The following is a 72,089-nucleotide window of genomic DNA, read 5'->3' as shown; positions in this document are numbered from 1 at the left end:
CATATCCTGCTTTTACCTTGAAGCTAGGCAGAGCTCAAATCGGACTCTCTCTAGTAGTCGGCTAAATAAATCGGCTTATAGGAAAGGAAAGGCGTCGTATCTGTCAAACCTCTCCGTGAACACCTGAGCTGCGCCATAAGGAAGACAAGGTGGGAGTTAAATGAGAAAGAGGGCCCTGTAGGGCTGCGGAATAATTTCAACTGCCTGGGGACGAATATGCGCCGACATCGCAGAGGGGGGATTGGGGTGGCTGCTCCCGGCCCTGTGGTGCTGGTGGGGGAGTTCAAAACTATTTTAATAATAGTTTAGGGGGGGGGGGGGTGAAAACGTTTATTAAAAAGAGAGTTACATGAAGGTGTCTCTGGGGTCAGGCTCAGTGCCCTTCCCCTCAAAAACACTAGGTGGAGTCCCTAGTACAGGACCCCAGTGGCTTCCGCTGCCGACATTGCTGGTTTGACCCACGCCTTTTGGGCGCAGGCGAGTAGGGTCGTCTCCCAGTCCTCCCGGGTGTGGTTTGTGTTAGCTGCAAATGAAGGGTTGGAGGGGCACGCCTACACCATGTGCAAGAGGTCCGAGGACATTTTCCTACAGTGCGGGTACTCCCCGGAGAAGGCATTGTTGAAGTGTTTAAGTGACGCCGGATACATCATGGTGTTCGTAAGGAGGCGAAAAAACACGCGTTCCTCCGCTCTCGTTAACCCTTTACTTGGGTGGGGTAAAGATTGTGTCTGTTTTGGTGCAGCTCAATAATTTCTCTGAAAGTGTAGGGTGGCGTGAATTGTTCTGAGGAAGAGGAAGATGAGGTTGCCCGTTTTGAAAGCGCGCGGGCGGCGGCATCTGCTGCCTCGTTTCCTCCTAGCCCCGAAGCCGGAGCCCACACTATGAAGCGGCGGGATGGATTTCATACGTACGAGCTGTTTTGCAGTAGTAGGCAGGCCAGGTCCTTGCTGTTTTTTAGTAGCTGGTAGGCCAGGCACGGGACTCAGCCCTGCTGAACGTTCCTACACGCCCCTCACAGGTCCGTTATGATTGTTTTGGAATCAGAGTGTGTTGCTGCTAACGCTATGGCGACCTCCTCCGCCTGTGTTACGTTTCGGGCTTAAAATATGAGCTCGTTTGCCGTTTTGGACTCGTGGGTCACTGCCGCCGTGTACCACCCGCCTTGGTTCGGGCCGAACGAGTCCACATAGTACACTCCGGATTTCCCTCCGTAGTGGTGAGCTAAGGCCTCTGCACTGGCCATACGCCTACCCTCGTGGTCGTCCTTGGTCATGTTAGTGGGGAGTGGTTTTACGTGCAGGGCGTATCGCCACTTCTGGGGAAGTCTTACTCTTTTCTCGATTACAGTCGTGTGTTGTATGTGTAGACAGGTTAATAGGCGACGTCCCGATGGTGTCTGCGATAGTCGCGTGTATTGGCTCGTGAGGTGAGCTTCTCTCAGCTCCTCGAACGAGTTCGTCATACCCAGACCTTGGAGTCTGAGGTTCCACGTGTTTATAGGGAGGTCTAGGGCCTTGTTAGTTATTTTGCTCGTGATCACCTCGAGGATGTTTTCGTTGTGTTTCATGAGGTGGAGATGAGGGTCGAGTACAGAATTCTGCTTGTTACAAAGGCATTGGCCAGCCGCACAGCATCTTTCCCTTTCAGTTCCCCTTTCTTGTTTGAGACTCTGCAAAACATTCGGCCCACCTGGTCTCCCACCTTTTTTTAGCTTGTCGAGCGTGGTCATCGCTAGCTAATTACCAATAACTGTGAGCGGAAGCTAATTAGGACCTACAATTGGTTCAGTGTTATCATGCTGTACATACGATATCCAAAGATATAGCATTTATGACTATTATACTTAACATAAGCAACACAGATACTGCGGACACATTCTTCTACACTTATTTCATACATGGCGCGAATGAGCCAAGTAATCGTACGCGTTAAAAGCGTGCGAATTCCAGAAAGTACAAACTCGTACGATAATTCTTGGATCATAAATTTTATTAGACATGATCACACAAAAAAGAAAGTCTATTTTCTTTTATGACTGCAGGATTGTGCAGCAGTGAATACATGATTTACTTTGAAGCAGTACATGAAATATGTTATGAAGTATTCTACATATGAAATTCTGAGCTGGTTTCGTCACGCTGCTGAATCTGAACGTTGGAAAAAAGACATGTACTCATTATGCGTTATGTACAACAGTCTAATTTCTGCTGAATAGAGAAGGCTAATGTTCATGGATAGGTTTTCCCCATTTGTTCAAGCAGTGAGAGAGAATTGTAAGCCATCAAGCATGATGATCTTGGATAGAAAGGAGGGACTACGCTTTCCAATTTTCATGCGTCAAGAAGGTGCAGCACATGTTCCATCAATCTTAATAGATGCCTTCACTGTGCCGCTTTTATGGCTGCTGTGAGCGCCGCAGTAGGTAATGACGCCAGCAGTCTCACTTGACGCTGAACACACTTCGTCCAAACCTGAAAACAAAGAAGGAAGAAGAGTAAAAAAAAAAAAAAAAAAAAAAAAACGAAACGAGTCTAAGCCGAGTAGTTGAGCTTGGTTGCGTGCGATGAAGCCCAGAACACTAATACAAAATCATGAACAGTGAGCTCAGGCTTGTCAGAGTGCAGCCATATTAAGAGACAACAATCTACTTAGATGGAGGGAAAAAAGAACCTCCCGAGATCACCAAACATTGCATAATTGTAGTGAATGTCTTAACAAAGTAACAGAATGCATTACTTTCATCAGTGAGCATAGATTGCTATTCGATCCTAAGCCAAGTGAACTTCTACGCTCATATTTAGTGGGAGATAATTAAGGTTGCAGTGTGTGTCCGACGCTGAATTCGAAAAACAATTCATAACTGCCTCGTGTATAGCAAGCAATAATGCTTTACTGTTTGCATGAGAAGCTAGCTTTACACTGGTAGAAACGTCAGCCGAAAAACGGAGCGCGATCTGTAGCACAGCTCATAACAACGGCGAATGTTTTACTTCTAAGGGAGCAACATGACATAACTCTCTTGCAGCAAGACATTTCGTTTTTATAGACCATAACTATCGGCTGCAGCCGGTATCATTTTTTGATGAACGAAGCATAATGAACCACTCTATATCTGGATTCCGACACACAGCGTTAAAGAATGTTTATTATGCGGGAGATGCGACCTCAAAAAATCCCCTGGGAGTTGCAATGAAGGAAACCTTTATTCATAGTTTCTGTCACAATGAATTCCCTAAAAATACCCCAAAATGACCAAAATTGCACTGGACATATAAACGATATCTGTCAGTTGTTTAATTGTTCAACAAAAAGCAAATAATTATTCACCACTGAAACCGTAAGATGTCACTTACTCATGAGCCAATCAGTGGATAATTGAGTAGATACTTAAGCATTCAATAAATAAATTATTCATTGAATAATGAACCAATCATTCACTAATACACTAAATGAGTTGAGGATTAACAAATTCTTTGACAAATTAATCAAGGAATTAATTTGATTTTGAATTATTTCTTGATCAGTAGATCAGACTATAACTATTTAGTAGTTGAGCACCCACTGTCAATGAAAGAACTATTGAGTCAATCCTTCGACGAACCAATTACTAAATGACTCATTTAGCCAGATAATCCCTCAGTCGGCAAGTATACCGCAAAATTAACCAGTCAACCAAACAACCCTTCATTAAGAGCAAGTCTGCCTACCTTGGCTTGCCTATGAAGAGATAGTAATCGTCGAGCTCCCTGAGATACTGTAGCAGCTGTTGTTCGGTTTGGAAGACGGGCGGCATAGCCGGCTTGCGCCTCTGCAAGGCGTCAGCCTGTTGGGCTATGCTGTCCACAAGAATGAGGCACATCAAAGTCAGCAACCAAGCAATCTTGTGCATGGCTCACCCCCTGCACGTGAGAGCAGACGTTGAGGTCAAGTATCGGTGGACAGTAGACAGGAAGTTGAGAAGCCGTGAAAGCACCACCACCTATAAACGTGAAAACGTCAAACTGCGAGAAATGAAGGCACGAGAGAGCGGTTTGCGTCAAACAGGCTGTGTCGGACACTATGCTATTCGCGGCACTTTCTCGTCATATGTACAGAGTTTGTAAAGATGAAAAAGATGCTGCCATAGGCATTTCCCGAGCTTTGTACTGAGCTCTTTTATGCGAGTAACGACTTTACGACATCACGAAGCTTATATGGGCCACACTTATCTCTGAAACATCTTCCAGTAACCTGACTGGAACATAAACAGCGAAACCAAAGGCTAAGTTAGTGCTTGCCTTATCGAGAGGAGAATTATTGAAATGAATAAGTTTGATTAGGACAAAAATTCATGACTTTTAAACTCCGCCCTCAACGATATGGCGTCACAGCGTTAACGGCTCCCGTTTTTTTCGCTTCCCTTGCGGATCCTCGTTCGCGTACATTAACTTTGCCACTTGCCTAATCAGTAATCTTTATTAGTGCATCTATCATCCTAGACGTGCTCATTAGCATACAGTTGTAAGATACCGCAGTATGTGAAAGGCCACCCGACGTAGATATGAAGCCCCGCTTTAGCGAAGCCTGCCTTTCTTAGAGGCACTGCATCTAGTTAGGAAAACAAGTGTCCTGGAAGGCTTCCTTGACATCTCAAACTTTCATCACAAAAGACAGAACTCCAGTTGTCAGTGCGCTGCGGTTATTTTGTGGTTAGCTGATGTGATATAGGCGATCGTCTGGGCCCATACCGCACCGCGCAGTTTTCCAAATGTCTCTTATCTAAGAACGTTGGGCTCGGACAAAATGGTACATTATATCGACGCCATTCCTGCAGGCTTGTGCATCATAAACGGCGGTTCTAGTGACGAGCGTACCTTTGGCAGGTGCCAGTAGGCGGGTGACATGGACATTGATTGGCTGGCGGCCGCACAACTCAGCACTTTGCAGTCTGTAAGGTGCAGGTTGTGTGCAACCATGACGAATAATCATTGCTTACAGATATATTAATCACTCATGCATAATAGCCTTAATGCGACATAGCATGACTCAGCACTTAACAAAGCAACATTATGTTTTCGCTTTCTCACACGTAAGGGACCTTACATGCAGGCATTTTCCCCCCTGAGCGAGATGTTTATAGAAGTGACTGAACGGTGCTTATGTGCACGCATCCGCACAATTGCAAATATATGATTTCGTGGCCTTCACATAAGCCTCGTGGCTATTGAATACAGCGTGATGGTACGACCGTTATGGTACTTTGCTATTCCATGTGCATGCTTCAGCGGACCTTGTTCCAACGGCCACTTACTTTCCATAGCCTGTTGTCAATTGTGCTTGACTCTTCAAATAAACTTCTAATGACCTTGGACAATTTTCAGGTAAGCTCTCTTGTCGCTGGCTACATGTTTAGTGTCACACACTCCATTTCTTGCCGCGGGTTTTGTGAAACTGCGTACTAGACAGAGCCTAAGCTCGTAGTCAGCTCAGTTGCTATTTCTTCGAGAATGCGCCTGGTTAAAACTCTTCGAAACTCACGAATGGATGAGCGAAGTGCACGAAACAGCCTCTTCCGCTTGTGCTTTCGCTTCCGTTCCTGCTTATAGTTTAGGATGCCGAACTTGCTCCGGCGTCTGTTGTCTTTTGCGCTGCTCTTTCGGCTCCGCGTGCGAGAAACACCCAGGATAAGCGCAGCGAAAAGCTGCACCTGCTTTTGGAAAATCCATATAACACATAGAATTTCGTTAGCTCCAGTCCACTTGTAATTCAGCCAATGAAAACTGCTTCAGGAGACTAAAAAATTAAGTAATGCACGTCGGCATCTTTTGCCACATCAAGAATGGCAACATGTAGAGAATTATAGGCAACCTCCTTTGTGGTTATACAGAACAACTTTGATTCTCGCTGTATGTCCAACGCATCTCTCGCTCAAACGCGGCATTTGTGCTCCGCCCATGGCAAAAATAAGCTTGATCGAAGTGCTCTGTGAAATTATATTTGGCACTCTGCCGCAATGGCGCTGTCAGACTGCAAATAATCCAACTGATGCCTTCTCGTTAAGATGCTTTGCATTCCTGCATCGTGCTTTAACTTGACCGCGCTCGTTCTGCGGTTTGAAATAGCTTCAAAACACACACAAAAAGCTATTTCAGCCTGGATTGAAAGATGTTTGCTCAGTGCGGTAATTAAGCGTTTCGTGACGTTTCGATCTGGGAGAAGATTCCAAGAAGAGCCTAAATTATCATAAGTTTTGATGACTACTTTTCTTGGGATCCACTTAGGCGTAAAGATAACGAAAGCTGAATAACAGCTAGGCCATAAAATGGAAATGTTGTCAACTTTTTAAAGAAATTACTTATTGGCTACATCAGACATATATGTCTCCAGGAAAAAGATAAAGCTGCACGTTGGTATCTAGTATGATTGCTCCTCAGGCAATTAATACCCTAAGCCAGGAACTGATTGCAGCGTTCAGTGAGTTTGAATGCAAATACCAGAGCACTTCCTTTTGAATTTGATTTGGCGCACTAATTGGAGCAGGGTTACAATAGCGGCGATGGAATTGTTTAGAAGCCTCAAGAGAGGCTGATATACGGCTTGAGTAATTCGGCTAGAACAATGAGCTCCCCTTTTACTAAGGTCGTCATTATACGCGACTCGGTGAGAATTCAAAGAGAGTGGTAAATTCTACAGGAAAGTGTGACATGCTGATACCCCTCCCCCCCCCCCCCCCCCCCCACCCAAAGGAAAAAGAACACTGAAAACAAAAGGAATATGGTACAAATGATTTCTAACCGGCGATCCATGCAGCTAGTTGAGTTGCTTTATGAAACAATAATTTCGTATATTGCTGATTCTAAGCCACTTCCAACCTTCACTCGAAATTGACTGGGACCGCAATATAGTATCTTGAAGGCATACTGAAACGCGCCATAACACAACCGCCTTACATCATTCACGGGCCAGTATGATGCATGAGTAGACTTACTCACCGAATAAGGGCGCTGAGAACACCTCAGATCTCGTAGAGGACTGCGCTTGGACCGCGGGCTGGTGCGAAATGCAGGAGCTGGTGGACAAGCAGGGACCTTTTATTACTTCACCTACGCGCCCCTTTTCTTTTCCTCTCAGTACAAAACATTTATATCGTCCCGATTCTATAACCTTTTACACGACCCCTTCTGCTTCCCTTCGGTGTTTCCTTTCCTGAGCGCAAATTCATCCACATACCTTACGTGGCCCGAGGAAAGGGACAGAATTGGAGGCAGCGAAGGGCCGAGAAGCTCGGGCATTTACGCAACGGTGCTTGTGTCACGTCCAGGGAGCTGGACGGCTGAATCCGGGCCTCGCCGGGAACTTGGTCCCCCGTCGCGCGTGTCGTCTAGCTGGGAGATTCCCGCGTGGTGCAGAGGACGGCCAGCGTGCGCCGCTCGTCGAGTCGTAGCCGAAAAAAACTTATATCCCACCACGAAAGTGTGCACAGCTGGATCCGATAGCCTACCCTGTGGGCGACAGGACCGCGTTCGGCTCTCGCGAATCGAGGCGAGTGGTCCGTACTCGCAGATCTACTGTGGCAATGCGATAGGAAGGAAAAACGAGACACGCGGAATGAGCTGGAAGGTTGGAGTAGGTTGGAAGCTGTGCTGACATTCTGGAGTCTCACGCGGTTGGAGCACTGAGGCGATAAATTTGTCGAATGTGGTATCACGGGGTGAAGCCCTTCTTAACGCCTATCACATACGTTGGGGATCACCGCGGGGAAGAAGTTGACAAAATGGTCGCCTCCTGTGGCAGGTACAAAGGCACAAATAATGCGCTCTATTATTTCCGCATCTGTCCCACTTCTTTAGAGGAAGAGACGCTAGGGGGCGTTGGCGAACACTTTCAAATATAGGTTACATGCACCATAAATATCTACGAATGTGCAAGATTGAAGGGCCGCCGCAGTAGCTCATTTGGAAGATAACCCGACACCTAGATCGGAGGTCGCGAGTTCGGACCTCACTAATAGCATGTGGTTGTTTTTCTTCTAAATTGTAATCAACTATCTTTATGAGTACTTTTCACATTGATCGACATAAACTCACACAAAATTGACAGAGACGTTTAAGACTGCTTACGCGTGAAACGCGAAAGCATTATAATGTGATTCAGTCAAGACTATGAGTAAAGTTTTGACGTGTTTTATACCTTACAGTACGCTGGCGCTATTGTGCTGAGTAATGTTACATAGCACAATGTATACTAGTCCTGAGTATATAGAACGGTACGTTTCATGATTCATGACTATACGTGGTGACGTCATCTAAATTTATTTTCATGAATAATGCCGAATCTCGTACAATTGGCGCCGCTGCTGGCCGACAGATCCGTGCCCGGTCATGGTACCCGCCAGTTACCACCTCAGAAAGGTGCACGTGAGGAGGACCGGGATGTATGCAGCTCATGTTGGCAGGATCGTCATACATAAAAATGCCTGGTACGGCCTTCATGACCCAGAAGTAGCATGTCTGACTGAGTATTCAAGAGTCCCAGTGGGTTCGCTTCCCATCTGAAATGTGATGCCCAAGTTGTCAGCTCCCGCTAATTCGTCTGTGACAGGTGGTAACCTGACGTCACACAAACAACCGACCAATCAGTTCTCTGCTACGTCACCTGCTAACCACCCGCTTCCAGGGGTATGCTCGGAAAGAGGAACGGGCAGACATGCAACTTCTAAGCCTGCACTCCATTTCAATGGCCAAATATAAGGTGCCAGAGATATTGTCAAGAGACAATATGCTAACAATATGCTAGTGTCATTTAGAACGATAGGTCTACTAGGTGAAAATTTTGATCGCCGTGTCGGCACGATCCTTGACCTTGGCTGACCTTAAGCGAGTATAGCAACAGATTGTTCGCTCAAAACGCCGGCGTCGGATTTCCTCGAGAACGGAGAAGGGGCCTTTAGTATTGTCGCGTTAAAAATGACCTCTAGATATAATGGACTGCGCTCAGTTCGATGACCACCCTGATGGGCCACCCTGAAATTTGAACCGGGTGTCACGAAATCGGTGCACATTTCCGTTCAGCCAGCGCAGCGCGAAGGAAGTGTGCGCGTGGCGTCGCGGAGAGGGTTCCAAAAGATTGGAGAAATGTCTCCTTCGCGCGAGGAGAGCGCTTAGCCTTGCGTGCAACGATCTCAACCCCTCCTCATCACTTGGCGGCAACAATCACTGACACAGCCGGAGAAGCAACCAGTGTCTCCAGAAGGTTCGACCGAAGCTGACCAATGACGACGCGCATCTCGGCAGGAGGAGGAGAGGACGCTTGCGGAGTGAAATTACGTGTATGTGCGCGCCGGCCTTGGCGCGTTGTGACAGACGCTGCGCGCCCTATTCATTGAGGTTGCGTCGCTTTGGAATCCCAGCCGGTGTTAGAGCCAGTGTTGCAGCGAGTCTTGCAGTGCTACTGCTCGGCTCCCGGGGTCAATTTGCTGTTCAGTAAGCCCACAGTTGTGCGAGGTTGCGACGTTCGCCTACAAGACAGCCACATCGTCACTCTCCAGATATCGGTGTGCTACAGTGTCCGACGAACAATTTGGTGTCTATTTGCTCTGCCTCTTTCATGTATTGTTTATTGTTTTGAAGCCTCTGTGTTTGTTATTGGAGCTTCTCTGGTTGCATGCTCTGAGTTGCTCTTTTTAACCTCGTCTGTCTGTTTTCAGTGTTAATGTGAATTTGTCTGTATAGTCTCTTGATGCGTATAAAGTTTGTTCTGTTTGTTAATTTTGACTCCGACTCTTACTCTGGCCTGAACCGGTGAAAGCTGGGCACCAAACGGTCACCGCCTTCTGTCGCTACAGGTAGCGGAACTCCGGCTGAGCTTGCCACGCAACTCAAGTGCATTTCTTTTTAGATCAGAAAAACTTCCCCCACACACTGTCTGGGAGTGTGCGCACCAATAGTGGCGCATCGTTAATAAAATATAATTATTAACAGGTTACACCGGATCACCTAAAATATGACCCCAATATGACCGAAACTGGTATCCAAATATACCGGCCACTCGATTTCTCGTAGAAGTGTCCTGCCGAGTCATGGAGCAAACAAAGGAATGCGTGTGACGTCTCACTTTGTACTTTCGGCTGCTGGGGGCGTCAGGCATCGGTGTATGCTCCCGGATAGTCGGCGTACCGGGATGCTTGAAGCTGTGTGTTTGTGTGGTTTTTCCTTGCGTTTGCTGTGTGCTCCTGTTCTAACTTCCCTGGGCAGATCTGCGTGCGTCGGAAACAAGAAGTCTTAAATGGAATTCACTTCTAGGCACTGTAAGCAACTTTGTTGGGTGCAGGGGCGTACCGCATCTGCGATGATCGGGAAGCATGGTGTATCTCAAATGTTCATCGAGCGGAATAACGTTCCTGGGTAAGCACTCATGTAAGTATACTGCGATCATGTAAGCTTCAATTTGGCCGGTTTCTGATGACGCCTAAAGACCCTTGTGGACCACGTTGGCAATAAAATGCTCCGAAAAATCAAAAACTGTTACTTTGAACCACGAAGGCCCCAGGAAGGCATGTCTATGCAACAACTCGGGACAAAGCAGTGACAAAGTAAGCCCAGGACATCCGAGCTCCAAAGATGTTCCGTGTTGACTACACTTCAATCAGGAAGATTTTAGGGAAGAAACAAAGCGCAAGCTGTTCAAGTGGACGACAGTTCCGACGAAGGCGATGAGGCTGCGCAAAAACACACACCCGTGTTTCGCGTACTCAAATTCTTATTCGGAAAAGCTGCGGGTGCGCTTTGTGACAGTCGTGAGTTGACTATTGGGGATATATGGTTTAGTGGAACACATTATAAAGCTGTGGCCGACCCGAAATGTCAATTGCTCAGTAGGCGGTGATAAAGGCAACCCGAAAAAAAGTTGCTGTGTCGATCAGAGATGTCACAGAAGATTAGTTGCTCGTGAAGCTGCCTTGGCTGCATGAAAGTAGCCAGGAAAATCGTTATGTTTAAAAACCACCAATATTCTCATCAGGAGATATGTCTTTTGGTCATGGTTGGGCGCTTAGGAACACTAAAATGGGCCAGATGGTGCAATTTAACTTAAAGCAAATAATGATATATGCGCTGGAATCAATCCTTTTGTGTAGTAAAAAGTGTTTTGATAGCGTCTTGGCATATCACATCAAGCTTGCCGATAAACTCTACTAGTGCTCTCTTGCATTTGATGCGTACGCTTTGCTTGACTGAAGTTAGCGTGGGCAATTAAAAAAAGAAAGAGAAATAACGCTGCCCAGCCTGCACTGCCAAAAGCACGAGGGGCTGCTTTGTCAGACTGGATGAATACCTGCTATGCAGAAATCGATGGGCTCCTATCTGCGTTACCGATGCTAGAATAAGTAATGCGGCTCAACAGCTAGCGCCGCATCATTACCGCTGGACTCAGCAGAGAGGAACGTAAACAAAGGGGCGTCCAACAGTGCGCTAGAGGACCATGCGCGACGAGTCCGTCAGAGGCAGCGTCGCAGTTATACAAAACTTATGTGGGTCGGCGTCTCCTGCAGTGACTTCGCGCACTTACGAAGTATACGAGTCTTATAAGGTCTAGCTTTTGAAGCCCTGACGTAAAAATAAATAGGCTGCAGCTGATAAAAAAAAGCAGTTAACATAGTATGCTAAAACAAAATATAGACCATGAAAACATGCCTCCATAAATAATTTTTCGCACAGCTAAATGCTACCTTAGAGGTTACGGCCAAGTTAAAGATTCGATGAAAGCCGTCACGGGTTTCTAAATTTCACACGTTTACGGCGAATGCTCAGTACTGGCGCCTCCTACGCCCACTCCACTGTATCACTATCCTGTAGCACAGTCAACGTCCGAGGTGCCAACCTCATGGTATGCCCTTTCGTGCGGTCGCTGTCGCATCTGTGTGGCTGTCGTTGCCCGCGGTACCTCGGCGGAAGCAGCACTTTCTCGAGTCTCCATCATTTGAGGCTCTCTATTCTTTTCGCTGCACTCCACGCTGTTTCAAATTCAATTATCGTGTTTACTACGTTAACAAAACAATCCTGATTTGGCCAAGAAGCAGCAGGGAGGGTTTGTGTGTGTTTGTTCGTGTCGCCTCCGGAGTACCGTCTGATGGGCACCTGCAATATGCTATGGTCCCAAATTACGCGAACGCCCACCGTGGGCTTCTAATAAACTTCACGCCATAAAAAACAACAGCGTCCAACTTTTCGCAGTCTATTTCAAAATGAATCGCCGACACAAGTCGTTCTCGGGTCTCCACAAATATATTTGGCAGGACCCGCTCAGGCAAGCGGGAGCGCGACAGCGCGCCGTCCGCATTCGGTTGAGCAGCCACGTAATCCTATCTGCGCGTGCTTGGCAGGCGCGCTGTGGCTGTCGTCTTCTGTGGCTGGGCCACGAGGGCAAGCTATACTATTAATACATAGTTCAATCCTATTACCTCTTTGTCGTTGAGGTTAGGCGTAGCAAAGAAGATTGCCATTGTACCACCGAGGTTCTCGGAAAGCATGCAGGTATATAGTTGCATGTATGTGGATCGATAAACGGTTAGTACATCGACCGAGTTCAGTACACGTCGCGCGATCAACCAAACGGTAATTTCAGTAAATAAATCCCCTTCGGGCTATCCCGACAGCAGCTTCTAAATGAGATTAGTAGCCGAGGCTCTTCTTGTATCCCCCGTCGTTATAGCTGGGTATAGCCGACAAATGTATTTCCATCTTTATTGATTTAAGCAGCTTGTTAAAAATCTCTGCGAATACGACCGTTATGCTGCAATTCGTTATGCTGTTCTATTTATTTTCTCTACAAAACATTCAACGAAACATGCTGAATTGATTTAACAAGAGTTGTTGCCAGGTTAGTTGATGATCGTCTGTAGAAGCCACGAGAAAATGCACTAAAAACACGACACGCAAGAGAAGGACACATAGAACAATATACGCGTTATCCTGTTATATCTGTTTTGTTCTTGTGTGTCATGTTTTTAGCATCTTTCCTCATGACTTATGCTGATTTGAACTTGCCAACAAAACATGTCCTTTAAAATAATCTAAATTTTCCATGCGATTTTGATGCTTAGTTACGCCGAATATATTTATCATCCTTTTTCTTCTACCTTCCTTTCTCCTTCTAAAGGAAGACACAGTGAGGCCAATGACCCCGAATAAGAGCGAGATCAGTCGCCGCTTACGGCACTCATAGCGCCAGCATTTGAAGCAAGAACTCACCGCAACTACCGCCTACGCTTGCATTAGACAAGAGGCATGAGGCCACTTTTTTCTCCTCTTTTTTTTTGTATTTATATAGAACAACAGAAGTGTATTTCTATCAGTGTAAACAAGCATTTAACGACGTCAAACATGGAAGATAGGGGGCAACTTTGGGGATAAATAGTTACGGCTGGTTACTACTCCAAACCCACGTGTCCTCATTCTCTTCAACAGCCCTGTTTACTATTTCTGCAATAATACCGGAAAATGTGGACTGAGAGCGACACTAAGATGCAAATTGGAAAATGCATTATTTTATCTGTAAGTTGTTAATGAATGCAATTTTGCCGCATCCTTCAAGATAGCACTATACCAAACCATGTATGACGAGATTCCCTCTCTTAACGCGTGTAGCTTTATGCTGTTCATTTTCAAAATTTCACTTCACTGTTCGTCATCTCGACTACTCGATGCGGGCACAGGACAATTTTACAATTTCACGCATTGCAAGCTTGGACGATTCTTGTGAACATCTTCATAACAACATCTTGCAATGTTCCCAGCTGCCACACAATTATTGAAGAAAGCGCGCTTCGTTGATTTTCTACAACAGTTTAACTAGCCCGAGGGAAGCCGGGATAAAGTTGTTCGACAATCAAGATTGAGCAATGTCTATCTGTACGCGTATAACTAAATCCAATAATATTCCGTACTTGTATTCGGCACTTTTATTCCGTACTTGCCTCAATTTTAAAATTATGCCTTAAAAAACTGGACTTTTTCAATCTAAAGCGTGCGCACTGTGCTTAGAAGTTTGATTTCTGGGCTACCAAAACAAAAATTAAGCCTTTAGTACGCTTAATTTTCATATCCTTTAATCAATGTCTTCAGCTTAGAGCTTACGCTAAAAGAATTAAGCATTTATAAAACACAGAGACGGGGTTCATAATGCTAGAGGGCCGATTAAAATTTCTAGACATGTAATCGCTATGAAAGAAAACACAGTGCTTGACGAGGAGCGGTTTGAACTTTTTTCTTCGTTCGAGGTTTGCGGAGTGGTTTAATACATTGCATTAGAATTTTCATGATTACGCCACTGAATTACTACGTTCTCCCAATCTTAAGCTGAGCTTTACTTAATTCCTCATTACCCACAATGTCAGACTCTTAGCGCAATCGTGTTCTTAAAAGTTAAAAAATAACAACAACAACCACGATTTGATTTTAAGCGCAAAACTATTTCTGTTGTTGCACTTGATAAACAGTGCCATATTTAGCAGGTCACAATGGAAGCATAAGACACTGTACGCTCAAGATTTTCACCCCCCCCCCCCTCTCCCCGTTTACATCACGACACGCTCACCTCTCGCTTTCTTTTGCATCAATATGTATTGTACAATGAAATGCTATTTGCAATAGCCCTGCTTAGTAACTGATTTACATAAATGGATGTATTTCTACTGCATAATGCAGTTTCATTTGCTTATGTAATGCACATTCGTTTTCTTCACGAACTCCAGTGCATGCCTTTACCGAAGCTAATAACGACCAAAGTGTGTGGCAGGACAGAGCAGCGTTTGCGATAAAAGGCAGCTACACATAACGTAAAACGATAAAACGCCCAAGAGCTGCTTCCTTACAAAGGAAACCGCCTGACCGTTACGCGAACTACCACTTACGTGCGTAAGTATAGCAGCAAGACGTTTTGTGACGTTCGCTGCAACGCGCAATTCACTCTTCGCCGTAAGCCCCCCTTTTGGAGCGGGACTAGGTGATATCTTAGCTTCTCTGAGCTTGAAGCTCGACAAAACATTTAAATTTTATGATCAACTTTGTCTCACCTTGAACGCTAGAATTCTTAGTTTAACATTTTGCATTCGAAAGTTGTTTGTGGGGTTTAACGTCCAAAAGCGACTCAGGCTATGAGAGACGCTGTAGTGGAGGGCTCCAGAAAGTTCGATCACCTGGGGTTCTTTAACGTACATTGAAACTGCGCAGCACATGAGGGCATAACTTTTCGCCTCCATCAAAAAGCAGTCACCGTGGCCGGGATTCGATCTCGCAACCTACAGCACAGCAGTCGAGCGCCCTAGCAACTGTACGACCACGGCTTGTCGCATTAAATGTGATCTGTTGCAAAAGTTTACAGTCTACCCCGCTGTTGCAACCGTTGGAAACGATGGCGCGTGCACTGCAGATACATTGCAAAAGACCTTACTTCTGCGATTTACGTGTAGCTCACTTGTTCACAGTAAAATTAGAAGTTAATTTAATTTAATTTAATTGAAGTCTATGTATTGCCAAGTTCATTCTTTTTCTATAGGGCATGCTTTACCTTACACCAGTGTCAAACGTGCACAATAAATAGCTGTAAGTGTTTAATGTCCTAATTCCATAATGTCAATATTTTCGGAGTTGGCGCTAGACTTACAGGTTTGATGTCATTAGATTACATCACGATGACGATGACGCCAGGTAAGCCAGCAAAAAGTTGCCGGATTATAAAGATTGCACATGAGAAGAAAATTCATTGTTGCTCTAACGTAATAATAAAATTATTATTGTTTAGAATACAACCTTTCTTATATAAAAATTAGAAAAAGTAAACGTAGCCTAGCTTGCTAGTACACAAGGCGAGAGAATCAGTCGTATGTGACGGTTAAAATTGCCTCACTCGCAAAGAAAATACAACAGAGGCTCTTCATCTGACTGAAAGCCAGAATAAAACGCTTTCCATTTCTCAGTTGGTCGTTCTTAACAGAGTTGCATGATTTGCTATTTTGCAAAATGAGTTGGATAGTGCGCATCACCTCGCATCAATGAATTACGGCAAATTGAGTAGCGTGCGAATTGAAGATAAGCAAATTGAATCAAATTTGCGCGTGTGGCGCACTATGAATGACGATGAAACTTGAGTCGTAAGCATGCAATAACTCTGTATTTATCAATATGGCTTGAGTGCTAAGTTCATCAAAGGTAACATCCCCCAAAAATCAACTGAAACTGCAGCACCTAGGGGGGGGGGGGGGGGGGGGGCGCAATATATGTGACCACACCAAACTTAGGCGCTACGCGATACTTGCATGAGCAGCCGCATTGATCTCTACAGGGAAACGGATGCAGCACGCAACGATGTTGTAGCCACCAAAACGCGGCCAAAGAATCCCCCCCCCCCCCCCCCAGAAAAAAAAAAAAAAAAAGAAAGCCGCGCCAGTGACCCCAGCAGTTCACAAAGCATGTACCCGAATAAAAGGAGCTGCTACGCGCGCTGGTGAGCAACTTTTTGAATCGGAAACTCTCCTGGGGACCGGATTGCAGTTTCGTCCGACCCAAAGTGCTTCGTCGAAACGATGTATAGTACGACTTTGCTTCTTTGACCGATGACAGTTGCACGTTTCAGCAATGATCTCCATGACACTCAGAGCGCGAGTCAGCAAAATATATCTATGCCAAAACACGTTTTTCGATACCGAAGCCGGTAAAAGAAATTCATGCACTGTAAAAAACTAGTAGCAGGTATATCTAGCCTCTAAAATATGAAGAAAAGTTATTGTAGGAGTTAACTGCTTTAGGGGCGGTAGTATTTCAAAGGTTGCTCAATAATTAAGCAACCCTCACATGTCTGCAGTCAAGTGTGCTTTCATGACGCTAAAATCAAGGAACTACGATGTCTTGTACAAAGCATTGGTGCTGCGTCAAACACAACGGCTGCCTTTTGCCTTCGAAAATAATGTCCAGGCGTCTACGCTAATTAAACGTGCTCCAAGAAAATGTCAAACTGTAAACCTGTTGCTGTACACGATCGTCTCTTAACCGAACTAGGTCAGCGTCCTACATTTTACTTTCTCTTTGTTAGCGTGACTTTCACCATGGCTTCTATCCCTGCCGACGCCGTTATTGAACGGGGAGACGAGAAGTTCGCGTGCGCTGCACATCTCTGGTACGTTCTCTGAGACTGTCATCACTAAGAAGATAACGTTTTCCGAAAAACAGAATTTTCGCTTTGCAAGGTGCATTTGTGTCAGTGTTTTATGCGTTGACGTTTCCTACTGATCAAAGGCATTAAACAAAAACTACCGGAACAATTTTCTTGCGAAAGGAGGCCATGGGCGGAGTTTAATTTTTTTCTGCCAAACAATCTATAATACATATTCTGGTAGTGGTAACCTACTTGAGGATATCTGGTATGCTGCGTCTATGCATCAATAATAAGTACAGCCTATGGCGTGGTCGTGTGCGGCTTGCTCATGCAGTGCCACAAGCCTGGTAGCTTGCTCCTCGCCCTACTCGGCGCCGATATACCCGCACGCACATAGCCACTCGTCAGTGCGTGTATGGATGGATGGATTAAACTTTAATGTCCAACAGATAAGGTGATCTACCCCCCCCCCCCCCCCCCCCCCGACACGCAGGTCAAGGGGCGGGTGCCGCCGCCTCAGAGGCAGACCTCGCCAGCTTGCGGAGCAGGGCTTCTACGCGCCATTCCTCCTCACGGACGCCCGACGCAGCAAACCAGAGGCCTTACGAAGAGAAAAGAAAAATTCGAGGACACTTTGGCGACTAAAGTAATGAAAGGCGAAAGCCTGTGTGCTGCATTCTGCTACGCGACTGTTGCGCATGTAGCGATAAATGCTGCTACGAATAAAGCGAGTGACTACTTTTTCATATTCTGCGAGTGCATTTATTGAGTGAATTCTGCTTGGCAGCGATGAGAACGCGTTCCTTTTATCTTCGCAGTTGTTCTATGTTTACTATTCTGTGGTTGATTTTACCGAGTGCGAGGCATAATTGGCAATAATAATTATTTACGCAACTTTTTCTAATTAGTAACTATTGATTAGGTAGTCATTATTGAGTAATTAGTCATTCATTAGTAACTCATCATTGATTGGCATATGACCATATAAGGCACGCATTCGCGCTACTGTGGTGGTGCTCTGTGATTGGTCGAGACCTCCATGACGTTATCCCGTCTCGACCGATCAGAGCCGCCGCAAAGGTGTGACACTTTGGCTGACGAGGACGATGAGGCAATAAAGGCTCTCGCCTTAATAGAATGTAGAGCGCTTAAAAAAAGCGGGTACCTAGCTTCTCAATCAAGGGTGTGATGTGATAGTGTTAAGGCTACAGCTGGCGGCTCCCATTGTGTATTCTCGTTCGCTTACATGTACCTAACAAATCGCTTGACTGCGAATCCTTTAACCTGTGTTTTCCTGATGCGTGAGCTGATGTACTGTAGCAACGAAGCTGCATATGACACTCGCCGGTGCGTGATAAGGTTTTCTGCCCACGCGCAACGACACTACATCAACATCCGGTTCTCACCTCCAGGCTTGTGCGCACGAATCATTGAGCGAAATCTAGAACAGAGCAACAGAAACAGCGAATTTTATTTTGTGCTCTTGTCCGGTCGCACATACGGCCGACTATTTCTCCGCAGCTCACAACGAAATATCGCTTGCAGATGAATACCTCTATGGACCCCTGAGCATAGCCTCTTATAATTTCCCGTAAGACCTATAAATCCTATAGGACCTGTTTGTGAGCGCCGCTTCACGACGAGCGCCACAAACTAGGTGTTCGTCGCAATAGAGAGGATCTTTGCGATGAGGCGTTCGCGTCTGCGAGACCCCGGTTTCGTATACGCTATGCTTTGTTCCGCATGGCGAACTGCGCTTACGATTACTGTTATTAGGATATCCTATTTACACTACAATGCGTGCTTGTCGTTGCGGATAAGCGCCTCCCTAATTCATTCGTTTGGCGAGCACCTAGAGTTGTCGCTCAAAGCGAAGCGTCGGTAATGACAGGAACCTTCCACTCACTCAGTTGGACAGCCTGACGCTCAGTGGAAGAAAGAGGCAATCCGAATACGGCACGTGGTTGAGACAGTTATTTTTCTATGCACGGCGCGGCCGCAAGGAGCAGCACCCGTACTATACAGACTTTCTTCTACAGAGATGCTTGACACATGCGATTAATTTTGATGCTTACATAACGTTCGCGTGTACAGAACGACTATGTAGGCTGCAGTCACGTGAATATATGGCCCTGTGTTTCGAATTTCGTCTGAAGGTGCGCTGGAGAACAATACATTCTCCTTGGAGTGCGCGTACCCTCTGATCCAGCAACGTACAGAGCACTTATTGGCAGGGAGCGCATAATTATGCTCTTAGGTTAAGCAACTGCACGAAATGTTTGGCACAGCGGATCAAGGCAGTAATCTGCAATTGCAGTTGCAAAGAATGGGCAAGTAGGTACTGTACACCACCATATCCCTGCTAGCTGAGTTGCCGATCGTGCAAGCAGATTGTTGTTTGCGAGATAAGTTACTAAACGGCTATTTGTCAGAGGTGGCAACCTACCACTGGAGCCTACTGCGGTGCCATATTCATCTTTACTCGAGCAGGCGACGCATGTCTACGTGTTAGGATATTAAGTGATTTGGAAATTAAGAAGCAGGACGAAAGCTCCGCGCGTTTAAATAAGTAAAAAAAAAAAGGGGGGGCATATTTATTGCTTGCAGATTGCTGACGCCGCTAGGCGCGAAATTTAAAGCGCACAGCCGCTTCCGTGTAGTAATGCCAACAAAGCGTAGCCCACTAACAATATGCTGTCTCTACCAGCGCACCTATAGTACCCGCTGCCTCAGCGCAGCGCGGGCGAGCCGAGGTAACACTTCTTTTTTTCCGCCGTGGCTTTGAATGCAACGGTCGGTAACATTTGATATAGGCGTCTATGACCGGACATCGATGATAGATAAAGTCATGTCCAGAGGCCCTGAAGCCACTCTGCCATCGTCAGAGTGTGACGTCAAATACCGTGTAATGGGAGCTTAACGAATAAAACACATAAAATGGAAGTAGGATACACATACGAACACGGCTGGAACTTAGGGTGAACGCCATGACGGAAGTACACAAATGGTGAAGGCTGGGCCCAAAAGCAGTTTAGAGTGACTGTAGTATAACCACGAAATGAGGGGCAATCTCAAATATGGAAATTAAACTGCAAATTAAAAAAAGAACTATGCACCAACAGAAGAAGAAAAAATATCTGATATCGTGTTTTGTGAAGGATGTAAGCTATTTTTTTAGAACACTGATAATTGTTTATGATTGACTGAACGTCCTTTATTGAATACGAAGGCTCATGGCCATGAATGGGGGTAAAGGGGAGTAGGCAGAATCTTCATTGTTTGCACAGGTCGTCACTCAAATCACATTGATCTGACCAGGCCACTAAGGGAGCCATACTTAGCAAATATCATTTGTGTGTTAGCATCAGTTCCTAGAACGGAACGGTAGTTCACGCGGTAGGGTTCGATCTTGGAGCGTCCAGTAGAAAAAGCAGGGCAATCCCAGAGTAGATCAGATATGCCGCCGCGCGTTAGAGCCGTGCAGTGGGGGCACGTAATCATTTCCTCTGTATACTGACGCCAGCGGGCAATAATGCGTGGCGTGTAAGCCGCATGGGCGATGAGCTCATTCAAGATTTCTTGACTTCGGGTGAGGTGGGTTTTTCTCGTAAAAGGTGGGTCTGGTGTGGCCACCTGCATGCGATGCTGACTGAGGCTACGAAGATTGGTCCGTGTATAGTGCATAAGAGCAAGAGAAGGGGTGTGTTGCCCGCCCAAGGTCGAGTAAGGATGAAGCGAGGGAGGTGGGGAAGTAAATGTGGACATCCCACCTGCCAAGGCATCCGCGACGTGTACAGCTGCATTGCTCCCTGATTCGTCAGAGTGACCTGGGGTCCAGTGAATAGCGACAGTTTTGGTCGCGAGTTGGTGGCGTTTAAGGAGGCGCTGTACGGCCGTAGCTGTTGCATCTTGCGAACCCGGAGTAGCGATTTCCTTGTAGGCTTCATAGGAATCAGCAAAAATACGTATTGAACCAGTTCCGGTGCAAGGCACTCCTGCCAAGGCTGCCCAAATCGCGAGGAGTTCAACATAAAGAGCGGTACCTTGAGGTAGGTGGCAGGCATAAGCGCCTGAAAGTGAAGGGTTGTCATCGCATACCCAGCCCATAAAGACAAATTCGCTAGTAATTGAAGCGTCGGTGTATATGTCAATTGAATCAGGGATTAGCTCTTGTCGGGGATGGGCAGCGAGGAGCTCCCAGGGAACGACAAAATCGCGGTTTATAGGTCGGCGATGGAGACGTGTGACCCCTGGCATCTCCCAAGGGGGAAGAGGTGCATATAGGACTGGTGTTTTGTCGTTGCGCTGCTCATCCCAGGCCAGCAGGCGACGCCCTTGGACAGTGTTCTCTAGACGTATTCAATGACGCGTCTGTGACTCGGAAACGATGGTAGCGAGCGGTGGAAGAGCGGCCAGACACTCAAGTTAAACTATAGGAGTGCGCTTAGGTAGACCGGTAATAGTGCGTGGTGTTGCGCGATGACGGCGTTTCACCTTAGCGAAGTCAGTCTTTGACAGTTGGACGGATGTGCCATAGAGGATTTTTCCGACCGCCGCTGCTCAGGCCAGCGCATGGCAGGCATGTTGCCGCGCACCGCCGTGCCGGTTGGACAGGCGACGAATAGTGTGTAGTAGTACTGGTTAAAGGCGCTGTAGCTGATGAACCCATTTCTGGGGACTGTTGCAGCTTCAGATGGGCAGGCCAATAATGCGGATTTGCCCATTTGAGGAGGTGATGGTGTTGCCTCCGATGTGAAGATGGATCTTTTTTTTTTTTCTTTTTTAGGGCAAGTACTTACTTTTTTTTTCTTTTTTTTTTTTTGCTACACTCGTGATAACTGTGTGTTGCATTGGCCTTGGTGAGACTCAGGCTTTGTGGTGATGCTGCAAAGGAGGGAACCAAGCAGCTTCTTATCGCCGCCGTCTCGCTGTCTGCGCTCATCCTCCCGGCAATGATACTGAGTTAGCTCGCTTGTATAAAAATGTCTCGGTTGCGAAGTTTTTGTCTTGCATGAGAGTTTCTCCACAGCCTTTGCTTTTGGTAAAATGCTTTCCAGTTTTGCAAGTCTCGTTTTCTTGCGCTACGTGCGACCAGCGATAGTCTTGTTGCGCCGCTCTGGAAAGCTTTCCGCTTGTTTTAAACTGAGCTCGCTGCATGCAAAAGGCTGATGCCCCATGCAACAGCAAGGACCCTACCTTCGGTGTCGTACTGCATTGTTTTCCGCGGGACATTCACGCGCGAGCTCTCGTCTGCATGTTTGGTTGGTCTCTGTAAGTAAGTGCATATTGGTCTCTGATGTATGTTTGTCGGTGTTATATAGTTGTACATTTTACGGATATTCCTAATATTGTATCTGCGTGGTTCGGTAATAAAACACGAATATATACGAGCCATACTCGGCACTATACTGAGAATTTCGTGGTTACGTCAGAGCTTTACAGGCCGTAAATATGCCGATCCTGCCCCTTTGAAAGACGTGGTAGTTTACTCCGTTTATGTGCCGTCTTCTCTGCCTGGTTTGATGGTCAACTGCGCTTACACTGCAGGATTCGAGCACAATTAAATGGCAACGGCGGGCGAGCGCTTAAAGTCACCCTTCAAATGGACGGCCTCCTAAATGCGGCAGAGGGGATCCAGAAGGATGCCACCTTATAATTCGCGCCAGTATCATACGTAGATTTGACATCAATCAAGGTCACACAATTTATATTCCCCTCTCCCAGTATTTAAGGGATCCTGGAAAGCCCAGGAGCAGCCATGTTTTCAACGTATGACTGTCTATATAGAGCATTCGCTACCAAGGTACATTTAAATTGGCGAATATTGCCATCGCCGCACCTGGACATCGAATGCTTTAAATAATCTTTTTCATCTTCCATTAATGCGCAAGTCAGTCCCAAAACAAGATAACATAGTCGCATGTGCAAGCCAATATTTGAATGCATGACCGCATCAGCTTGGGCAAGCATTCGCTCCTTTGGTGTTTACCAGTTTTTGGACTCCTGTACGTCGTTACTATGGGTAAAAGTAAGAGCAAAGCATGACCTAGATCCGAAGCCTTTTAACAGCCCGTACACTGGGGCGACAAATGACGGTTAGCTTCCTTAGATTTGTGCACTAATGTGCTAAGCTCAGCTCGACTATTTTTTTTTTATCTCGAACATACTCATTATCATGCAGTCGTAAGTCGGAAATATGAGAAAGACCTACCAACATATAAAACCCGGTTTTGTAATAAACTGGCCCAGCTTAGTTACAAACTAAGCAGCTTTGTAACTGCATGGCCAAGGGATATAGCTATTGTTCTATTCCCATTTACAACCAACAACCGCCAACTTGCCCATGTCATGAGGTATGGGGACGTCCTGCAACACACAGACCATTTAGTGCCTGACCTTGTCACCTGGCAACTGCGAACCACTAGTTTTCGGGAATTTTTTGCGGGCAACGCAGGCACCGAATGTCGGGGAGCATTAACGCTGTCACGTGAATAAAGGTAACATTGAAATTATTTAAATATTTCTTTTCAAAATGACTTCCTGAAAATAATTGCATCATTACATCCTATGCAAGTGGAAAGTTGTTTTGCGCCAGGTATCGCATTGTAGTGATTAATTATAGGCATGTCAGATCGGAAGACATTTAGTTTAAAGTGCAGCAGAGTCGCTTGAGATAAGCGCACACACAGACAACTGAGCGCATTTCTTTACTTTATTTCAGTTCGATGTGCTTTAGGAAGGCAACAATATCGTTAGTACTATCGATAGTAGAGTTCCCGCCGCAGTGCAGTGTTTGGGGTATTCTACTGTAGAACCAAATAATGCAGATTCAACTCCGTGGGTTCAATATATCACATACACCATAGAACCAGAAAAAAAAAGGTGTCATGTTTTACATGTCTAAGCTAAACGGGAATTACGTACGCTAGCGCGTATTGCCCTTGTTTAGGTTTGCTAATCCTAATTTAGTTTGAGTATTATTCTGATGCACATCACTTCATCGCTTGTCAAGGTATTCAAGGGAGCCAGCCGAAGCGCGACGAGATATATACCAGCGGTAGCTCCACGACACACCCTCTCTGTTCTGTGTGGGCAGCCACTCGGTATTGATGTACAGACTCGCTTGGACCAAGCTGTACCAGCGTGCCTGCGTGTCAGGGTCTAGGTTCAAATGTCCCAGATTAGATTTCTAGCTCACCCGTCCATCTCACAGGAGAAGGCTGAATTGGCAGCGCCTTCCATGACATGTGTTCCCTCGACGTCGCACAAACGACCGACGAATTGGTATTCGGACATGTCACCTGTCAGCTGCCACTTTCCAGAGCCATGACCCATGATTTTCCCTCAATGTCGGCAAAGCCGGAGTATTGAGAAAATTGATCTTCATCGCCACTCAGTCAAAAGTAAATGCGATATAATGATTTTCCGGTAATTGGATCGAAGCTGGCGAAAGACTCCTAGATGTCTGTTCAAAGTGCTGTGTGGCCCCTAGGATCCGAGAAGAAAAAATGGTGAAGGTTCAACACCGTCAAACCTATCTAACAAGTGTAAGATCTGTTTTGCATGCTTTGGCAACGACTAAGTAATTGGGCAACTAGTGTGCTCGACGGTAGCTATCCGAGGATATATTGGAAAGGGTGGCTGATCCTGGCCCTACAGGGCTGGGAATGGTAGGCCCCGGCCATTTGCGGCGGGGGCTAGCCTGCCAGTGGTGGTTGTACTTGTTGTAGGCCGTCATTGCACCCGCCACCGCTTCGGTGGCAGACGACGGCTGTTGCTACGCGCGTCTCTCTTCTTTTTTTTTTTTTTGTTCCTTCTTTTTTTTCTCTGTCCGCACGATGCAGCAGAGAGATAAGAAAGAAAGAAAGAAAGAAAGGAAGAAAGAAAGAAAGAAAGAAAGAAAGAAAGAAAGAAAGAAAGAAAGAAAGAAAGAAAGAATGAAAGAATGAAAGAAAGAAAGTAAGTAAGTAAGTAAGTAAGTAAGTAAGTAAGTAAGTAAGTAAGTAAGTAAGCAAGTAAGCAAGTAAGCAAGTAAGCAAGTAAGCAAGTGAGTAAGTAAGTGAGTAAGTAAGTGAGTAAGTAAGTGAGTAAGTAAGTGAGTAAGTAAGTAAGTGAGTGAGTAAGTAAGTGAGTGAGTAAGTAAGTAAGTAAGTGAGTAAGTAAGTAAGTGAGTAAGTAAGTAAGTGAGTAAGTAAGTGTGTAAGTGAGTAAGTAAGTGAGTAAGTGAGTAAGTGAGTAAGTGAGTGAGTAAGTAAGTGAGTGAGTGAGTAAGTGAGTGAGTGAGTAAGTAAGTGAGTAAGTAAGTAAGTGAGTAAGTAAGTAAGTAAGTAAGTAAGTAAAGTAAGTAAGTAAGTAAAGTAAGTAAGTAAGTAAGTAAGTAAGTAAGTAAGTAAGTAAGTAAGTAAGTAAGTAAGTAAGTAAGTAAGTAAGTAAGTAAGTAAGTAAGTAAGTAAGTAAGTAAGTAAGTAAGTAAGTAAGTAAGTAAGTAAGTAAGTAAGTAAGTAAGTAAGTAAGTAAGTAAGTAAGTAGGTAAGTAAGTAAGTAAGTAAGTAAGTAAGTAAGTAAGCAAGTAAGCAAGTAAGCAAGTAAGCAAGTAAGCAAGTAAGCAAGTGAGTAAGTAAGTGAGTAAGTAAGTGAGTAAGTAAGTGAGTAAGGAAGGAAGGAAGGAAGGAAGGAAGGAAGGAAAATACGCGCGTCGTTACAGCCATCGCAGGCCATCGAAGCGGGGGCGAGCGCATGCACAACAACCCCAGGTGGTCGAAATTTCAGGAGTTCTCCACTTAGGCGTCTTTCATAGCCTTAGTCGCTTTGGGACGTTAAACCCCACAAACCAAACCAAACCAATATCCCTGTACGTGTTAGGAAGATCATCATTCTCGTGTCTACTAAGCTAAGCGCAAGGTTTCATTGGCGTCTTAAGTGCCAGAATATATATGCCGGTAAAAATCTGTCCCCGTGTCCTGGGAAATTATGACCCACCCTGTACGTATACAAGACCACCTATTTAGTCACCGCGGGCGCGTAACGATACCCCGATGTCGTAAGCGGCTTCTTCCGTAATCACTTGCATGCACTTCTGTAACAACTTTCTTTCTCGCTGATTTAACTCCCGGCCGGTTGAGCTGAATGCGTCTGTGTTGGGTTGCTCGCCCACCTTCTCCCTCGACTGCTTTGGCGTGGGATCGCCAAGGGGAGACACGTGACAGCCGCGGCAAGTGCAACGGCTGCCGCTGTTGAGGACGTGATTACTAAACGCTGCCCTATATATAAATCGGCGGCCTTTTGCCCTCACTGATAGTTTATGCGGGTGCTTACGAGGAAGCAAACACTTTCAAAAGAACCTCTCTAACAGCCGTCTTTCGAACCACTTTCTATTTGTAGTAATTGGCTAGCCCAACTTATATGTTTATGAGCGTTGCTCTCGAAAGCGTGCATGTAACAAGTTATGAGGTAGTTATACAGTATTTCAAGTGCGTTACGTAAATTTCTAATATCTGCATGTCTAAGGTACTTGTAAAGTTGACCATTTTACGACTGTTTAGACGCACCCGTTAGAAAAAACAGCTCAGATGGAAAAATCGAGAAGGTATAGCCGCCTGCGTCCACGCATCTGCTCACGGCCCAAGGCTTCCTTTCTCATGACGCCCTTGGGAGGCACGCGCAGACCGAGAAGGGTAGTAACTCTAGAAAAGGGGAGCACAGCGTCGCGCGTGCTGCAGGGTTTGCACTCTCTGCACTCCTCTCCTTTCTCGAATTTTCGAACATCGTTATTTATGAGCGGTGGCTGTGGTAAAAACTCTTGTTTACAAATATACTAATTGTAGGGGAGAAGCCTTCGGCATGAAACTTGGGGCTGTCTCACTGTGAGTCGACACCCTTACAACGCAACAAAGTCCTCGTCGTGGCACTGGAGATGATTCTGTGCTGGTCTTGAGTGGAAGTGCTGGTCATAAGTCTCTCAGTGAGACTCTGCGAAGTTCGGTAATGAGGGATCAAGGAAGGTGGTGCATGTAAGAAGGATGTGTAGGAAGTTTCCTGGTTTGCCGCAAAGTTTGCATGAGAAGGAGAAATGGCCTGCTATCGGGCATGTAAAAGTGTAGAGTATGGAGCAGTCTGAGTCTAGAGTCGTCGCCAAGGTGCGGCCTGTGCTATGGTGAGGGATGGGGCCGGTGTATATATGCTCTTCAGGCGCTCCCTGGTCTATAAAAGGGGCTGGGCGCCTTTAGCCTGATATGTGCGTGCGCGTAATGTCGCGATTTTTGTTTCCAAGTCGTGATTCGACAGAGAAGAAGGCATGCCCCTCCTTTGAAGAAGTCGTGATATTCGTAGGAAAGCTGTGAGCTCGAGTGTTGGGTGTCACCATATCAGCTCATGGAGCTGGGCGTAGTTTCAGTCAGTCTTTGTTACCGTTCAGTGAAGACGCTTCTCTGTTTTGTAAATGCTTTTCTCTATATTTTATTGTTAATCTTATATGAAGGAAAGTTTCCTCTGTTGCTACGAGTTCTCCGTCCTTCGTCTCTCTGTGTCACCTGCACGTAGCTCGCCAACTCGAACAGAAGAAGAGAAGAACATATCGAACCTGATTGTACTGTACTCGTGTTTGCTTTCTTGCAAAAATATTGCGAAACAAATATATTGCGAATATTGAGAAATATTGCAAATATATTGCGAAATAATGCGAAGCAAAAAATATAGCGAAAAAATGATCTCAGGCGTCGAAATGCTAACCCATTGTATACTTTCTTAGTTTCAGTAGTCCTAGACGAGGAGATGAGGATTCCAAAGCTGAATACGCCCATAAAATTACATGGGTGTACTTAAGTTTGCTTAAGTCCCGTAGTGCGAAAACATTTCTCCTTAGACTGCCAAGCGAGGGACTCGAACCCACCCCGTTCTTACGGACACGAACCCACAAACTATACTTGAACTCACACTCTTGACCATAACTGAACGCATGATCTTTTTGGGAACCCACGACCTTCTCTGGTAGTCAAACCCGCTACCTTTTCCGGGACTCGAACCACCGAAATTTACTGGAACTCAAACCCTTGACCATGCTTTGGGACTCTGACACTGTACCTTCTCTCCCTCTAAAACAGCTTCCTTGATAATGACCGGCACTTTGAACAGACAAATTCTGATCTCATGCTCTGCCGACACACTATCGACAGACCCTCTATACTCCACTGATGAGGCAAGAAATACTTACACTTTTAAAAGAATCGTGTAAGTCAAACATCCGCTGTAAACGTTCTGCAAATGCACATCAGTGAACCTTCAGCTATTACTGTGGTGATTTTGCTTCTTGCAAAGTTTTCGCACATACTATATAATTCTTCTGTATGATGAAGGTGAGCGGAGGTGAGCGGAGGTGAGCGGAGGTGGGTCGAGAGTGATTGTGAACGGGTGGACACCCCCATAGCTATAGGGTATAGGGAGAAGAGGTGGCTGAACAGTGGCTTGTGGCGTCCTACCAGATAAATTCGATGATGTCGGCCTGGTTCTTCTACGCACAGGCACGCCTATTAGGCGGCTGGTGTTCATATTGCGTGTCTGAATGCAATCGTCACTTTTTCATTCTCTTTCCAGTGGGTGCAGAACTTGTGAAGGGTGGAGATCAGTAGGCTGGTGATGGCTGGCACATCTTGAGGACGAAGGGGAATCGAGGCGGTTTAGAACCGGCCCCAAAGCTAGGTCGGGGGGAGGAAGGTGGCTGATGGGGGGGGGGGGGGGGGGGGGTGATGCGTTTAGAGAGCACATGCTCCTTGGCTTGAGAGTTAAAACAGACGTCAAATTTCCAGGCAAGAGGGGGTTAAAATATCGCTGCTTTTGCACTTAACCAGGTAAAATGACAAGCATATGCACAGTATCCTTGGATCAAAACACAGAAACAGTGGGTAATAAATTGAAGGCGCGTTTAATGAAGAAAAATGTGTTCTGTACTCAATGTAGCCCTTACTGTCGCTTGCATAGGACTAAAGCAATTTTACGAGCCTATGGGCAATGCATAGCTGCCTGCACATCCCTATCAGCTTTGTATCAGCAAACAAAAACTATGCTCACCATTTACAGACACAGATGGCGTCTACAATAAAGCAGTTCACATCTTTGGCTCAGCATAGCGAACGCATTTTACTCCGGTCCATAGACTGAAGTTAGCGAGCGAAATTAAAAGAAGAAATAAAAGCTACGTTACCCAGCCTGCACCGCCAAAAGCAGAGCGAGTGTAAACCAATATAAAATAAAACATGGACCAAAAGAAAATTTTACATAGACTAGTTATACCGCCATGCTTTCTCGGGCGAAACAGCCGCTAACAAGGTGAATGAATTTCATGACGAAATTCACACTCGCGCAAGCTGGCCGAGAGCTACTAAAGTTAGCATGCGAAAAAGCGCTAAACAGGACCCCGAAAAAAAAAAAAAAAAGAAAAATTGTCGTGCGCTACAACCACTGCTTACCATCCTACCGCCATCCGGTAAGACAGCAGCACGGCGGAAATTACGAAGCGTTGAAGTACGTTACCACCGTTGAGAACAAAACAACACATTTTTGTATAAAACCACTTTTTTTTAGCTTATCAAGCTTAGGTAAATAAAATGCTCTGTCAAAACATGTTGAACATGTAAAGAAAATTGCTGGTAAATATTTGTTAAAATGGTGGTGTCGCACCAGCAGTCAAAACTCTGAAACGTGAGGTACGATTCAAGGTATATGAAGAGGTCAGTAATCTGCACAGTCAATCTCAATACGTGCCATACCTCTAATCATTGAACAGATTGAGGTGTAAAGATATATAAAATATATAAGGTATAATAGTTGTATGCCAAAATATTTATTAGAACAAGAGTTGTCACTGCTCACGTAACTGTATGTAGCAAAATATCATGCTTTGAGAAAAGTTTGAACCAAAAAAAATTTGAACAAAAGACACGCAGTACATTTAAAAAGAACAAGTTGCATAGCTCGGGCCCTCCACAGAGACAGCTTTGTCTCTTTTAGTGCAAGCTGAAGCACGTTCTGTTGTTGTTGTTGCTTTTTCTGTCGATTTTTGCGTAGCCAACTGAGTGACGTGCCGCCTTCCGCATATGATCGCGGTCACTGGAGAGGCATGCTTCTTCGTTTGGTAGCCAGATTCGATGCTTGCCTGCTTCAGTATCCCCAAAATGCCCCTGTTTACATCACAGAACTGGGTTACAGCATCGTACAATCCAAAGAAAGGAATAAATATATACAACTTTAGGAAACATCTGCTCTGTCAAACCATTCCATTGAAGCATTCAACCATTCGTTAGCATTCTTAGCTGATTTTCCTTGCAGGCACTTCTTTATATATCCATCGAAACAGAGGTCGTTTTGCACAGTTTTCATCATACACTCTTTTGCATAACAAACAAATTTTGGAGTCAAATTGCAAATATTATGAGATCAAAAACTTTCAGTTTCGGTTTGGATACGTGTTGGAGGAGTTGAAAAAATGGTCATAACCTTTGAACGGTTCGAGTTTAAAAAAAACATTATTTCTTCCCTGAGCATTCCTTCATAAACAAGGAATTCTGTGATGTAAAAATAAAAAGCCATTGTTTTAGGAAATTTTTTAGACTGCATTTTTTGAAGGTGGTGACATACTTTAATTGTGATCGACAGGTACACGGCTATGAGGCGTGTGGAACGCTGCAAGCGCCCACACCGATGCATTGAAGCCATCGTAATAATCGGACCGATCGCACGTCACACCCATTCACCCCCTCACCTTTTTCCCCTTCTTTTCTTACGTCGTGCCTTTCTGGGCTATTCTTTTCGCGGCACAAAAATATCAGTTTTATTGCTTTACTTGAATCAATACGTAGATTCGAGCCTTGAAGATAGGCTGGTTGCTTACCGCACACTACGCGCAGTATAGGAGATTTTAAAGAAATTGGACGAGGGTGAAGGATGTGCTTAGGAAAAAATACTTAAAAAATGAAAAGGGAGAAGGCAACTGTGATCAACGCGGACGGTTGAGAGCGAAGAAGGGTTTCAAAATAAGTGTATATTCCATCAGTAATAAGCCGATGGCGAGACGTACCCCCCCCCCCCCTCCTACTCCTGATTTACATCCCACCTAGAAATTCTTTCTATAACGAGTTCAGATCACCACCTTTCCGCGCGCGTGGTCCACAGGCAGCAGCAGTGGCTCGTTTCCTTTGTGGATCCCGGCGGGGAGTCGAGTGGCTGCCATTCTCATGCGCCAAGGGAGGCGCTCTTACGCTTCCCTCCTGTGATACCGTACACCCACCATTCTTTATGCTCTTGCATGAAAATAAGATAAAGTGAAGCCTGTTCGGCAACTCGTTCTTCCCAACAACCTATCAGTGCAACAAGCAATAACCACATCCATAAAACGTAGTAAACGGAAGCAAGGCGGTTGGTGTGCGAAAGGAAAGAAGGGAAAGAAGAAAGGAGGGAAGAAAGACGTGTCCGGTGGCCTATTGCGTCTCCTTCGTCGGTGAAGACGTGCCGGCTTACGGTTACGGTGTACCTAGGCTTCTTGCGTGGTTGCGACCAGCTGCTGTGATTTGTGGGAGGCGGTCTATATAAGCGGTTGGTTGAAACTACGGCTCAGTAGGCTCATCGACACCGGTGACTAGGAACGGTGAGTGGAGACGAACGGTTCCTTGCGGCTTTCGCAGAAGGTGTGCCAGATTTCTGTGCGTGCGATTCATAAGTTTGAAGCAAAGTTTTGAGAAAGCTGTGTTCCAAATATGCGCTTTGTCACCAGCGTACCAACGTGCGCTGGATGTCTGCAGGAATTATAAGGCTGCCTATCAATGTCAGCTTAGATCTAGTACGGGTCTTATCCTTTTGTTTCTATAACTATACCGTTTCATGATGATCGGTTTAAAAGTTTTCAGTGTTCAGTTCGTCGATACCAATACAGTTGTTTGCTCAACAATGGCTGCGCATCCCTTGCTGTGGTTTTGTATTGCACTACTGAGCTTAGTTTTTTGCGTTAGGAATTTGCATTTGTACTCTACGGCGGCTTGCAGTTCTTCAATATTTTGAACATTTTACTTACTTGTATCTTTATTTTTTTTTTATTTCTTGCTCTTTTAATTGACTTGCGATAAGACAGAGTCTTACAAACGCGTCATATCATTGCAGAGTACATGCCATCACAAGAAAATTTTTGAATCGCGGCACTGTTAAACCAGTAATTCAAAGAATTCATCGATGCTGTGCTCGAACCTGAAAATTCGGAGCAGCAAGAGCGGCTTACTTCGCGCAGCCTTACAACTGGTTGACTGACCGACAAACTACATCCGCATCGCCTTCATTTAGCGCAGATGGTCATATTTCGTTCAGCACAATTGTTTCTCAATATCACGCATTAGGGTGCTACCGGGCACTGCGTTGGCACTATGCATTATTTTTAAGGAGGTTCAGGTCTGCCTTTTAATTTATTCTTATATCGTGCTTCTGGGAGAGCTCATGTCGGTTTGCAAATATTTCTCTACTGATGATAGCTGTGCAGTCTGGGATTTCGCGAACAATTTCCTCTGATAAGCACAGAGCAACAAAGTGCACGAGCACGTTCAGGGAATGGAATCTCTAAAATCTGCGTTGGATGAAGGGCACTCTCTTTGAGAAGATTTGAGCCGCCTTTATATTTTATTTACCACGCCCTCATTCTTAGTATTAGAAAGTGCATACTCGAACGGAACAAAAGAAATGATGGTGTGAGCTTTTGTTTCATCGAGATGCACTAAAGATAGCTGGATGAGTTGTTCAAATTACAAAACCGTCGAAAGGCATCTCTGTGCTAAACTTATGATTACGTCCGAGAGCATAACCTAGGAAGCGAGACCACCCGCCAGGCCTTTATGCTGGCGGCCATAGCGCATGGACAAGAGCGTTCTGATGGTATGGTAGCCTGCCAGCATATATATTGCGACATCATTGCCTCTTGGAAAATATTCACTTTTTTGTAGCTAAATATTAGCCAACTTATTACGCAGGTGCAGAATCCTACAAGTTTGTTATGCATGACCCCTAATTGCGACAACTATCAATCATGGTGTAAGGAATTGTTCTTGTGTGATTAAGAAAAAATGCAAAAGAAATGGGATGCTTTAAATTTAAATTAGTTGAAATAAGCTCATTGTGTATAGATACAGCAAAACAGATTTGGCCTGTTATACTTTTTGCATAGCAACTATACGAATGTGTGGCCGAACTTTTAAGTAAGCATCATGTTATATAACTGTCTCTCACAGTAAGCAACATAGTGCCACGACTAAGTATAATCAAGAATAGCGAAAGCGTTGACATCATCAACCTTACTGAGTAATTGTGAATTAGCTTCTCTTCCATTGTCGCGACACTGGGTAGCCAAATTTTTTGGACTCTAAAGAATATAAACAATTGTCTCACACAGCCCCACAGTAAATTCTGTGCTAGATTTAGGCACTGCGGCCTCCAATGCAGCATAGGTGAACTGAACTTAATAGCTTGCGATATTCGTGGCAAGAACCATGTTACCATGCCATACCACCGTCATGCCATGCCATGGTTACCGAATGATCATTGCTTGCCCTTCGGTAACCATGGCTTGAACGGTGCGACGGCTCATCCTCACCACGCAACACAGCAATGAGCAGCGCTGTTCTGTTCGCCATTTCACTTGTTATTGCGTACTGTACACCCACATATTGCCATCCCCCCTCAAAATTTAAGCATTTATGACTTGCAATATGGCCTCTGTCGCTTCCTACTTATGCTGCACGGAAAAGCTAAATTTTAAGGCTAGAAATTGTATTGTAGAGGCTAGGCACGATGAAAGCTTAAAGGAATTCACAAAACTTTATCTCGCATCTTCGCCGCTTGGCTCACCACTGCAACGCTTGCGCGCGCTTCCATACCGAGCTCTGTGCCTTTGCAGGAGAATAAAAAAAAAAATATTTCCAACGCTTCCTCCAAAGTTGAAATGATCCTCTTATCGTTACTCTTCCAGCGTATCACGGGTGTGCTGTGCATGACGTGTGAGAAAGCTATCGTACAAATGACAATGTCGTCGCGCCCAGTTTTAGCATAACGAAACAAAACTACTTTCGTAGTGGATAGTTCCCTTAAGATGTTAACCGCGGAGGCTACCACGAAGGCTACATATAAAAAGAATAAAAATGGATAGTGCTCCAATTTTCACTTGTATTCAGTGAAGAGCTCTGATACCTGTGCCACTTAGTGGTAAAGCAAGCATATTATAGGCTTCCTGTCGCCATCTATGAATGATACAGCAGTCCCCGCAGTGTTGCAGTGTTAGTCATAACCGCTCCAAAATTAGGCACTTTCAGTGCGTTTTGCGTGAGTGCACTTCGTCAGACTGCAAGGTTGGTTATCGTTGCCATCGCCCACTTTTGAAATCGAGGATATATAAAGGACTTCACGTGTGCCATGCAGTTATGTTACCAGTTATATTATCTGATTGAATGACTGGAAAGACAGTTATGCAAACTGGTGGATTTAGTAACTTAAACCTGCGTATCCGATTTTACCACTTCAATTTAGGTATCGTGTTGCACTGGCAAAGCTCAACCTTACTTCAATGCGCGCTCGTTACAATATAGCCGTCATGGGCGTTCTGAAAATTAAAATCGCACACAGCTAAGTACGTAAAACACATCTTCACAGCTTTTATTTCTTCCCTTCCTGTCAAAAAAGAAAAGAAAGAGACTATTCAATATACGATGGTTTCAGCGCGAGCTATCCAGATGCCGCCCTCGTAACACTCTCAGTTGTGGGCTGAACTGTACATAGTGCAGTCTGAATTGTTTACTCACCTCTACTTCCTCCTCTACCTTGCCATACCTTCTTGTTCCTTTTCTGGAAGGCAAGGACATCAAATATATATATATATATATATATATATATATATATATATATATATATATATATATATATATATATAATGTTTTGTTAACGTTCCCACCTTTCCTTCCGCACTCTCTCTTTCTCTCTCAGAAGTCTATACGAACGAATGTTGCATAAAAGTAGCACACGCTGGCGCTAACTTACCGAGCGTATCCCACGGTATAGGAAGTCCGTAATGAGCCTTGTGTTGTTTTGTAATGTGTTGCGAGGCACGCAACACGAGTCGCTTTGTTTGCTATGTTCATGCCACGTAATGCTGCATAAATAAAGCTCATATCCCGTAATATAGAAACATTTGGGAGGCATCAGAGCAGCGACCACGTGGAATATTCTCTGCCTGGATCAATTCACGTGCGCGTAAACAAGGAAGCTCATAATGGTCTTCCTTGCAGCCCACCACCGTCTTCCGCACGCCATGTCACCTTCGACGCTAGTGGTTATTCTGATGGTCCTGATGGCTTTCGCTTCCGTCTCGGTGACCAACGCTGGGGAAAGCCAGAAGCCCACCATGCCACATGTCTTCCAGAACGAGAAACAGCTATCCCAGTACCTCCAGGCGCTCGACGATTACTACATGCTGCTTGCTAAACCTAGGTACGTACTGCAGAGCGAAGCGCACATGCCTCAATCCTTATCCCTCCCCCTCCCCTTTCCCCAGGCTATATCTGAGAGGAATGCTAAGGACAAATTGGGGTTGCGCAATATTGGTTCAATACTGCACTCCGAGGGCCACGAAGCTATTTTCAAGAAAAGTGTATATTTTGTTCAGCTAGAAAAGATCGAAATATTTGACACATGTGCACATCGTTTGCACAAACTGTGGTAACATTTATGCCGTTTTTCTTGAATTTTTTTCTGGGGGTTTCTTAGGATGGCCTTGCCAGCCAAACACGTCCAGCGGCAGCCGTAAAATGTGCGACAGAGACAAGGCCGTATCCAACGTCACGGATTTTAATTAATTTGGAGAAATGTTCGTCACACTCGAACTCGGAATTTTTCAGCAACAAATACATATTTTGTTGTTAACCAACCGCCCCTCCGCAACTACAATTTAAGCTATCGGTATTTACAAAAGAAAATATTGAGGCAGTTGTTTCAACGTTCATTTATTTTGCGTCAACACCCCTCCCCCCCCCCCCCCCCCCCCCCAATCCTCTTCCACTCAACTAAAGAAAAGCAGAGAGAAATCAGGAAGCAAAGTTAATTTTCATGCGACAAATTTTCCCAAACTAACTGCAAGCTCTACACAGCCCCCCGGAATTCCGGCTGCAGCTGCTTCATTTTATTTGAGTGCAGTATACAGTACACGGCATTATTTCGCATGCCATCGTAGTAAGGCAAAAATTTAAATGATGTTCTCGCAGCTAAAGCATATATAGATCAGGGGAGGATTTGTGCGCAACAGGGGCACGCGACTATTTCAGTGGTACCGTAGAAGTTTTTTTTTTTTTAATTTTATAGAATTGGGGCACCCAAGTGCAACTTTTCCTTGAGCTAAGTTTTCTGGAAAGGAAGTTGGAAGGGAAGTTAGGGAGCTAATTGATAGACGTTCATACGTGCCGCGTACGCACCGCTTGGCGTAAGGAAATAACATGTCACTGCAATATTCAGACTGCTTCCTGACACCAACACAAAACTTTCATCCTTCGATGTTAGCAAACTCTCAAAGTCACTGTAAGCATTATTTTTCTTTACGTGACTTGCTAACCAACAGCACAAAAGTTCTCTACCTGTCGCTTTTTGTTTTTACGTTAACCCCCCCCCCCCCCCCCTTTAAACACCTGTTTTATACCTCCCCTTACGGCGAGGTACGGGTGCCCATCCTAAATGAGACATCTTCAGATTTTCTCACAGTGAATTATTGTTTTAGTGCATGATGTCTACAGTTGTGCGCTGTGTGACCCCTAAATACGGCATTAATACGCCACGGAGCGCAATGCAGAAGCCATAGTCGCTGAATGCTGAATTTATTTGACTGGAAATAAGCTGTGAAGGTACCCTTGCTACGAAAATTCATAACGCGCGCCACATACGATCGTTAATTCGGAATATCTCGCCCGGACTGAAGCAGCCATCCGAATTTACGTTGTTCGAGATAACGCAACTCGGTGTGAAATTTTAAGAATAGATTCACACTCAGATCATGAGGTGAGGTGAGAAAGTGAGCTGCCCGGGGTAATTAGATCTATGAGGCACCCTAAGGACGTTTTTCGGACACTGCGAGTCGTTCACAAGTGCGAACACAAGCATAAGAAGTTTAGTATATTTATTGGCAAGCATGGGGATGCAATGGATTTCCCTGGCGTGTTACGATGTGGGCATTATCTTTTCTCTGATTTCTTGCATCGGCGAAACGATTGCTTAGCCTCGTAAGAAGATATAAGACAAATATACCGTGACATATATAACTCAATATAATACATTCAAATTTTTGCACGCGGGAATGCTAAGCTTACTTTGATAGTACACTGTTTCATTCACTATCGTTTTTTCTCGTTTTCAGGTTTGGAAGAAGTTTCCAGGACAGCAATGAGCTAAAGCGATGGAACTCTCCCTACGCGGAATTCCTTCGAATGGTGTGACTTTCGGCGGCTGCTCAAAAGACATGGGGAAGAACTAATGTCTCCTGATGAAATAAAGACTCTTTACAACATGCTATTTCTTCGTTTTCACTAGTCCGGCGGTTTTTTTTTGTTTTTTTTTTTTTTACTTTGCGGCTTGGTCCCGAGGTTTCTGTCCGACACGGCGTACAAAAGTGTTTCATAAAGCAATTAATATAATCTGTGATTCTGTTTGGGGCAAAAACTATTTATCCACCGAAATCGAGCTCACAACGGGAAGAAGTAAGTATTTTCTGGAACTTGTCTTGAGGTTCCTAGATTTTACACATTTCATTACCACAGTATTTTTATTCGCGGTATTGTAATACACACGCAAAATTCATAGAACGTAACTTCGTGCACGCTCGAGGCTATAGCAGCAGCACAAGCTAAATGGATATAGTATCCTTAATTGGGCGGTTGTAATAACCAAACGTACGTCTTCTTGTGATTCAAGCTGCATTTTTTACGGAAATACGATATAGCGCGCTGGTAGATCGTCACTTGCGATTATAGAATTCGAATATTGAGGGTAGCGTTTCGTTATCATGTGGCAGGTGATAATTTTTTTTTCCGTGTAACCGCCGTACAAGCACCAGGCTGAGAGAGAAAGATAGAGAGAGAGAGAGAAAGACATTATTCTAGGCCAACTAAAGAGCGCTCTTTTAATTAATTAACAGAACGCTGGCACTTGCCATCTAGCTTGACCTGCGCTTACGGATGCGTATCCAGTTTTGAAGCCATAAAAATTGTTACTAACTCGGAACAAAAATTTCAGGAAGGAATAATAGAATTATTCGAAATCCAAACAGTTGGCCTAGATAGCTGCTTAAGTGCCGATGAAGTGGAGCAGAAAATTCTCTAACGTGAGTACGAACATGTGATGACGATGCATAAGTTTGGATTGGTTGGGTGACATGTCTATACATGCTCAGAATTTTGTACGCAAACAACTGCTGTCTCGATCAAAACATCGGTGCGTGCACATAGTGCCTCATTTACCCCGCTTCTGCTCCCGTTTCGTGTAATTTGAGATAGACCTCTGAACAATGCATTCACCATCACTTTGATGCCACTGAGGCTTGTAATGCTTCGATGTCTAAAAAAAAAATATTCGGCCTCATATTTCTTCTCTGCATTAGCAACCACATTGGTTTCTGTTATCCGACAAGCTTAGTCATACCAACAGCTCTCCCTTCCTTTATTATCGGGCGTAACTGTGCCAAAAGGCGATCGTTTGCGGACCCCAAGAATGACAAAATATTGAGTGTATCACAACTGCAGTAGCAGTACAGGCTTATTCATGTCTGGCTAAAAGCAATATTAAAGTAAGCGATGGGTGCTAGACGCGGAAGCTGCTGTGTTGCTCAGACACCCGATACGCGGACTACGGAAATTAAAGGACTGGGGAGGAAAATGAGCCTGAAGCAAAGATTGGATGAATAAGACGAGGATATCGGAGGGACTTCCTACTTAAAACTTATTGCGCGCGCGCTCACGCAAGCACACGCACACACTCTCACATTCAGATTCTCACAAGCACACGCACACACACGCACGCACAAACAAACACACGCACATACACACACGCGCGCGCGCGCGCACATACACGCGCACACACGCACACACGCTGAAAACGAAGCGAAAACCTACTGCAGGTTATTAGAGGAGCGAATTCATTTCGTCCATGCCCATGGCAGAGACGATAACGATTGCCCCGTCCTGCAGATTTCGCCGTCCTTCATAATCCACGCATGACCAATCATAAATTTCGATCTTCCATATATATGGAGTTTTTTTTCTTAGAGAAAATGTATGATAATAAGATTTAACGCTGGATCCCGATATTATAGCATTGATTATATTTCCGCTCAATATTTTCGGCACACGGAAAAGCGTTGAAAAAAGTTGAAATCGCATAATTAGGTTTTAGATTTAGATTTATGGGGTTTAACGTCTGAAAATAACTGTGGCTTTGACAGACACCTTCATTGTTAAATTTTACTTAGCTAAAATATGACATGTAGTATGAACTGTTATATTCACAGCGCAGATGGGATAAACTGCGGAGCGGGATTTTTCAAACAGTGTCTGAAATTTCGAAAATCAACTTTCTGTTTAAGAACTAAACGTTTATACCTGTACGTGCTCAAACGGCCGAAATTAAACGGCAATCTTTCGTGAAGAAATCGCTGATGACGTCGGCAGAATTGTGGCCGCGCGAGGGAGGCAGCGCTTACCTTGTCTAGACTTTTTTTACGTGTGTTTGTAATTCTACGGACGTTGCTATCAATGACGTACCAACCGGCTCAAGTTTCACCAGTTTCGTGAAAGCGTTTTTCTCATGCAAATTTGTATAACATTTTCGGCGTCATTTACTTACGGTATATTGTTCTTTTTGTTTTTTAAATTATTTCGTCTAACGCTTGCATTATTTCTCTTGTTTCTGTTTTCTTTTCTTGTTATTTTAAAGTTTTCCTGTTCTTGTTCGCATTGTATATTGAGTTTGCTCCCCACTTATGTAATGCCCTTGGGCCTTTAAGGGAAAAATAAATGAGATGAAATAAAATACGATCGTCTATATCTACCAACTTTTTTCAGACAATTCATCATGCTGAAATCATAAATACAGCATGTGAAGGTAAACGGCGCTGTAGCTGCTCAGAACCAGATGGATGGGTGAAATTGGGAAGGTTGTGGGGAGCAGGAGGCCGTGGCTGGAACAAGGCAAGGTTTTCTTGGTGGTATGGGCGATGTATTTGCCCTGCAGTAGACATAGCAGGCTTGATGATTTTGATGGAGAAGAGTGGCTTATAAAACAGCAAGGACATCTATTTAAATCACAACGCATCGCTAGCGAAAGCTTTTTTGTTAGCTGATTTTCGTAAACATATTCACAGATTTATTTCTGCACCTCCATGTAGAGTATTTGTCAAACGTTTCGACCCCAGGCGGTCTTCTTCTAAGACATTTAATGGCGTTCTTTTAGCATTCGAGGAAGTTCTTCCTGTAGGAGACGTTAGGACAATCGGCTTACCTTCAGAAGATTTATATAAGGCTTGGAACACATTACGAGCCACGTGGTATCGCTCAGAAGCAAGCCACCTGGGCTCCAAACTATTGACAGACTACGCATTCCATAACCTGCATCTTTTGAGATAGCGTTGCTAACTAACCGCAATGTTTTTTTTTAATGACAAACCTTCTGTTTAAGAATTACGTAAAACAGCGCTAGGGGAGACGAAACACGTGAACGACAGACACATGCGCTGTCATTCACGTGTTTCATCTCCCCTAGCGCTGTTTTACTCGATTCTTAAGCATGTACCAACCAGCCCGTATTTGCCCTCTTCTGAAACCTTCTGTTGTTTGCTTCAGAAAACAAATCGAAGTTTTCTTAGTATTTCATCCAAATCGTACATTTGTTAATCGCACAGCACTGTATCCCCAGTTCACGCACAGCGCTGTATGCGTAGAACCATCGCCTCCATCTTATTAGGCCAAGGCCCAGGAATAAACAAATCATCCCAGCCTTGACAACGGTGCAGCGCATCAGCCGATTCGTCAACGAGCAGCATGCCGCGAAGCCAAATCTGCATTAACAGATTAGCCCAGTCAAAAACTTGACACACAGCGCTAAGGACGCGGCGCGCGTCGACCCCTGAGCGTCGGAAACTGGCACCGGTCATCGATCTGCGCGCTGCCGCGACGAGCCACTAGCGCGCCGAGTGGCACAACGGCGTGCCAGTTGACGCTCGCCGATTGGGGTCGGTTGTTTTGGAGGCCAGTCGATAAGCGCGCCTCCGGGACTGTTCTAAACCGCACAGAGCAAACCCAGCACGGGCCGGACTATCTTGTCTTTGCGTTGAGCCTCTTGTTCTGCCGCGAAGAGAGAGATCGATCCGTCAGGAAAGGAAGGAGTACGTGCGTTATTTGCTGTTTGAACATTCGTCAAATACATCGAAACATTCGTTCAGAACAGCGAGCTGTTTTTACTGTCCCTAAATTGAAACGGGTTTGGCTCTGTTATTATTTACTTACGACTTTTAGACTATTAGGATCTAGTTTATATCAATTGTGGGTACTTCTCAAGTCACATTGCCATCTTTATTTATACGTTGTGTAAGAAGTACCTGGTTTCTTACTAAGCATCATTTCAGAGCTATGTCAGCTGTGGCTTCCTATTGCAAAGAATGAGGTCACGAATACTGTGTGACGAACGTGAGAACATTTGGAAGAGAAATGGCGAGAAAACGAGTTCTCTATTGCATTCGGAGTCGGGCACTGGTCACAGAATTGTATGTGGACCAACTCTAGCCAGACCTAGCGCTCATTAGCTGATTTATTGCGCTGTTTCGGCGCACCACTTAATATCATTCATCGTGATTTATTTAATGCTGATCTGAGGAGATTATTAACCACAGTAAATTTACCTTTACTGTTTTGTATTCTTGCGTAAGTTATGATTTTCGTTCTTTTTCATTGTTTGAATTGCCCTTCTACTCTGTAACGCTCTACGTTCCTTCGGGGTAAAATAAACTCTTCATTTTAACATTTATGGTAGCTGAAGCGGAGACTCTTCAACTAAGAACCCCACCAGCGTTTTAGCCCATCTCTAAATATGCACTCAGGCTATGGCGTTCGGATAGCCATTTAATCACCACACAGGCTCTGTTAGCCTGATTCAGTACCGCAGAGGGTTTGCAACTATAGTAATGGCTGCGTTGACGGCTTAACAAATGATACCCTCGTATGCTTATGAGTAGCCTTTGAACAAATGTAGTCAGGCTGATATTGATGATGACGGCGATGATAATTCATCAACAGAACTAAACGCTTCCTTTGAATTCAGTCGCAACAGCTGAGACTCTGAGACTCGACGCCTCGCTGTATGAAGCACCAAGCGTTCATAAAGCTTCGTAAAAATTGGCATCGTAAGGTATAGAAGAATGTAAGCTCCAATTCAGCTATTATTTTTCAGCACGACATCTCACTCATCAAGCGAGCCGCTAGTCTGCACCTGTTCTATATCTGAGCACAGAGCGGCTCCCAGCAAAACATGACGTCACGCCGACCCCAGGAACGACGTAACCTGGCTTTCACGTAACTTGGCGAGTGTGTGGACAGTTCTGCCCACGTCCTTGGTTATAGCAAGTACGAAAGAATTATGCAAGCGGCCGAAGAATTCGTTCATTTTCCCGGCAAAATAACCAAAGGGCAACCGAATTTGATGTTCCTTTTTCTCCCATAACGTCAGCTGTTGTTGTTGTGTCGTCAGGTAATGCTGCGAACTGCTGAGAGGAAGGTAGGCGCAAGCGAATCTGCCGCCCAGCGGTGTAGATTGAGCGGCTGGCAAGGACATCTGGACGCTACTGGCAGAGTATCGTGGCATAAGTACATCTGATAACACCGCTACTTGGGTGTTCGTGCGATCACATGAAGAACCAGGGCGTGAACAATACAATGAGGTCATAGCTTTCAAAAGTAGTAATATTTTTGACGGTGCCATTAAGAAAATGGCTGCTGGGGTTTCGTCGGCGTTAGACCGCGTATAGAACGTTACCTCAGTATCGATTGCGTTGCTGTAAGAGTAATTGAGGAGTACCTTTATTTTCAGCTAGGCCAACCGATGTAAAAAGGAACGAAGAAAAATGTGATAGTGTGTTATCCGCAAGATCCGTGCGACTATTACAGCTATCTGATTTGCTTCACAAGCAAGTTGAAGCAACTCTGCACCTTGACGTACTGAGAATTATGCAAAAAATCTCTTTTTTAAGTGAAACTATTGATCCGGTTTTGCTTCAGACATTTCATTTATATGACATTATTTTCAATTATGTTTATGAAAATATTTCTCTCAAATGGTTGGGCTGATAATTTTTCCGAAAAGACGCAAATACAACACTTATAGCGTGGAAGCAGGAGCATTGAAGTTCTTCACAAACACAGTCGGTTATTAGCATGGCATCTGTCACAAGCACTGACGTTAAAGTTGTTGTTTTTTTTTTAATTTTCTTGCGTTCCTACTTCGGCACCAGAAATGTAAAACAGAACGCATGGGATCCTAATTTATTCTAGTTTCCTATATCATCCCTAACAAAAGATTAATAGCAAAATGGTAGACGCTAATAGGATACGAAAAACGACATAACAACGAGTCCAATCGTTTGCGGTCTACTCTGCCATTTCTCTAGTGATGGGGAATTTAGGGAGTCATTGCTAACTTATTCACCATGACACGCTAAAGTTGATGTAGCAGAGATGCACCCTTGCAGCTATGCGTCGGGGCTAATATTGCCTTCGTCGTCGTCTTCTGGGTTGAGGCTTTCCACCGGCTTCGTCCTATGCTATGCAGTCTAAATTAACGTTGTAAAAATAATAACTGAAACTGACATTGAAAGAATCTAAGCTGGAAGGCTCAGACTGACAAAAAAGGCTCTCACGAGGAGACTCGGTTCATCTCGATTCGCATATCAGCACAACATGGCTCAATTTTTTTTTATGTGATATAAGACTTGCACTCATGTTTTCTAGGCAATAATGCATTCCTCAGGTTGTAGTAGGTTTTATAAATGAAAAAAAAAAAATTGACCTTCATGGCCAAGTTTCATCCCGCAGCTTTCAGTTTGGTATCTGAGCACCAACGCACGCTGAGGAAGTGCGGCGGGTTTGATCGTTTTTAGTAGAAATCGAATTTCGCTCACACGCACGTCGATTCAGGCACTTTGAGGTTATACATCATTCCACGCATTTCAAAATAAATCAAAAATTTGCTTGATTTATCTAAACGGGAAGAGATCAAATGCCTGCTAGAAATATCTAATACGCTGAAGCTTGAATAACATATCCTGTAGCCCTGTGCTAGCGCACCATACCCCAAAGAATACAATGAGAAGCGATAAGAAGACGAACCTTCGATTGGAATATGTTTCTTTTGACATCGAAATCGAGTAATACCGAATTTAGTTTCGTGTCACATGGATTCTAGAGCACTCGATAGCAAGCCTTATCGTTCTCTCTGTTCGGTGGTCTTCGACTTACGGGGCCTCAATAGGTAGTATTCGCTTTGTTTGCGAGACAGAAACCGCACATTTTTGTTGCATTCTTATCAGGTCGCGAAGCGACACGTAGTAACGTTTCGACCCATCGGCATGGACAAGCTTCATAAGACGACAGACTACCCTCCCCCCTCCCCTTCATTTTTATCTCGTCGGAGAAATGAGGGTATTCATTGTTTGGAGACTTAAGGATCTGGGTTGTCGCGCATATTCAGAAATAGAGCGTTTTGTTTTTATTTAACGTATTAATGAAGTCGAGAACAGCGGGGCTGCTAGTACTCTACACAGGGAATAAAAATTGAGCGTTCTTTTTTTTATCTTTCTTGTTTCGTCTGGATTGTGATAGGGGTGTACAATAAGAACTAGTGGGCGAGTTGGTCTGACATAACATAACATTTCTTCCTCTGGCCTTGTGCCGTTGTGCTGCTTCACTAGTTGTGATAGGGAACTTTTGAAGACATCCATGCCAATATACACAGCCCCAGGGGGGACGGAGGGTGGCTGCTCCTGGCCCTGATGGGGCTGGTATAGGTAGGTCAACGCCGCTTGGAGCGGGGGCTAGCCTGCCACCGAATTTTTTATCTGTTGTAGGCCGTCATTGCACCCTCCACCGCTTCGGTGGTGGACGACGGCTGTTGCGACGCGCGTCTTTCTCTCCCTGTTCTTTTTCTTTCTTTTCTTTTTTCTCTTCTGTCCGCGCGAGGCAGCAGAGGTGGCTAAGTTGCGGAGCCAGTAGCAGGCCCGTGCATTTTCTTTTCCTTTATCCTACAGCCACAACAACAACAACAGCCCCAAGGCACGCGTGCGTGCGGAATTGTTGACAGGGATGAGGAGCGTGCGTAATGGTCTTCGCTGAATACTTATTTCCTCCTCAAGGATTAGGCCATTGCATCTTTTAGTCATGCTTCGGTTAGTTTTTGAAGTGCAAAGCTGCGTCTGTGCAAAGCTGCTCATAACCTGAATGCAGTTCAGGAAATCAGTGTAGTTTTCGCTACTTTTTGTTTGCTCTGTATCTTGGTATGGGCGTCATAAAAACTGTGCTGTCGCTTTTCAGTAAATCGACCTTGAAAGGTAAAGAAGCTCTATTTGAATTATCAGCACAACAGGTCAACGGGAGTGTTGACCTTTAGTACTTACCTTGTTTTGCTTATCTTACATCGCAAACGATTTTCATTGTTCTGCAAAGTGTTTCTATTAGTTCATTGTTGGCTACATTATTTGAAATAGCCATTGTTCTAACCTGTCACATCCTTGTCTTTTATATTGACAATAGTGAGATTTCCGCTGCTTTCATTATGCTACTGTCATATAAACGGTCTCTTGGACATCGTCACGCTTTTTATGTAACTTTAAGCCCAAGAAACGATCCAGTTCTTTCTGGGAAATAAACATGTATTGTTATTAACAACCTTGATAAAGACGGCGCTAATGTACCCTTCAAGTCAACAGGCTGTTCGGATTTACGGAAGATTTCCTTTCATCAAACTCTAGAATTATTCACCGCATAACATCAAACAAGCATCGTCTTCATCTTCAAAAATTCAAATAACATGCATGTATTTAATTGTTATGATTTTACTTTGCTTTGGAATTTTCTTTGATAATATCTGTTATTCTTATTATGTTGTGATTTTGACCAAATAATATCATATTCACTGAGCCTATAGTTGCTGTCTAGCTTGTTCTTGCTGTTTATCTCTTAGGAGATCCCACTGCAGTATTCATACTATGGGACCTCTTTCTGTGACATGAAATGCACTTAGGAAATAATCACTTTCTGCCTTGTGCACTTTGAATCACTTTGTGCACTTTGGAAATAAACTTGAAAACTTTGGAAATAAGTTTGAAATAGTGCAGTTGTTGTCCTTGCAGCCATTACCGACTATCCGCGATCCAGCGGGAACAGCAGTTTTTTACTGCAAGCACAAAGAGTTTCTTATCTGCGGAGCTAAGGAAGCCTTATGGGCATCAATGCTGTATTGCGATTTATTTTGCTCCGCTGTATTTGAACCGACGAAATGAAGAAAAAAAATGACGTGCGTCTGTTTGATTAACATTGATCATGACCTAATTTGGAACCATTACAAAGCTTTTTGCTGTTACTGGTCCGACAGAAATCGTTTCCCCTTTTGCAGTGTCTCCGAAGTAGCTTCAGAGAAAGTTTTCAAAATAACATTGATGGAATTAAGGTCACTGGCCTTCCTCCTTCCAAAGTTCAAACATCACAGCATATGAGCAGTGCCAATGGCCCCGAACGCAAATCAGGCTTAAAATGACCAGTACCGCTCGCTGTTTGGCAAACGCTCTTGTTTCGAAAGCGCTCACAGTATTTCATTAAGTGTGTTTTTTGGTCGTAGAATATCGACGGAGATGAATTCATCGATATGCAAAGAGCGATAACTGAGAATAAATGCAGGCCTGACCAAATTAATTTCACCTAGCCAGACTTTGTTAGGCTGAACTGCTTCATTAAAAATGCTATAACAAGCTACATGACCAATGGGGAGCATCGTCACAAACACCACGTCTATGATCTTCATATACAGCCGCGAACCCAGGCCAGCCATCACGGGCTCTTGAAAACTTGGTAGAGAACTGACTTTAGTTTATTCTGATATTTTTCATCGGCGATGCGAGGAGTCTAGGTCTTAATGAGTGGTAACTAGCAAAGATGAAAAACGTTGCTCCACGTCTGTCGTCAATAGGTGTAGGTAATAACGTTCCTGGAAAAAACGACCCCTGAAGAATAGGCCCCTGAAGAAGCGGCCTCTAGGAAAAAACGTCCCCAAGTAAAAATATTGCATAAGAATGAACCGTTCCGGACATCACACAGCATAAAGAAAAGTTAGTTCTCTACCAAGGTTTTAAGAGCCCGTGATGGTTGGCCTAGGCTTGCGACCACGTCAGTACGATGTTTTCACATTTGGCCATTTCAAATCGACAGAGGAAAGCGTGTATACCATACAGTATTGCAGCATGTCATGGGAAAACGCAATCTGCGACGCACTTCGATACAAAGGAATGGTGGAAACAAAATATGAACTAGATCTTCGCATTGAAACCATAGAAGATAAAAATTAAAAGCAGTATTAGCAAATTATCACTGATAAGCCGGCCACCGGGCAATGCGAAGCTTGACGTTACAGTAAGTTTGATAGCATCCGTTTGGGGGCATTTTTTTTTCCTACTTAAAAATAGGAATTTCACTCCAGGGAGAGTTTTTTTCCGGAGCTATTTCTTTCCGAAAGCGTTTACTCCGGGGCCATTTTTTTTGTTTTGTTTTGTTTTTTCGGGGATGTTTTTACCGCAACCCGTCGCCGATATGTGATGGAACGGCCGACAGCCGGAACAAGCCTGTTAGCAAATCTTAGGTAGACAGCAGTTCTACGAAATGATTTTTCAGTCTTCTTTATGCAACTCACGAAATAACAGAACTACCTCCGATCATATGCAATACTGCAATATATTTGAACAAGGTGATGTGGATCGTAATTGTATATTTTACTTGCTCAGTGAAACTTCAGTTTTAAAACTTTTGAAGACGTCGTCCTTTTTCATTTTTAACCTCGATTCGTTCTTTCTTTGATATTTTTACTCAATCTGTAGAAACCTTACGAAAGACCAAAATCTGAGCTCCATGTCAAGCCAGCTTGACCTTGGTTCGGGAAAAAGCACCTTCTTCGCCTGCAACACAGTCGTCATTATGAACCTGGTGATATCGTGATGCAGCTGCAGCCTCAAGTCCACCTCCATGCCTTTCTAAAAAATAACCAACCATCCAACTTCCAAGTTTTCGTTCCTTGCCGTATGGTGAAAACGGACACGTAATCGTAACAGTACAGTCTTAAATGCCGCATCTATCATGGTGGTATTGAAAGCTGTGGTGAATAGAATTTCCTTACGAAAAAAACGGACCCAAACAGCCACCAAAGTAAGAATCAAATCTGTCCATTCGAGATCCCGGCTAATAATTTCAGGCTTTTTTTCTGTTGTTCAACATGTCCTTCCGTGATCATCCGTCATTCGTGGCGCTTGCGGAGCACACATACGTTTGTTCAACGTATTTGAAAAGCTGCTGGTGATTTGAATATTGTACGAAAGCTATCTCAGGGCATGTACGGTGCAGGTTACCTTTTTTCATTAAATTTTGTTTTTAAATTTATGGCTCCATGTTTTACAGAGCTTTTTGTACCCAGATACTGAAGACACGCCTCATAATGGCCTTGGGCCTCGGTGTTTTCGATAGGAACAGCATTATTTGTTCACCTTTCATTGCTATCGATCGCTGGCTCCACTTTTCTTGCCACTTTGCCTATTTTTTTACCCGGCCCTTTCATCCGCCGTCGAAGCGCTCCACCCACCGTTTACCCTAGCACAAAATAATATGAAAATTCTTGATTGCACTATTTGCGCAGCCTTTAAAGCATTCATCTTGAGATATCCATATGCTTCTTAAGGTGCTGTAAAGTGGTTTTCGTAAAATGGTTGTGGGCACAAACCAGGCACAGTTACCAATTTCAAAGGTTTTTGCGCCACCTTCGCCGAATGATCAATACGACGTGCCCTTTACAATAGCTGAATTAGACGCCGCTCTTGCTTCTTGTCGGCATTCATCTGCACCTGGTCCTGACCGGATTACTTATTCAACCTTATCAAACCTAGGCAAGGATGGTAGAACTGCACTACTTTATTATTTCAATGATATATGGGCTTCTAGTACTGTTCCTGAACACTGGAAGAATAGCCGCCTGGTTGCTCTTTTGAAGCCTGGAAAGCCTCCTCTCGAACTTACCTCCGGCCAGTTGCCCTAGCAAGCTGTGTTGGAAAAGTTATTGAACGCATGGGTGCTGGCAAGACTTGAGTGGTATCTAGAGAGTAATGATCTTTATCCGAATATGATGACTGGATTTCGCCGCGGACGCTCTTCCATTGACAGCGTCATCGACCTTGTAGCGGCAGTAGAACACGAAAAGCGTCACCGTCGACTAGTAGCTGCTGCCTTTTTAGATATAAAGGGAGCTTACAACAACGTCCTCCATGATGCTATTCTTGATGGACTTGACGACGTGGGCGTTGCTGGCCGGCTGTACTTGTGGATTGTAAGCTATCTCAGCGGCCGCTCTGTTTACATGACAACGCCTGAAGGAGATACTACCCGCTTTAAGGTCGGTCGTGGAGTTCCACAGGGAGAAGTCCTCAGCCCAACTTTATTTAACGTTGCACTAATTGGCCTGGTGAGTGAACTGCCAACTAACATCCACATAAGTGCATATGCTGACGACATCTGCATCTGGGCCTCTGGTTCGATGCGCCCACAACTACGTGCGAGACTGCAACGAGCTGTGTCATCAACATAGATGTACTTACGGCGTCAAGGTTTATTTTTAGCGGCAGAAAAGTGTGCAGTGATCGCGTTTACGGGAAAATGTGTCAGCCGCTACCCGATTACCCTTCATGGAGTCGTAATACCATACGTCTCCAGGCACATATTCTTGGGAGTAATTATTGACCACCGACTATCTTGGTCGAAACATATTGCTATGGTGAAGAAAAGGCTAATTAATTTTTGCCATGTACTTCGTTACATAGCTGGGATCAAATGGGGTTCAACTGAGCGCTCCTTAATACGGCTTTACGAAACTCTGTTTGTTGGCTACATCCGGTACAGTCTCCCAGTACTCTCTAGTATGAGCATTTCATGCTTGCGGACTTTAGAGAGCGTGCAATCGCAGGCACTGAAAATATGCCTTGGACTACCCAATATCCATATACTTGTCACACGAACCACTTCGTGTACATTTACGAACACTTACAAGACACCATTTTCACCCACTCAGCAAGGTTCTGGATGAAAGGCCGGACTGCAGTTTTACAATTGCACTCCGCTGCCATCAGTCGCAAGTACCGACAGGATATGCCCTCCCATATCGTCCCGCCCAACCACCATGGATGATGGATAAACCTTTGGTGCACCTTCGTGTTCCCGGAATACTAAAGAAATCAATGGTACCAATTAGTGGACTCAAACAACTTACTCTGGTACACATCTGGTCAGAAAATCCTAATTATATTTACGTAAACTTCGATGAATCTGTGTCAGCACAGGCATCCGCTGCAGCTGTGGTCATACTAGCTCAGAAAACGACTCTGCATTTCCTTTTGGGACATACCTCTACGTCAACCGCTGCTGAACTTGTAGCCATTTGGGAATCTATTCGCTACATATGTGGGGAACCACCTCAGAAATGGTGTATATTCACGGACTCGAAGACTGCATTACAAATTTTGGAAAACTTCTTACGCCACACTGCCTATCATTCCCTGGCACTAAACATTATGGAGCTCATCACATCTGCCCAGCTGTAAGGCCACATGATAATGTTTCAATGGATCCCTGCCCACTGCGGGCTCCATGGGAATGAACAGGCCGATGTTGAAGCGAAAAGCGCACTCATCAATGGCTTCCAAACAGTTGTGCCTTTTTCAAGAGCGGATACGACGTGCCTTCATACGAGTTGTATGAATATTGCTACAGCAGCTTACTGGGCCCAGTCAGACGCCCGACACATTCGTCTAAGAAGGCTCGATCGAACATTGAAATTTTGTGTTCCGCGTGATATTCCGCGTCATCAGGCATGCTTGCTACATAGACTTCGTTTAAATGGGGCTTTTACGCGCAAGTACTTACATTTAATTGGACAGATGGACTCACCGGAATGTTCAACTTGTGGCATCCCAGAGACTGTGGACCATGTATTATTAGTGTTCCCAGCGTATTTGAGCGAAAGAAGTGTGCTAGCCGCTTCCTTGAAGCGTTTGGACAAGAGGCCTCTGTCGGAGGAACTGCTCCTGGGCGCTTGGCAGGACAAGGGGAGGGGTGTCAAGGCAGTGCGTGCTCTTTGCGTTTTTTGAGCGCCAGCGGACTTGATTCGCGCTTGTAAAGCAAGTTGCTGTGTCTGTATGTATATTTCATATGCCTTCTCCCACATCGTCACCCATCATGACCTTCTTTCTTCTCTCCTTCCCCTTCCCCAGTGCGGAGTAGCAGGCCAGATTTGAATTATTCGGGCCAACCTCTCTGCCTTTCCTTTCTGTCTGTCTGTCTGTCTGTCTGTCTGTCTGTCTGTCTGTCTGTCTGTCTGTCTGTGTCTGTCTGTGTCTGTCTGTCTGTCTGTCTGTCTGTCTGTCTGTCTGTCTGTCTGTCTGTCTGTCTGTCTGTCTGTGTCTGTCTGTGTCTGTGTCTGTCTGTCTGTCTGTCTGTCTGTCTGTCTGTCTGTCTGTCTGTCTGTCTGTCTGTCTGTGTCTGTCTGTCTGTCTGTCTGTCTGTCTGTCTGTCTGTCTGTCTGTCTGTCTGTCTGTCTGTCTGTCTGTCTGTCTGTCTGTCTGTCTGTCTGTCTGTCTGTCTGTCTGTCTGTCTGTCTGTCTGTCTGTCTGTCTGTCTGTCTGTCTGTCTGTCTGTCTGTCTGTCTGTCTGTCTGTCTGTCTGTCTGTCTGTCTGTCTGTCTGTCTGTCTGTCTGTCTGTCTGTCTGTCTGTCTGTCTGTCTGTCTGTCTGTCTGTCTGTCTGTCTGTCTGTCTGTCTGTCTGTCTGTCTGTCTGTCTGTCTGTCTGTCTGTCTGTCTGTCTGTCTGTCTGTCTGTCTGTCTGTCTGTCTGTCTGTCTGTCTGTCTGTCTGTCTGTCTGTCTGTCTGTCTGTCTGTCTGTCTGTCTGTCTGTCTGTCTGTCTGTCTGTCTGTCTGTCTGTCTGTCTGTCTGTCTGTCTGTCTGTCTGTCTGTCTGTCTGTCTGTCTGTCTGTCTGTCTGTCTGTCTGTCTGTCTGTCTGTCTGTCTGTCTGTCTGTCTGTCTGTCTGTCTGTCTGTCTGTCTGTCTGTCTGTCTGTCTGTCTGTCTGTCTGTCTGTCTGTCTGTCTGTCTGTCTGTCTGTCTGTCTGTCTGTCTGTCTGTCTGTCTGTCTGTCTGTCTGTCTGTCTGTCTGTCTGTCTGTCTGTCTGTCTGTCTGTCTGTCTGTCTGTCTGTCTGTCTGTCTGTCTGTCTGTCTGTCTGTCTGTCTGTCTGTCTGTCTGTCTGTCTGTCTGTCTGTCTGTCTGTCTGTCTGTCTGTCTGTCTGTCTGTCTGTCTGTCTGTCTGTCTGTCTGTCTGTCTGTCTGTCTGTCTGTCTGTCTGTCTGTCTGTCTGTCTGTCTGTCTGTCTGTCTGTCTGTCTGTCTGTCTGTCTGTCTGTCTGTCTGTCTGTCTGTCTGTCTGTCTGTCTGTCTGTCTGTCTGTCTGTCTGTCTGTCTGTCTGTCTGTCTGTCTGTCTGTCTGTCTGTCTGTCTGTCTGTCTGTCTGTCTGTCTGTCTGTCTGTCTGTCTGTCTGTCTGTCTGTCTGTCTGTCTGTCTGTCTGTCTGTCTGTCTGTCTGTCTGTCTGTCTGTCTGTCTGTCTGTCTGTCTGTCTGTCTGTCTGTCTGTCTGTCTGTCTGTCTGTCTGTCTGTCTGTCTGTCTGTCTGTCTGTCTGTCTGTCTGTCTGTCTGTCTGTCTGTCTGTCTGTCTGTCTGTCTGTCTGTCTGTCTGTCTGTCTGTCTGTCTGTCTGTCTGTCTGTCTGTCTGTCTGTCTGTCTGTCTGTCTGTCTGTCTGTCTGTCTGTCTGTCTGTCTGTCTGTCTGTCTGTCTGTCTGTCTGTCTGTCTGTCTGTCTGTCTGTCTGTCTGTCTGTCTGTCTGTCTGTCTGTCTGTCTGTCTGTCTGTCTGTCTGTCTGTCTGTCTGTCTGTCTGTCTGTCTGTCTGTCTGTCTGTCTGTCTGTCTGTCTGTCTGTCTGTCTGTCTGTCTGTCTGTCTGTCTGTCTGTCTGTCTGTCTGTCTGTCTGTCTGTCTGTCTGTCTGTCTGTCTGTCTGTCTGTCTGTCTGTCTGTCTGTCTGTCTGTCTGTCTGTCTGTCTGTCTGTCTGTCTGTCTGTCTGTCTGTCTGTCTGTCTGTCTGTCTGTCTGTCTGTCTGTCTGTCTGTCTGTCTGTCTGTCTGTCTGTCTGTCTGTCTGTCTGTCTGTCTGTCTGTCTGTCTGTCTGTCTGTCTGTCTGTCTGTCTGTCTGTCTGTCTGTCTGTCTGTCTGTCTGTCTGTCTGTCTGTCTGTCTGTCTGTCTGTCTGTCTGTCTGTCTGTCTGTCTGTCTGTCTGTCTGTCTGTCTGTCTGTCTGTCTGTCTGTCTGTCTGTCTGTCTGTCTGTCTGTCTGTCTGTCTGTCTGTCTGTCTGTCTGTCTGTCTGTCTGTCTGTCTGTCTGTCTGTCTGTCTGTCTGTCTGTCTGTCTGTCTGTCTGTCTGTCTGTCTGTCTGTCTGTCTGTCTGTCTGTCTGTCTGTCTGTCTGTCTGTCTGTCTGTCTGTCTGTCTGTCTGTCTGTCTGTCTGTCTGTCTGTCTGTCTGTCTGTCTGTCTGTCTGTCTGTCTGTCTGTCTGTCTGTCTGTCTGTCTGTCTGTCTGTCTGTCTGTCTGTCTGTCTGTCTGTCTGTCTGTCTGTCTGTCTGTCTGTCTGTCTGTCTGTCTGTCTGTCTGTCTGTCTGTCTGTCTGTCTGTCTGTCTGTCTGTCTGTCTGTCTGTCTGTCTGTCTGTCTGTCTGTCTGTCTGTCTAAAGCATACGAGAAAAGAAATGATCGCATGCATAAGAAATAAATCCTAAGACGAACTTTCTGTTTTGTTGTCTTTTCGTGCGATTAAGCCCTTTAGAAAAATAAACGAAAGAGGAAAGAAGCACTTTACACTGGGTTTTGTGCTTGTCACGTGTTTTTCGCCTTTATTCTCAGGAAGAAGTGCTTCAGTGATATTCTTTATAGAAAATGTATTCTCGCGAAAGGGGTAAGGATGATCTCCTTCCTTCCTCCTCCTGAAAATGTCCTTGCCCAGATAGCACATTCCTAGAACCGGGAAACAATTCCAGTGCAAACAAAAAAAACATACCCATGTGATTCACACTAAACGATAAGCACAACGACCGTCATTATCGCTCTAAACGGCGCTTTAGTATTCGCCGTTGTCATGCTAAAATTGATTCCATTTTATGGCACTGTGAATCCGCCAGTTTCAGGGAGACCAGTCTCGCTGGTAACATTCATGACGGAAAAGTTGGGGGCGCCGACCAACCGTTTAAAAACAAACGTTTCAGCTTTGTCAGGAGGTCCTTAATCATAATAAACGAAATAAGGTGAAGGTTGGTTATATGCGTTTTATGATATGGCGTAGCAGGGGGAGAGTATATTGCCTTCATTGCGATCGAGCTTGGGCGCCATCGTCTAGATATTGAAAGATTATAGGTAAAGTCTTGTCATTTTGTTATTTTCTCTTCCAATTACCTTCACGTCACCAAAGTCAATGTCATAACCTTTGCAGACAACATGTTTCACCAGATCGTTGGTCATCACCCATTGATTGTCGACATCATTGACAGCTGTCAAGCTTTTCCGCTGATGGTATGGCACGTACATGTAACTTTTACAGCATCAAATCGATCTGTATTTATATATAGCAAATTGAAGAAATACGCGCCACTCGAGCATATGTTTTCGTGTCATCCATGAAGCTAACGAAGGTGCTTTTGAATTTATATTTCATTTTATTTAGTGTCCTGTATTTATTCCAGTATTCGCAAGTAGAATCACTCTCAACAACGCGGTTTCGTTTTTTTTTTCTTTTGGGCGACGGAATTCCCGCCTCAACCGATAACTCTAAGACGAGCTTTTAAGGTATTATACAAAGCAATGCAACAGACTCCGAGCCCGAGAGGGCTTATGACGCCTCTGAAAGGCAGGTGTGGTCAGCGACGTTAAAACGTCGCTGACCACACCTGTACCATTTTCAGTACCATTTCCGTACTGGTCATTGCCTGATAGCAGAACGAATTGTTACAGCTGTAAGCCGCCACAGCTATCGAGACAGCGCGCGAAGCGTAACAAGTTGCCTAGTGCGTTACATGCCTGTACACTATGCTAACAATGAACGACCCCAGCGACCCCCTGTCAGGTGATATGCACAAGAGGCTGTCTACCCCTGACACTAACAATGGATCAAATCAGTCACTTCATCAGCACTCAGCGCTCTCGGCAATTTTGTGCGCGACCGAAAGCAAATATCTCGCAGTTCCACAGCCTTGCCCGTTCAGGACCAAAACAACACAGTATATGCGGCCGAATGAAAAACAGACTGATGAGGTATGTAAAAATTAAAATTTGAAATCGCTTTTTCTCACCCGTAGCTTGTGTACTAGCGTAATCTTCCTACCTTTAAAGCAGCGCGACTACTTTTCGCCTGTCGCCAAGCGCTAGTTACCCTCCCGGTATTTTCTTTCCCAGAGAGCACTAAATCGATGCCTTGACAAAAAGACACAGGGCTTAAAAACACAGGATAATAAAAGCAAGCGTCACACAACACCCTAACATCACACCACAGCAGACCAATACAAGCGCATATTACAGAACAGCTTCTTTAAATTGCTATAGCGATAAAAATTTGGGAACAATTAAGCTCCGATTTTAAGGGTATGAAGGCAATGGTTTTAATATGACTTCCTTAAATTGGCTCCTCTTTTGTACTCTTTTGCACTCGCCTCTCATCGACACGCACTTCGCTACTCACCTGATCCCTATAATATGATTACTATAATCCCTTAATCTTTCATTTGTTACAAGAAACAAATCACTATCAATAGACGTAAGGGCCACCCAACACTTACAACAATATACACTATTAAAAACCCGCTTTAATCATCCCGTCCGAACAAGCATGCGTGGCCTACGGAGAGCGCGTCTGATTATAAGTCTGTGAGTCGTGGGTTCGACTCCCATCTCACTGTCCATAAAGAGTTCTTGGCCTCATGTCATGTAACGTGACCTCGTGACGTCAGAAAGAATACCGACTAATTAGTGCATGGCGCTATCACCTGCTAACTACCACCTGCCAGAGACATATTCATAATTTTCGCTAACTATGCTGACGCCGCACTTTCTGCGGAACGAGAGCCTTAAAACAGCAGCGTTAAAAGTAACAGTTATCTGAACATGTGCACTATATGGTGCGGAAGGCTTGTTTCATAGAAAATGGCATTAAGCTGAGACAGACTGTGTACGACTCGGTTTCAATAGGAAGAACTTTTCCCGTTGTGAAACACTAAAACTTTCGCATCAGGTAGTGGAGCGCGCTGAACGATGTTTCGGTAAATCCCTTTAAGGTACGGCACTACAAAAGCGTCACAGTAAAAGTCCCCGCTCTGCAGAAAGCCTACAGCGTGGGTGTTGTCGGCATTGTGAGTGGAAAATTACCAGCACCTATGGCAGGTGGTAGCTTGCAGGTGGCATGGCCGGGCAATGATTGGTAGCCGAGCTTTGTAATGTCACGAGACCACCTGACATGGCCGATATGACAGCAGCTGCGAACATGATTAGCTTTTGTGGGGGAAGCTACACTACGCTACCCTTGAACACTTCGGCGGTGCTGAAGGAACGTCCCGTTGCCTAGCAACCGGTTTCGCCAACTCGGCCTTTCCTTTCATGTTGAAGGATGACATTAGAATCAGCCTGCCACATGACATTTGAATTCATGTTACCCCTATTTCACACAGGCAAGTTATACAGGCACGAAAGTGGATTCTGCCTAGAACGCCGGTCAACTTTGATGCGTTCAATGGAACGCTGGTTGTGTTCGATGCAACGCTCGGTCCCCCGTAGTCAAAGCTTTTGCTCCACATTCGGTTCGGCAGCGTTGAACCCCTATAATTTTGCGCGAATGAGGATCCGTTAAGGCAGGTGCGAATGGCAGTCGTTAATGTGGCATCATGCCCTTAGAGAACTGGAGTGTCGACAATGCACATAACCCTCCCGTCAAAGCGCGTGAATACATTTAAAGTAGTGTTCGCAAACAACACGCGCAAGTCGCGCGAGGTCTAAATTCCCTAAATGACCCAGCTTTGAAACCGCCGAGCATCCTTTCCGGCATCTAATTTTTCTGCCCGTCTCGCCGTCTACAACTTCTCCGTGTGCAACGTACAGGGGTCCCGCGCCCTGTGTCTCCATGGGGTACCTGCGTCTAAGTTCCCCGGGTATTTTCGACAAATATTCGGAAGATTCTAAAAAGCGCGCATAAATGGAGTAAATAGCCCGTATTGTGTAACGCATTGTCTAAAATTAAAAGGAGCCAAGAGTGTATGAGAGTCCAAGGTAAACGTATAGAGATATTGTTATTATTTCTTTAGTGTTTTGTAGTTTATCTTGACCAGAATTAGTCCTGTGATGATTTTAGGGAGAAATTACAACGGCGCGTTGTTTTTCCTTCCGCTTTGCATTTATATCATTTCTCCCTAAAATCATCACAGGACTCATCCTGGTGAAGATAAGCTACAAAACACTAAAACAATAATAACAGTATCTCTATACGTTTACCTTGGACGCTCATACACTCTTGGCTCCTTTTAATTGTATCATAACGAGCCCCTCATTTCCCCTTCAATTTTCTGCATTGTCTAAAAGTAAAATGTACAGAGGCTCTAAAAAGCAACTCGCGAGCACTGAATTAACGCCTATTTTGTCCTTTTTTTTTTATAAGCAGGACAAGCTTTTGCCATTACAGCCACAACACCCACGTGCAATCGTCCTACAGTGCTTTGAAACTTTCTCGAAGGATTTGCGTTATGATAATTTGCCGCACTGCTTATCAGTTACTGGTGGTTCTGTCAGAGTGCTACAGTTTGTTTCATGTTTTCATGCTATATTGAACTGAAATTTTAAGTTTAGTGTTTCGCTTTGTGTACCATGCAATTGCTGGTCTGGGGTTTGTGTCAAAACGAAGTAGTACCTCCTCATACACTGTTTGCCTGTCTGGCACACAACTCGCCGCCTCCCTAAATCTCTCCCACAACAGTCGTTTCGCTTTCCCCCTGTACCAATTCCTTCCATATATTACAAGCGTTCCGCCCTGACAGCCACCTTTTACTCATTCGCATATAAAAATCAACGCTGACATCGAAAGCGAAGGCTAAGAAAAGCAGTGTGGTCAGTTAATGTATGAGCCAACCCCTCTCATGCCAAGCCAACCTCGCCCGAATACGCACCTGCGTGAAGAGTTGCAGGTAGATACCTAGAGGGGTGAAGAGATATGTGCGAGGTCTAACTTGGAGTAAACATCCTAATGAAGCCTGATGACAGCTAAACAATGAGGTGAGGATCATGTAGAAAGACAACCTAGAATGGAAAAAAAAAGAATATGGAAATAAAAATCTAATCAAATATAGTTTAAGGGGGCAAGAAAGAGAGAAAATTGAGTAGGAAATAAAGGAGCGAAGGTATCCCTCCATAAAGAACAATCACGCTGGCAGTCATTAGTTGAAAAAGTTAGGAGCAGATAAAAAAGTGACAGAATAATTTTCAAATGGCGCATGTACATATAGCTGCAGGACATTCGAGGAACAGTTCAAAGATCGCTCTTGGTTAATGCGGCATGTTGGGAGTGTTGGTACATATTTTTCAGAAAAAGCTGCGCAAAAAAGACGTGGATAAAGACGAGACGACAAGGATGGGTGGCCGTCCTTGTCGTCTACGTCTTTGTCTACGTCTTTGTAGCTCTGCTTTTTCGGTCTTGGTTTCACCATGAGCCGAGTTAATCACATGGTTGCTGATGATGGACCATTCGTTAAAACTCGTTTAACGTTACATGTTTCTGTAAAGGCATTCTGAAGTATGCAAAGCACCAGTAGCTTGCATGAAGTCACGAATACGCATTACTAATTGAGCTGCGATTCGGGCTCGCAAGCCATTTTTAACGTTTTATATGAGTACTGCCATTGGGTGCATTCTTGTACCGCAAATTACTGGTCACTGCTTCTTACGTAGTCAACATTTATGGTACTTGAACACTGACAACTTGTCTTGTAGAGGATTCCACTTTAAGCCCCTGAACTTCATATTGCGGAAACCATAGGTACAATGCTGGCACGTAATCGGAAAACAACGTAGCACGAATTCTTTCTCCAGCAGTCGTACGCAACTGGAGACTTATAAGAAACAGCAACCGGCTGCTTGGTGGAAAAGACGAGACCAACAACTGCCTCCATGAAACAAAGCATCTGCCTGCAAGAAAAATGAAAAGCCATTTTAGTGTCGCCTGTATAGCATAGTGTACTTACCCGATCTGACTTTATTTTTTCTTTTCGATATTGCGGAAACCATTTGTAACCGCGTTCTGTGCTTCACGCCGAAACTACACGACGTCTACAAATCTTCATCCTGTATAAGCAACGTAAATGTCATCGCCATATCCCGGGAACACTGACCCCGCTGCGGTCGGCCTCTCCTAGAATATACACCATGACGGTGTAGGCGTAAAATAGGTTGGTCTGCTGTTTTCATCAGTGCAGATGAGTATTTAGTACTTTGTTGTGGCTATGTGTTTACTTTCTGTACCTGTCCAGGGCGTTTACCTTGTCGAGGTTAACCGGGCTGGAACATTACCCTTCTGTCGTATGGCTGGACGTGATTAAACTTCCCAATGCTATTTCTCTTCCGTGCCCCTCATTGTGGCTTATAAACAGACAAAAAGCAAATGAGATGGGTACAGGCTGGGGTCATAACTGCCTGCCGCAACCGCAAGGCTCTCTCGCATCGCAGCCCATTTCGACTAATTGCTCCCGCTTTTATTGGTCGAACAAGGTCAAAGAAAAATTGCAATAGAAACCTTCTCAAGGTCACACGCTTACCGCATCGGACATTTGGCGCATCATTTCGCCGTTTTCGTTTACACATCCGCATAGGTCGTTTGTAAGCATGTGTCGTTATGTATGAGTGAGTTGGTACTCCAGCGAAGCTTCAGGCATTTCTTGCGGCTTTTTTTTTTTTTTTTAGAAAGCAAGCAATAACAGCAAGGCTAAGGACTGGGCCAGTTTGTACTGGTTCATAATAAATACCGGCCTCGAAGATGTAACGCCGAGAATGAGAAGTAAACGTGACAGAGCCTGGGCTAACAAAAGAAATTTTATTGAAAGAATGGAAAGAAGACTGACACAAAGGTGCGCGCGCACATGACCGAATTCATTGTAAGGGCGGACGTGAAATGGCAGTCATCGTTGAACTATAGCACATAATCAACTCTTACACAGAGACAAATATTAATTACTCTCGACGGAGATTGAGCGACGGCTTCGCTATGCATGTGGCATTTGCCTTTGAGACATAGCAGGTTTCCACTACATCTCTATTTTTTGTTTAAGAGCTCTATACACCAATTAGGTCTCACAGAAATCAGGCGTGCTAACTGACGAATCAAGTTCTGATTTATTTGCGAGGTCGGCATTGCAAAGCCTGATTATAAGTGTTCCTCCTTTCTAAAGAGTTCTCTGTCAAGCATACATTAAGGCCTGCCTCTCTGCCCGTAGTATTTTCTACAAGGAAACGAAATTTCAGATCCAGGGTTCTGAGATGTTCTTTAAACGTAAGGCGTCTTGTGAGATAATATATTTATGCGCACACTAACGTGAATACTCTTAGCTTCAAATCAGTGGCAGAAATTGTCTTTGAAATTTGTTTCTAGCTTTCGCAGGCAATAGTTAAGTCTGCCGTACCAATGGGCACCGTTTTTTTTTTTTTTTATATAATTTTGACGAAACTGTGGAATATTGAAGAATATTTTTCGTGCACATATTGATTGGAATAGCCCAAACTTTCAATGCGTAGACCCATTTTGCTCCTCAGTCTTGGCTCGTAAAAAAAAAAAATAAGTCAGACTGGTTAAAAAAAAAAAAAAAGATGAGGCGCGTTTTCGAAAATTAATTGCAGGAAACCAGACGTCTGCTGAAAAAACATCGGCAGATATACTGATTGTGATCTGTGATTGTGATTGTGTGTGTTAAACACTATAAAAATGAGTTTTAAACACTGTTCTCCAGAAAATGTCAAAAATGTTTTAGTACGTGAGAGAGCAATTGTTCTTGCAAATGGAACGTATACGATCTTTATGGGATACCGTACACTGCGATATTTTCGCTCTGGGTTCATCCAGCCTCCTTTTAACGGCAGCTCAAACGCTACCAACCTTGTATCTAGCCGTGAAAACAACAGCAACATTATATTTTACCGTGCCTTTCTTCAGCTGGTGCAACATTCCGAGAAAGTAAGGTGTAGTAGCCGCCTTTGGACGACGCGCAAACACATCAGCACATTACGAACGTGTTTGTTCTTGTCCGAACCGAGCCAAAACACGCTCCAACAAGCCCGCGAGGATGAGCTAGGATTGAAAACGCAGCTCGCATCACTTCCGTAAAGCTCACGTGGTGCAGGCGATTGCCAACCCGTCCTTCAACAGCCTCGAGGGGTGGTCCGGCTCATAGCGGAGAAGAGGCTTCTTCGACAGGGGGGCGTAGCCTCAGCACACGTGGTCTTCCCCAAAGCACAATACAAAATCGACGAACTCGATGCGGTCCTGCTTGGAGAGTTCTGACGTAAAAGAAGGGTCTTAACATCCCCGCCATTAATATCTCTAAAATATTGAGTTCCGTCTTGCCTGTGTCCTCCTTTTCTGCGAAAGTGAAATACACATGGACGTAACAAAATACTACCGTGTCAAGTGTTCCCATACAAGGCAGCGATGCTGTATCTACATTAGGCAGAAAAATATCGCTGAGACAAAAATGCAACTTGAAACCATATGCACATTTTAGACCGTATACTTGAGACCATATGCGTAAAACCGGCCTGCTAACTGGCAAATGTTAATCTGAGATTAAATAAGCAAAGTTCTATGAAACTAGCAGCAAAATGGGGCACGAATTTGTAAATGTCAGCTCATGGTTATCCACAGTAGTACTCGGGTACCCACGAATTCTTTTCGAGATCATGTGCTATGCAACACCTTTTTACTTATTTGGGTCATGTGCGCCCGCTTGTTTGTGCAAGTGTTCTTTCCCATTGTAGTATCCTTTGTACAAATTTTTCAGTTGTTAGTACAACCCCTGTACTATATGCTTCTCGTTTCCTGTGCTAAGTATTTTCGCCAAGTTTTGAAGATGTTACTGAAGAAAGAAGCTTCAAACAGAAGGACGCTTTTAACGCTTTTGAAGGCTTGTTTCATCTTGACTTCCTTGTCGCAACTCTCATGTTTTGTTTGCGCATTATTGACGAATATAAAAATTTGCAAGTAAAAATGAGTGAGCAAGTAGTACGGATGAATGTTTATTTGAACATGGGAAACCGGTCGGTCATTTACAACTTTTGGCGGACATTTTTGAATTATTAACCGATGGAACCCATAAGCTGCCGCTGTTCATTATTCAAAGTATCTGTTTAAAAAACGCACCAGCAGTACTCGTGACCATATGTCTGATTATACCTAACACAAGGAAAAGGCATTTCCCAAATCCTCTTAATTTAATCCCTCCAACGCTATTACTGTCGTCTGCGAAAATTCGGACTAGCAATGTTCGTAAGTACCGCCAGAAAAACGAACAAGCATTTTAAGCATTTTCAGGCCCGCAACTTCGTTTGACAAGCCATAACATGCAGAACACTTGGCAGGATCTCATTTATTTGGCAAAACAAAGCTTTCAACGAATATATACGAGAAACGTACAAGCAGTTCTCGTGGATTCTGCATAGCCCATGATAAATTACAACCTTCATTGTACAGACATTTATATTTCAACCTGTGCAATGCGAACTCATTTGGTATAGAGGTCGATCAAAAAGGTAGGGCTGTATCGTTTTCATGCTCGTTGCATGTCTTTTCCAGACCTGCATAGCTGTCTAATTACGTCAAGTTTGTAGACAGTTATTACTGAGCGACCACGATTATTGCATCGACTGAACATGCTATAGCGCAACTTGTTGCGCTTTTGAATTGCTTATTCAGTTGGCAAGATGTTTATTTTGCAACTATGTAGTTCCATGCTCTCTCTGTGCGATTGTTTTTTTTTTTTTTTTTCTTTGTCACTATATACGCCTCATGCACTTGATGAAGCTTAACCCACAATGTTGCAAACTTCACCGGCACGTGATAAGCATTCCTGACGGAATAAAGTTTATTATTAGTTTACACATGTAGGTAAAAATTACTTTCGACATTAAAGAGCTCCGACGTCAACTTTGAAGCAAGCATTCAAGGTAGGATTTGCACCTGAATTTAAGTAAGAGGAGAAAAAATAACAGTTAGGGGAAGTCAAGCACTAATCATAGAGGGTTATATGAAAACAAAGTGCTCCCCCGGTCATTTCGACCAATGCAGCCCTTCCATCACTTTAGTTCCTGTCATTTTTTGTAATGAATAATCTCGGTTCGGCTATGGTGAAAGCAATATTTTCCTCAAACCCACTTTCGAATCATAATTAAGTAGCTAGCATACACTGTACTGAAAGTACGAATAGATGAAAGTTTTCTTAATAACTGTCCCACGGAGAATAAAAAAATTACAATGTGATTCTGAGGTGAAAGTCGCTCACCACTGTCTTCGTTATCCGCCAAGCTGAATGCATTGCACGGCTGAGAGTTGCCAAACTTAGCCGTAAACAGTCCCTGCTTTTCGTCATCCGTGGCCAATTGTCCCAAATATTTTTTACACCAGTGGTTTCACGCGCATAGAATCTACTTCTGGTGCTTACAAAAATCAATGGGCGAATTTTGATTGTATGACAAAATAATTCAACAGCATATCAGCGCAGTTTGCGAGATATACATTTGCAAGCAACTGTTATATATGAAAGGGAGCCCATTGTGAGCACGCAGACCGTGATCATGCAGTAAATATGAGAAATAAGCACAATTTTTCTTTTTCTAATTAGGATTCTTCTGAAAGTAAAGCCCCCATTAGGCAGTAACAAGTCCAGTGCGCCTGGCGGGGTGGCTCAGTGGTAATAACTCCTGAATGCTGAGCCCAAGAACACAAGTTTCGATAGCGGAGAAACACAAGGCGCCTGTGTACTGTGCGATTCCAGGGCAGCAACCCCAAGCATTAGAAACTAGCATGACGCCATCCACTACGGCAACATTCATGTTCATGTTGTTTCATGACGTTAAACACCTTATCAAAGAAATGCTGAAATACCGACAGAATTAACTCCTGCGTTTGTACGGACTTTTTCATTTTGCACTGGAGCTCCACGAACATTTCAGCGTTAGCTGAACGCTGCATGATCTCAGGTAAATATATGGACCCAACAAGCAACTTCGTTATATACACATGACGTTTCCTTACATGCACCCACAGCTGGATAGTCCGGGCAGCATATACCTTAAAACAAACCTAATTGAAGGAATGCAAACCAAGGGAAATCACCTCGCAGCACGCATCGAAGAGCGGCGTTCAAACGATCTCGAATCCGAAGTGTCTTTGCCAGATGGCAACAGAGGTTCGAGCTTGCGAGGCATCGGCTGTTGAGGACGTGTATATACCGGCGGCTGCTGGTAAGCATACGAGTCATTCTTGACCACCTGCAGCGTCTGTTGCCCAGGCTTTGGGTCATTCACCGAAGACGACAAAGCCATCTGGCGCGTCCTCAGTTTAGATAGCACTCGCTGTCCGCTGCTCTGGGCGATCTCGTTGAATCTGTCCTCACTCTGATGGATGTTGCCGAACGAGCTCCTCGCTTGCAAGAGACGCCCGGACGTCGACACACGCGAGAAAGGAGAATCATCGAAGTTCGGAGTCTCCATGCCCCTGGCTTGCAGATTCGGCTTCGGAAAGCTGAAGGGGCAACCTGTTTCTTTTGGGTTCTCCGTTTTGACTATTCTTATCTCTGCAAGTCCTCTCAGCACATTGGTGGCTGCGGAAGGTTTATGACAGCGGTATCACACACGACCGCTTGCAGCTGCTGTAGCATCTTAAGGCTTTCCGACATTCTCTCCAAAATTTCAGTTGAATCCGTTCCATCTTCTTGGTGTATTGCAACCTGTGCATGATGCCCTTCGCTCCCTGTTTAGCGCACTCAAAACAATAACTGCTCTTCCGTACATTGTCTGTGAAAAGAGTGCTGAGGGCTTTGCTGGTACGCTCTACGAGATTCTGGCTAAAAAAAGAAAAAGAAACGTTCGTCGCAGCAGTCAGTCGCAGATCGCCGTTATCTAAAAAAAAGCGAAAATGAGCACTTGAGGGTTATATATTAACACTGAACAGTTAATATATAGCAGCGCAATACGTCCAAGATAAGAAGCTTAGATGACAGTGGCAAGAGGCATCGGGGCGTCTGTGGTGCAAAGGCAGGTTGAGCACGTGCTCTGCCAACTTTGTAAAGCGCACTATTTGTCCCCACAAGGCACGACGTCACACTGTTGGACAAAGGCGAGCTTCTGTAGTCGTTGTCCCAACGGACTGCCGCGCTACGCAAGAGGATGCTCCCGGACGGCGAGCGATGTCCACGCGTGAAGTCAACTGTGCCGCGCCGACGGCAACCCTTGTCGCTCGATGCGCCCACGGTCCAAAATGGGCCAGCGCGAAGCACTCTCAGGGTACGCACCAGAGCCCCCTGGGAAGTGCCCCGTCACGTGGTCGGCTATCGGCCGCGCCGCATGGTGACGTGCCTTGTTGCCAGAGCGGGAAAAGGAGGGCAGAGGATGCCCTCCTCTACATAGGAGTGCATTCGCGTGTCACCCAGTGACACGGAAAGCGGGGGTGCGCTCCTAGATACGACGCGCTCCCAAATGAGGCGCAGACCCGCCTCCCTCAGTCTCGTTGACCGTCCTGCGCGCTTTGACGATGTTGTACAACATCACGAGAGAGGGTCGGGTGAGCGCGGTTATTGGAGGGTCATGGTCCAGCTCCGTTCCCTGCCGCAGTCATGTTGCTATGGCGTACACTTTCCGCTAACTTTCCCAAGGCGCTTACGGTTCTTAAGAGAGCAGCGAAGGAAAGGAACAGATCTATTTGTGGGGTTGAGCGTACGTCAGCTCTAACTGTGCGACGACTCGCACGAAGAGTGTTAATGAACCGTGGCACGGAAGGAGGCGTGTGTTGTCTCTTCTGTCTGGTTCTCATTTGATGTCGATCGCACCACTAAAAAGGAGCGGCCTTGAACGTTGAGACGATAGCATTGCCCTAATGGCCAGCCGCTCCGCCCCTTGTATGTAACTCATATATTCTGCCCCTATGTGGACCAGGAGGTTCATTTAATGTGCACTGCAATGGTTTTGATAAGAGAATAGAACAGGCGTGCCCCCTTTTCTGGCCTACTATCCAAACAATTTATGCTTTATACTATATACCGCGGCAGAACTGAAGACGACGCGTTGCCGCCGCTCGAATCCTACTGTGGATATACAAGACATTCGGTTGCGTTCGCCACAGGCTAGTTCTTCTCAATTCATGATCAATATTACAAAAAACGGGCCATTAACTCTGCTTCTTCCAGAGGTGCCTGCGTCTTACACGCGGCGAGAAAAACAAGAATCTGACAGAACGCTCTTATTAAACCACCCCAATCTAAAAAGCAAAATCTGGCAGCATTTTGGTACACACAACTGGTATCAAACCGTATTAAGAGGGCAGCCCGGAGACGGGACGTAAGAACAGACGTATACGTGAGAGCTAATACTACTAATTTAATTCTCACTCATTGAGACAAAGAACGTAAGCTGAAAAATAAAACATACAATGAACGTACCTATACGATATGCGTAAACAAAAAACTACAAAAGAAATAAAATACGAAGCACAAATGTTCAACGCATGGAAAAAAGTCTTTTCACAGCCAGTTAATTGGCTCGACCGCGTACAAGTACTCGCCTTAACGTGTACTCGCCTTAAAGAAAAGACTTCGCGATTGAACGAGTTCTAAACATAAAGCAAGTGCTTTGTGGAAGGAGAACCACGCAAATGGGGCACGAAAAACGAATGATACACCGAGTAAGCAAGCTATGGAAAACCAGTCAAGGAAGTCGTATATAAATCTTAGATCTAAGACTGGAAGAGGACGGAGCCGACAAGGGAGCGAGGAATCACAGTTGAGGGTATCAGGAAGTGCCTAAACTCCATTGACGAAACCAAAGCAACTGGTCCAGATGGAATCTCTCCTAGAGTACTCAAAGCCTGTTCTTTCAGTATATCTCAGTACTTACAAGTAATTTTTCGCAAAACACTCGAATGCAGCCTAATACCCAAAGACTGGAAAAAAGCTTATGTCGTACCAGTTTTTAAAAGCGGTTCCAAATTCTCTGTGAACAACTATAGACCAATCTCACTGTGCTCCGTATGTTGTAAAGTGTTCGAGCACTTACTATACAGCAATATAATTAGACACTTAGAACAAAGCAGCTTTTTCTTTCCCAACCAGCATGGTTTCCGCAAAGGCGTGTCCTGCACCACTCAGCTGGTTGAACTTTTTCATGAGCTAGCGGATACTGCCGAAAAAAGGTTCCGTACCGATGCAGTTTTTCTCGACTATCGCAAAGCATTTGATTCCGTCTCACATGAACTACTAAAGTACAAAATGAGAACTCTTAACCTGGATGATAAAGTTGTGAAAGTAATCGAAGACTACCTGAGCGACAGAATGCAATGCGTGGTAATTGGAGGCGAAAATTCTAGCTTTGTTGAAGTTACTTCGGGAGTGCCGCAGGGCTCGGTGCTGGGACCGCTACTCTTCCTAATCTATATCAATGATATCCCTTCAAACATATCTTCACAAATAAGATTATTCGCAGATGATTGCGTTGTTTATAGACCAATCCGAAATGTACAAGATGTAGATGCCCTGCAGCAGGACCTGAACAGCATAGCCTCCTGGTGCCAAACCTGGCAACTTGGCCTGAACACCAACAAATGTTACCAGGTAACATTTACTAAGTCTAGGATTCCTAATGAACCTACCTACAAACTAGGTGATACCACTCTCAGCACGGCAAAAGAAGTTAAATATCTAGGAGTCCTACTAACTGCTGATCTGTCCTTTGCAAATCATATTGATATGACCGTCAAAAAAGCTGGGAAAATGCTCAACCTACTCATACGGACCCTTGGAACTGCTCCTCAGATTCTTAAAAGTACTGCCTACAAGTCACTGGTAAGGCCTCAACTGGAATATGCGTCTGCAGTATGGGATCCGCATCAGCGGTACCTGATTGATAAATTAGAAGGTATACAAAACCGCGCAGCCAGATTTATATCAAGGCAATATTCCAGACATGCCAGCATAACACAGATAAAGAAACACATAGAACTCGAACCGCTACAGATAAGGCGCCAGAAGCAAAGGCTCAAACTTCTGTACTCAATATACACCGACACAACAGGCATTGATAAGGAAAAGTACCTCAAAACAGCCCACTATATTTCTAACAGGACAGACCACAGTTTTAAAATACGAGAAATGGCGTGTAAAACTAACTACAAAAAGTACTCATTTTTTCCACGTACTATTTCTGAATGGAACAGGTTGCCAGCTGATGTGAGTGCAGACCGAGATGTATTTTTACGGCTAATCAATGATTTGTGATTTCACTGTTCCTTCAAACTATTATTGTTGACCGAATGCACTGTTGTTCCTCTTGTATTTCTTTTTAATTCATTACTCCTTTGTCTATCCCCCCCCCCCCCCCCCCGCTTTTTTGTTCTTTCTCTCATGTGATTTTTTTTGTCACTTTAACGTTGTACCCACTCCCCTGCTATAATGCTTCGGCGCTGCAGGGTGTACTGTAAATAATAAATAAAATAAAACGCCTGAGCGATCGCTGCGGGCGTCAAACGATGACAGAGTGGCCACGCAGTAGCGATTGGAGAGGGAGATTTAAGGAAAAAGGGCAAGTTTTTCTTTATATTACAATCCATTCTCATTGCAGTGTTGCAGCCACTCTTACAACTTGACACCGCTGAAATACAAACACGTCATGAACTGAGGTAGGTTCGAACGTTAGGGCAACTCCAGCGATTTGTTTTTTCATATCTTCGCAGATTACAATAGAATTTAAGTCCATATTCTTTGCGATGTTTTGAAGTTTCATGTGAGATTCATCCCCTGAACACGGCGTAGATTTTTCGGAACCGAATAAGTGCCCTTTGAGGTGAGCCGTGTCCAGTAATCAAGCGATTTCTATTGGCCAGCCTGTGCTGCTGACGTCGTAGGTTGATCGGGCGCGCATCAAGCACGGGATATGCAAGCGGGATATGTACTCATCTATGGGGCTGAAACATGGAGGCTAACCAAGAGAGCTCTACTTAAGTTGAGGACAACCCAGAAGGCTATGGAACAAAAAATGGTAGGGGTAACATTAAGAGATAGAAAGCGTGCAGAGTGGGTCAGAGAAATAACTCAAGTTACCGACATTCTAGTGGAAATTAAGAAGAAGAAATGGACATGCGCAGGACATGTAGTGCGAAGAGAGGATAACCGATGGTCGCTGAGGGTAACAAACTGGATTCCAAGAGAAGGAAAGCGTAGCAGGGGGCGGCAGAAAGTTAGGTGGGCGGATGAGATTAAGAAGTTCGCAGGGGTCAAGTGGATGCAGCTAGCACAGAACCGGGTTAAGTGGAGAAATATGGGAGAGGCCTTCGCCCTGCAGTGGGTATAATCAGGCTGATGATGATTATGATGATGATGATGATGATGCAAGCGGCTTCGCGCCATCTCAGCGTGCTCAAGCCGGTTTAGTTTCTGCTTTCACTTCGATGTAATGCATACGCCATACTCCGCAGTGAGGGCTTACAGGAACTTTTGTGGTGCGTTTGTACGGAGCGCACACTCCCCAACGGGGACAACGGGCGTGGTTTACCGTAAAATTCCTAACTACGAAAGCCATCAGGAAAGATAAGTAAAAACTGTACGCGCTTCAACAAAACGGAACCTCTGCAAATTATGATTTGCTATTGCGATTTCGGACATGGTTTTTAGATGTTTTAACATTATTTCCTCGTTATTTTTCGTATTGTACTTTTTGAAGAAGGTCCTTAGAAACACAAAGCAGTCATTGGCGGTAAAAGGTTGAAAAAGCCCCGCAGTAGCCTTTTAAAACTAACCCATGCATACGTGCAGCGGCTTACTGTCGTAGCATCTGTTTAGATTCGGCACGAAAATTAAGTTGCTTAAGTTGGCCATGTACAAACACACATAAATAAGCGTTATTTTGCCCTCCTTCAGCTAATTTTCGCTTTCTGTAATTTTACTTTGCCACGGTTTAAAATGTTTCATCATCATCAGCCGAATTGTACCCACTGCAGGATGAAGGCCTCTCGCATTTTCCTCCAATTAGCCAGGTCCTGTGCTAGCTGCATCGTTTGCTTTAAGGAGGCTTCGATATCACCTCGATGAAATCCAAATATCCGCACACTGTATTCGGTCCAGACAACGTTCCCTATCGAACACTGTTGTGGGTTCACTTCAGTGCATCAGATGTGATAGTCGCAAAGAATCACTCGCCACGATGGCTTAGCACCGATGAATTTGCTGCTGGCCTCGAAGTTACATTACCACTTGTATTTTTATTGTAGAATCATTACTACCACCAGCGCGGGCGGTACTAATGATTCTACAATAAAAATACAAGTGGTAATGTAACTTCGAGGCCAGCAGCAAATTCATCGGTGCTAAGCCATCGTGGCGAGTGATTCTTTGTGACTATCACATCTGATGCACTGAAGTGAACCCACATCAGTGTACGATAGGGAACGTTGTCGGGACCGAATACAGTGTGCGGATCAAGGAGGAGGCCTCTCGCACACCACTGATGTACCGCGGAGACGCTGATGGGAGAGCAATAATGAAGATCAAGAATAATTCTTCCTCAGAGAGAAGTGAGCTGCGAAAAATTGTTTACGTTGTACGTATAGTCGCGGTCCTATTTAGTGGTTGGTTGGTTGGTTCATGGGAAGGGAAAGGCGCAGTATCTGTCACACTTGCTCTGTGGACACCTGAACCGCGCCATAAGGGAAGTGATGAAGGTGGGAGTGAAAGTGGATAGAGAGAAAGGGGGGCCGTAGTGGAGGGCTACGGAGTAATTTCGACCACCTGGGGATCTTTAACGTGCGCTGACATCGCACAGCACACGGACGCAACTTCGTTTCGCCTCCAAGGTGCTATTTAGTGCAAATCACACTGCTGCGATCAAACTGCTCTCACGTGTTATGTACACAAAAAAAAAGATTATAATTGAACGATGTCCTAAGAAATGGTGTAATTTCGCGCATAAGTTCGAGCATAAGATATATTCGTATTTTCTAATAATGGAATAATTACTCATTGACTTCGACCCAAGCGCTTCTATACGGCTAGAAAAATTTTTCTTGGTCCGGGGCTGCGCTTGGGTGAATGTCAACGAGTAAATTACTCCCTTATTAGAAATCTACTCCACCTTGGGAGGTTCCCATAAATATTCGGCTTTTCATATTTTATATACATAGCACGTGAGCAGAATGAAAGCGCCAAAGCCTGTATTATAATATTGCGGCCACGAGAGATGATAAGGATGCTTTGATGCCTAAAAGCA

At 44.8% G+C, this 72,089-nt stretch overlaps 2 protein-coding genes across 2 annotated transcripts; one reads left to right on the top strand and one right to left on the bottom strand.

Moving 5' to 3' along the window:
- Positions 1-2,440: 2,440 nt before the first annotated feature.
- LOC146186040 (pro-neuropeptide Y-like) lies at positions 2,441-3,889 on the bottom strand. Its single transcript, XM_084605617.1, has 2 exons — positions 3,708-3,889; positions 2,441-2,471 (listed from the first exon to the last, which is right to left on the bottom strand). Exons 1-2 carry the CDS (start codon positions 3,887-3,889, stop codon positions 2,441-2,443), a joined length of 213 nt encoding a protein of 70 aa, XP_084461743.1.
- A 31,555-nt stretch (positions 3,890-35,444) lies between these two features.
- LOC146186039 (pro-neuropeptide Y-like) lies at positions 35,445-37,687 on the top strand. The gene is made up of 2 exons (XM_084605616.1): positions 35,445-35,631; positions 37,541-37,687. The coding sequence occupies exons 1-2, from the start codon at positions 35,453-35,455 to the stop codon at positions 37,617-37,619; spliced, it is 258 nt and encodes an 85-aa protein (XP_084461742.1). The 5' UTR covers positions 35,445-35,452; the 3' UTR covers positions 37,620-37,687.
- Positions 37,688-72,089: the final 34,402 nt, after the last annotated feature.

Source organism: Amblyomma maculatum, chromosome 6 (genome assembly GCF_055883805.1).
Source record: "Amblyomma maculatum isolate TAMU_Amacu chromosome 6, ASM5588380v1, whole genome shotgun sequence".
NCBI classification, from domain to species: domain Eukaryota; kingdom Metazoa; phylum Arthropoda; class Arachnida; order Ixodida; family Ixodidae; genus Amblyomma; species Amblyomma maculatum.
This window is presented reverse-complemented; position numbering and strand designations above follow the sequence as displayed.

Coding starts and splice junctions, on each gene's coding strand:
- LOC146186040 (XM_084605617.1), bottom strand. CDS start 3,889: ATGCACAAGATTGCTTGGTTGCTGACTTTGATGTGCCTCATTCTTGTG. Junction 2,472..3,707: donor CTCTTCATAGGCAAGCCAAG/GTAGGCAGACTT, acceptor CTTTGTTTTCAG/GTTTGGACGAAGTGTGTTCA.
- LOC146186039 (XM_084605616.1), top strand. CDS start 35,453: ATGTCACCTTCGACGCTAGTGGTTATTCTGATGGTCCTGATGGCTTTC. Junction 35,632..37,540: donor ATGCTGCTTGCTAAACCTAG/GTACGTACTGCA, acceptor TCTCGTTTTCAG/GTTTGGAAGAAGTTTCCAGG.